Source organism: Crotalus tigris, unplaced genomic scaffold, assembly GCF_016545835.1.
Source record: "Crotalus tigris isolate CLP2741 ecotype Arizona unplaced genomic scaffold, ASM1654583v1 scf7180000018783.1386937, whole genome shotgun sequence".
Lineage (NCBI taxonomy): Eukaryota > Metazoa > Chordata > Lepidosauria > Squamata > Viperidae > Crotalus > Crotalus tigris.
Genome location: NW_024097198.1, coordinates 332981 through 386951, shown reverse-complemented (window position 1 = coordinate 386951; position 53971 = coordinate 332981). Strand labels below are relative to the sequence as shown.

General features: G+C 47.0%; 1 protein-coding gene and 1 long non-coding RNA gene across 2 annotated transcripts; one reads left to right on the top strand and one right to left on the bottom strand.

The window, feature by feature from the left end:
* Window positions 1–2316: 2316 nt before the first annotated feature.
* Window positions 2317–11889, bottom strand: FOXF1 (forkhead box F1). The gene is made up of 2 exons (XM_039356035.1): window positions 10271–11889; window positions 2317–3396 (listed from the first exon to the last, which is right to left on the bottom strand). The coding sequence occupies exons 1-2, from the start codon at window positions 11352–11354 to the stop codon at window positions 3239–3241; spliced, it is 1242 nt and encodes a 413-aa protein (XP_039211969.1). The 5' UTR covers window positions 11355–11889; the 3' UTR covers window positions 2317–3238.
* Window positions 11890–13624: 1735 nt separating this feature from the next.
* LOC120313785 lies at window positions 13625–42970 on the top strand. Its single transcript, XR_005558254.1, has 3 exons — window positions 13625–13955; window positions 38108–38280; window positions 42770–42970. It is a non-coding gene; the product is annotated as an uncharacterized LOC120313785 (long non-coding RNA).
* Window positions 42971–53971: the final 11001 nt, after the last annotated feature.

The following is a 53971-nucleotide window of genomic DNA, read 5'->3' as shown; positions in this document are numbered from 1 at the left end:
TGCTGAAAAGTGCCAGTCTGAGGTTTTCTGCAACACCACGCCCAAAGCAAGCCAGGGGTTCCCTTAAGGACTTAAACAACTGCCACAACAACCATTGTAAAACTGGATTGATCATGTGAATAACCCGTTTTGCGACAGTCATGACATGCAACCGTAATAGGCAGGCTCCATTACAGTCGTATTTTGAGGACTACTTATATATTATTAACATGGAATGCAGTTTTTCAAAGTATGTATTAGATAAAAGTCAGCGCAAAAGTGTTACCTTGGAGGAAAAAGAAAAGAGGCTATATTTCAAAGAAATCTCTCTCTATATATTCTAAATTGAGACTCTAAATTAGCCATTTAATTTTCTTTCTAATCTCTTGCTAAATTTCTGGAAACAAAGTATCACAGTTAATTCTTCTCCCTGGTTTGGGTAGAATAAAATTAAAACATTTCTCTTATCAGAGACGGCAACCAACATTCAGTGCTATTAGGTCAAAAAAGCTGAAAATTCAAATCAGGATCTAAAAATTACCCGGGAAATTATAATCACATTCCCTGGAGTGATTACAAATTTGCATGAAACATTTTCCAGATGACCCAGCTGTTAGTTTTGATATCTGTGCTGGACACCAAGAAATTGGTTATTAAGGCAGCAGACAATTTCTTACTTATAGCATTTTTTTTTAACATGAAAAATATCAAGAAGACATTTTCCACCCAGATCCTTCATTTCAAGACACCAATATGGTCTGATCAACCACCATTCCTAACCCCAATTGCAATGTGGAGCACACTGGGTGTGTTGACTTTTAACAATTCTTGGTCTACATGGCCCTTCTTGTTATCATCCTAGGAAGAACGAATTACAGGTGCTGAAATATGACATACTTAAAGGCTAAAGATGATAGTTGCGATGGACACAGAGCAAACACAATATGATAATATTCTGGACTGTACCACTTTTTCGGACTCCAGGGGGGATGCGTAGAATTTCAGATTGTATCCTGCCTAAGATGGAGACAGAGTGATGATACGTCCTTGGAAAGGAAGTCAAACAAAAGCTATCGACAACTGAGAAAGGACATAAAATAATTATTCCGTCCTGCAAGATAATTCTACTCAGAAAGCCTTCTGCTGCATTATCTACAGGAGGGTAGGGATTGTGGTTTTTTTTCCCTCCCTCCCTCCCTCCCTCCCTCTCTCCCTCCCTCCCACCCCCCCCCAATTCCTTCCTGAAGTTATTCTATCCATCCTTCCACCTCAACCATTGCATTTATAGGTGAAACTCAACCTGTTGTCACTCTGAATGAGGCAATCAATCAAAACTGGTTCCAGAACAGCTTATCTCCACGGACCTTAGATAGACATTCTAGTTTTCATACCCTCATCCATTTTAAAATGTACAGATCCACTTACTGATGGGAAAGGGAAAATCCAGGAAGGAAGCTTTGAAAATGCCAACTCAGCTCACCTACACAGTTTAACCCAGGGGTCTTCCTTAGGCTGGCTGAGGAATTCTGGGAGTTGAAGTCCACAAGTCTTAAAGTTGCCAAGTTTGAAGACCCTTGCTTTAATCTAATCTAGGGGGGAAAATAGCAACTTCATTCACCTCACAGCCTTTTTTTAGTCTTTAGCCTGGTTTTAGTCTTCCCTTAGTCTTACAATGGACAATGCACACAAGATAGAATTAGACTGAATTCCTGTGAAAGACCTTGGGTGAAGAATGGATCTCCCCCCCCCCCCGTGAATGAAGGCCGATATAGAAAATATGATGTCCCAGGAGAAAGGACTTCTTTTCCTTTGACCTTTATTCTTAACATGCCATTACGCAGACTACTACGTCACGCTGATTTATTTACAGTTTATACAATTTGGATCCGAGGTGTACGAATACTACACATTTAAAAAAATATTTGCATTCCATTTTTTTTAAAAAAAAAGAATGTACACAAAAAATAGGGGGTCTAGGCCCCTTCTGCCATAATTACATTTTTTTATACAGTGCAGAATAAAATTTAAAATCGGTGTATCTTCTAAGCTCTATTCTCAGGCAAAAAAATCCCCCAACAAACTGACCTCCCCCCCCCCAAAAAAAGCATCCTTCATGTCTATAAAACACAGGGGCAATGGTGCCCTACAGCTGTTTGATATTTGCCATGATTACTTTAAACATACATACCCACTAACAGTCACACAGTCTTTCTCATCCATACCATTTCTACAGCAAATATTGTCCACACGTTAACCCTTCTAATACTGCTTGCCAAGGCTGCTGTTGGGGTTTATTAAAAAGAAAAGTTTGAATAAATAAGCGTCTGAGCCTTGTTAATCTTTTTTATTCCCATTTTCAACCTTTATTTTCTCAAAGTGCTTTTCTTTTGTAATTTTGTACTGAACATTTAAAATAGGCTTGGTATAGCCAGAAGGAAAGTGAGTCTTAGAACATCAGGCCATTGCACAAGGCCGTCCCGATCATTCCTTTGTGAGGCTGTGGTCTGTTTGAGGGCTTGTGTGTCTGGCTCAGACCACACCAACCCTTCGGATAGAGAAAAACGACACACACAATTTTGGAAGGAAGCCTTCTGGAGTTATTTGGGGATTCGGTTCTCCATTGCTCTGAATGAGGGGTTCAAAGACATGGTGAGCGCATATATTTTCTCCTTAGTGCCAAGTTGGGGGTGGGGGAGGAAAGCCAACATTTGTCAAATGAAGAACTCTGGAAAAAAGCCTTGTCAGTTGGTCTCATGGGAGATTGTTCCTTGAGCCGTTCCTTTCTCGTAGGGTAGATTTGTGTCCCTCCACAGCTAAAATTCATTCTCATCCAGACTCATTAAAATGGAACATTACATGCTGGAATGGGGAGGGGGCAGGATATATCTTTGGAAAGAGATTGGATTTGGACCCTGGAAGAAGGATTCTAAAAGTGGTTGTCAGAAATGGATGTAGCTCTCAGGGCTGGGGGGCTTGGGGGTCCTCCCAAGATGAAAGAAGAGATGCTGCACATTTTTTGGGCCCACCCCAAAAGGCACACCAAAGACATCACTTTTCCACCTTTGCCGAAAGACGGACAGTTCCTTCCATTGGCGTCTTGAATATTTATATACCTCATGAACAGCTAACAGACTAATTTCTGGGGAGGTCTTAGGGCTCCCAATGAAGAAGGGCAGCGGGAAGTCCTACATAGTTTTCACACAGGTATCCCTCGGGATTCTCTCTTCCCCAAGGAAAGCTGGACTCCCCAGCCTCATTGTCACATCACGCAAGGTTTGATGTCTTGATATGTGACTTGCTGGTGGTAGTATGAGCCACTGCCTCCAGAATGCATGGAAGAGGATGCCATGGCGTTGATGGAGAAGACGAATTCTTTCCGATCACACATACTCGGGGACTGGGAATGGTACCGGATTCCTGAAAGCAAAGCAAAGAGAAGGTTGAAATAGCTGTGGGGACAGAAAGAGAAAAATGGCAACACTCTGGAGACATCCTGGTTCAGCATGAAAAAGAAGGAAGGAAGGAAGGAAGGAAGGAAGGAAGGAAGGAAGGAAGGAAGGAAGGAAGGAAGGAAGGGGAATAAAAAGCACCCAACAGTTTTGGCCTATGGTTAGAAAAAATACAGATGGAAAACATCATTGAATGTAACCATTAAATTATAGTTACTCCTAATAAAAGGCTTTATCCAATTATTATTTTCAACTGAATGCATCATATATATGATTTTCTGGTATAATACATGGAACCACAAAATACTACCCACATTTTGACCCAACCAAGTTGTTGATTGCAAAACCAACAAATTGGTTTGAGGCCTTTGAATCAATCGTGCTTAAGCCAGCTATGGCAAACACCAGTCATGGGAACACAATCAAACCAGAGATTTCATCACCTCAAATTGATGCATTCTTTTTGGGGAATGTCCAAATGTTCCCCTTCCTTGGACAGTAGGGTTTAATACCATATCAAAAACTGCTCATAAACTCACAGTCCATTTGGGGGGAAAAAAGCAAACCAAATCTCTTTTGGTTCCCCACCAAAATGCAGGTGGAAGCATGAAAAAAGAAAAAGTTTTGCAAATCTCTTAGGTGAACAACTATATGATTGGTTCATTAGGAATCAAAAGACAGAAGACAAATGAAGTAAATTAATTAATTTACTCTGGATCTCTGGCAAGATTATTATTCATTTTATCTTCCCATGTCAACTGGTCCCACTTCTGTTCCTGGATGGAAAGTGTGTTCCAACTACTAAGCCCAATTAGATTAAATTATTGAATTTGGTTTTCTCCCTCTCCCTTCCCCCCCCCCCTGTGTATCTGTGTTTGGCTTAAGGAAATTCCCACTTGTTCAGAATAGGAATTTTGTCCAATTGCAAATTGCAGGATGGGATGGGACTGTCTGTTTCCTGACTGGCCAAGGAAAGAGAAAATTTGGAGGGGGTGGGGTGGTAACTTTTGTGCATCGCTTTAGCTTTCTTGAGGAACGAGGGGGGGGGACTCTCTTCCCTCCAGCTCGCTGAAAAAACAAACCCCTGATTTATTTATTTTTAAATTGTTCTAATGGCTACATGATTTCTGTGCCCTACCAAAGAGCTGCAACGAATGTAAACAAAGCTTTACCAATCTTGGGTCGCAAACAGACATTTTATTAAAAGCAGAGATCAATCTTGCTCCTTGTCCTCAGGAGGACAGGGGATCTACACCCTTCCCAACCTTTGCATGGTTGAGGCTGCAAAATCAGCGTAAGCCATAAAATAATTTCTAGCCCAGTTATTTACAGATCTGCAGCTGTTGGCAGTTTTTGGAAACATTTAAATCCAAGTAGAAATCAAGTTGGAACATTGGTGTTCCAAGTAACTCTTCCCACTCAGAACTTTTTCTAGACTATTTTTCATGTTCAAGGAGGAATGAGATATTAATTTATCAGGGAGTTTGTCCCCCCCCCCCACAATTTAGTGGGGCTTCTTTCTAAGTAGACATGTACAAGATGGGCCTGCGTCCTACAGCTTGCCCTTTCCAAACAAATAAATCCTTCGTTTTAACTAAAGAAGTACCTCCAGGTCTGCCTGCCTGCCTGCCAAAAGAATTGAGGCATGCGAGCCAGAAACTTGACAAATTAAATTATTTTAAATAATATTTCAAGGTAGCACTTTGTAGGGTGCCTCATAGGATTGAGCCAGTATGCAGCCGGCTTCAGAAGGAGTCTGAGAGAGTAGCAGAGCTTTAACTGGGTTTGTTTATTTGCTTTTTAGAGTTATTTGATAAGGTAAAACTATGCCTAATCACACATTACTGCCAAAGTGCTTTTTTAAAAGTAGTAATAGTAGTTTTTTGCACCTATTCCTATTTCTGTTTGGAAAAGAGTTTCTCCATTTTCTTTAAAAAAAAAATAAATCATTGTAGAATCTAGTAGGGCTTTTTTCCAAACTAGAAAATTGCATTAGTCAGAAAAGGTGCTATTGGTTTTTTTTTTCTGATTTTTTTTTAATTTGGTAAGTGGAAATGTTACACACACCCACATTTATTGTATCTCCTTGACATTTCCAAGAGCCTCCTAGGCCCAAAGTGGATTTTTTTTTAAAAAAAAAAAAATCAAAACTCCAGTTTCCTTTCACACCTCTCTAGAATATCCTCGCCAATACATTGCTAAAATGGCGGAGAGAAGCCGAAGCCTTAAGAAATTGTGCTGGCGGTAATTTCTTCCCCCCAAAATTATTTTTTAAAAAAGTTTCTCTTTCTTTCCCTCCTCAATTTCCCCCCCCCCTTTAAGGCATTCTGCTTGACTGGTGTCCTTTTGTTAATAGCCTGGACAAAATCCGAAGATTGGCGGGATTAACAGATCGCTCCACTTAAGGGCGCGCAAAGACCCACCACACCTTCATCCTGAGGGACAGACAGGAGAGCAGACGGGGGTACCTGGAATAATTGCCCCTCAGTAACGCTGGGACGTGATTTTTAACTTCTTCCATCCCTCATTAAGGCGTTTCTCCTTTCCTATCCGGGTATGTCGGTTGGCTGGTTCATGTCAGAAACGTCACAGTTAAAATAAGGGGTACTATACAGCATAAAATTGAAAATGTTAAAAAAACAAAATGTAAAAAAAAAACAAAACCCCTGTGCACAAATTAAACTGATCATGCCCAGAAACTAGCAACATTCTGTGGCTGCCATGAGATCCTCAAGCGTGCAGGCATCCATATGTGTTTTCTGCAGGTCACCACAAAAGCAAAGAGCAGTAGCCACCGAGTAGCCCCATTTGTTCTGGATCTTGTTGTGCCCCCCCCCCCTCTGCGCAATCTACCCACACTTTCCAATTTATAATTTCGTAATTGCCCATTTCTTCCAACTGGGTAAAGCAGCCCGACGGAGTTGGAGATCCTTTCGCGCCGCGTTGGAGGCAAGATTCCGCGCAACGTTGGGACGCGCGTGCAACGCGCTGGGTTCTCCCTGCCTTAAATCCGAGGTCCGATTTAAGAAGCGGAGGATCTTGCGCCTGCTGGGGAAGGGGGGGGACTCTCTTTGCGCACCCAGCGCACCCCTAGACGGCCGTTGCGGGCCCCAGTCGCAAAACGATTTCCTTTCGACTTTGCGCACTTCTCCCACCCGCGTTCCGCCGCGATTCCAAAGAGATGCGCAAAGCCTCGCGTGTTCCAGGAGGGCGAGGTGAGTTTTGAATGTCCTCTTGTCTTCGGTGGGTGTGTGTGTTGGGCTACCCCACCCACGAGGAATTGAAAGGGGGCTTGGAATCAAAACCACGCACGCCAGGCTGCGCGCCTTTCTAGGCCTCTCTCGGCTTTTCCCCAAACGCTTGTCAGTTTCGCGCTGGAAGGCCTGGTCAGTTTCAAAGCGCCCTTCTCACCTCTTGAGCTGCATTGAGGTCTTACCTGGGTTCTCTCTCCCCACCCAGAGACGGAAAAGAACGCATTTCACTTTCTTTCTTGGAAAACGGCTCTGACCTTCACTCGCCCACCAATTCTTGGATCTTGTGAAGTTCCCGGTGTGTCTCTGCTCAGAAATTGAGTGAATTTTTCCCCCACACCCGTATAGTAGGAAGCCCCCCACCCACCCTTGATCTGCATCCTTTTTGGAACCAGCCAAATTTGCAGGAACACAGGGGGCTGATTAATCCTATTCAATCAGAGTGGAGGGTAAGGAGGGTCTGACGATGCATCAGTTGGAAAGCAAGGAAAAAGTCACAACTCCCACCGCGCACACACACACACACACACCCCGCCAACAAACAAAATTGTCAGGAGGAAAAAGCAAGACGTTTCTGTCTACCCAAGAGAGATCAAAAGAGGCTCCAGATTTCTCAGCGCCGACCTGTCTCAGGAGAGACAGACCCCCGTTGAAATAGCTGATTTCTACAGCTATTTTTTCAAGGCGGCTCTAAAAATGATCACCAGCTGGAAAGGACTTGATTTTATTTTTTTATTTTTTTTTTGTCTGTGAACGCCACGCATTTAACGGCGCGCGCGCGTTTGTAAAAACCTCAGCTCGATTTCACGAGGAGGAAAATTAAATAGGCGGGTCGGGAAAGTTCACTTTAGGGATCGATAAGCAGAGAAGATCGGCTCCTTTGTCGATAGGCACGGTCAGCCTTAATTGTGACTTTGCGAGGGGAGGATTGTTATTCCTACCGTTAATGTCATTTTGCTCTGCAAGTCAAGAAAACGGCTGGCGACCAAACGAAGAGTTTTGATGTTGCTGAAGCTTTTAAAATAGGTGTCCAAAGCGGAATGGCACACACACACCACCCCCCCGAAAGCTCTGATTGCCAGCTGAAAAAGGGGGCCTATTCCAGGCATCCCAACTTTGCTCAGCTGCATTCAGATGACATAATACATTTTGCTGACCTCCAATAGGTTATTTTGGTTTCGTTCTGGGGAGCTCCCTGTATTGTGTGAATCCAGAAAACAAGTTAATCCTGCAGGTAGGTTCATTGTGTTGGGAAAATGCAACATCACATATTCCCAGCAAACTGTGCATGTATGTCGCGCACAAAATTATGAAGCATGATAGGGAAATGATAAAAAAATAAAATAAAATGGATTTACAGTGTCAGTTTGTACCTACAGAGTCTTTCCTCCATCAATAACCTCCTAATAGATAAAATCAGCATAAGAAGCTGGATCACCAATTTAAGCAGAAACAAGAAAGTTAATCATGCTTTCTTAGTAGCTGGGATAGTGATTGCTAAAATTCGTTGTCTTTCCAAAACTTTTAAGGAGAGTTAAAATATAAGTTCCAATCCTATTTCTAAAGGAACTTATTTTCACGTTTTAAAACTGGTCTTGTTTATTTGACCATCAGAACAAGACAATGAAGGGGAAAGAATGAATTCTCAATTATTAATCCCCAGGGCCTTCATTTTGCAGTGGATTGATCTGGGATAATAATCATAATAATAAACATCTGGCTGACTGCAACCAACCATAATAATAATAACGCTCAATAGATGCATAAAAATGCCAGCCATAATAATTAAACTAGATAGCTGGATAAAAATAATAACAATAACAACAACAGCTCTTAGGTCCCTGATTAGGACTTGAACTGTTAGGTTTTTACCTGTCTCAGGCTGTGAATCGAATTGATTAAAATCTTTAATAATAAAAGTAACCATAATAATAGTATCATCAGTAATAGGAGCCCTTAGAGCAGTACCCAAAGGGTACTGCCTAGATATATGGAAATTTTGAACTTATCAGACCTGAATATTCTGACTTTGCAAAAACAAAACAAAACCCTACCCTATTCAGAATTGTCTTTTGATTAGAACTTCAGCTGCTAAGTTTTTACCAGTCGTCCCAAAGTGTGGATCGAATTGAAGATAATAATAATAATAATAATAATAATAATAATAATAATAATAATAATAATAATAATAATAATAATAATAATAATAATAAGCCACCCATAATGATAATAATGCTAGATATAGGATAGGTGGATAAATCCAGTCTAAACATCTGGCTGACTGTGGGACGAATCAAAATAATCATTTCTGTCCAAATTACATTTGCATAACATTTAGGCTGTAGAAAATATTAAAACCAAATGGAAGCGTGTTGGGATTTCAGTCTTTCCTTCTTTCTACCAGGACCCCCACACACAATTACCCTCCCCTATCTACGGTTTCTAAGAAATATTGCAGCGAACCCCAGTTGCCAGGACGGAGCAGGCGGCGGCTAAATTCTTCCCCATCTCCATCTCCCCAGATTTTAGCCCCTTAAAGAGGAGAGAAGCGGGTCAGTTCTAAGGGGGGGGGGTGTCAAAAGGGATTCCTATCCTACATATTTGCGCTTTGCTGCGGCGGATTCTCGTGTTTCGGGTCTCCCTTTGCATTCGGTGCCGGATTTCTTCGAGAGAAAAACAGCATTAATTGAGCAATTTTGGGAAAGCCGGGGAATTCAGGTCGCTGCAGGCAGGCAGTTGAGGGCCCTACCCTTCCTGGCGCCGCCGGATTGACCCGCAACTCAGCTGACTGAAGACCACCCCACCGATTTCCCCTCCCCCCCCGCCGACCCTCTTTCTTCTCCCCTTCAGCTTCGTTTCTAAAGAGTCGCTTTTTCATTAGGCCCCTCCGAGACAAGGTGTCCTTCTAGGAAGCCCCCCCACCTCGTCACCCTCTCGCGGAGGCCTCACTTGGCACTTTTTGTAGGGGGTAACCCCCCTCCCCTTTCCCTCCCCACGAGGAAGAGACGGCAACCTCTTTGGCCCACGGCTGGGGAGAGACAGGGAAGGGATCCGCGCCAGCAGTAATTAAGCTTGTCCCGCGGCCAGAGCTATTCCCTAAGAGAGGCACAACCCGGAATTGCTCGGAGCGGTGCTCGCCTTCCTAGCCTCGCGCCCCCACCCCCCACTCCTCGGGCCTGCGAGACGCCTCGCACGACCACCCGCGTCCCGTCTCTTTTTCTTTCTCCCACCTTCTCAAAGCCGCCCGTTCGCCAGACCCCCACGACTGGCTTTGCCTTCAGCTGGGCGGTGAAAGCGCTCGCTCTTCGGGCCGCTGGCTTCCAACTTTCCCGGAGCCTTGAACCCGCTTCCCCCCCCCCCCAAAGTTCGGGCCCGCCCGCCTCAAGGAAGGAAAGGAAGGAAGGAAGGAAGAAAGGAAGAAAGAAAGAAAGAAAGAAAGAAAGAAAGAAAGAAAGAAAGAAAGAAAGAAAGAAAGAATTCTGAGCACGCCTCTGCGTGGAAAAGCAACAAGATCCGGGCAGCCGCTCTTAGTTCGGATCCTAAGGAATAAATCCGGTCCGGAGTCCCCCGACGCCCGCCCCGGACCCTTACCTTGCAGTTCGGCGGGGTTGTGGCTGTTCTGGTGCAGATAGGGCTGGTCCAAGGAGTGCGAGGAGAGGCCGGACGAGAGCGGGTTCCCCGCGGCGTTGCAAGGCGAGAGGGGCTGCTGCTTGATGTAGGGGGCGCCGCCGTTCAAGCCGGGGGCGGGCGAGGGCGCCCAAGCCGCGGGCCCCGTGCCGGAGTAAACCGAGTGGGGCTCCATCACCCCTCCGCCGGGCAGCAGCGGGGAAGCGGGCACCGAGCCGTCGTGGTGGCCGTAGTCCCCTCCCGCCGAGCCGGGCCCGGCCCCTCCGCCGCTGCAGCCGCCCATGTAGGCGTGCGGGTGGCTGCCGTTGGAAGGCAAGTGGGGCACGGAGTGGCCGGCCAGGGCCATGCCGTCCACGTTCACCATGCCCAGGGCGCCCCCGTCCAAGGGCAGGCTGCTGGGCGGGCAGGAGGGCCCCTGGAAGCCGTAGCTGTCGGGGAGGTGGTTGAAATTCAGGTTCATCATGCTGTACATGGGCTTCAAGGCCTGGCACTTCCTCCTGAAGCCGCGGGGCCGCCGTCGGAAGGAGCCCTCCTCGAACATAAACTCGCTGGCCGGGTCGATGGTCCAGTAGTGGCCCTTGCCCGGCCGGCCCAGCCCTTTGGGCAGCTTGATGAAGCACTCGTTGAGCGAGAGGTTGTGGCGCACCGAGTTCTTCCAGCCCTGGTAGGAGCCGCGGAAGAAGGGGAAGCGCGCCTGCAGGAACTGGTAGATCTCGCTCAGGGTCAGCCGCTTGGACGGCGAGCTCTGGATGGCCATCACGATCAGCGCGATGTAGGAGTAGGGCGGCTTCTCCGGGCGGCGGATGCCCGCGTTGCTCTTCTTGGTCTTGGCGCCGCCGCCGCCGCCGCCGCCGCCGCTGGGCGTCGAGGAGCTGGTGGACGAGGCGGCCTCCATGGCGGCGGCGGCGGCTGGTCCGAGCGGTGGCGGCGGCTGGGGCTTGTCGGAGGCTGCGGACATAGCAAGCGCCCCGGCCTCGGGCAACGGCGGCGGCGGCGGGGGCAGCGGTGGGCGAGAGGCAGGAGCGCGCAGCAGCAGCCCTGCGGTCATCGACGGCTACCGGGCGCCCCCACCCCTCCCTAAGGACAGGCGCCGGGGCGGGGAGGGAGGGAGGGAGGGAGGGGGGCGGCCTCCCCAGGCGCGCGCCCGCCCGCCCGGCTGGCTGCTCCGCGCGCCCGACCGCCCGCGCCTGCCCGCCTGCCTTCCGCCGCCGGGGGCCTGCGATCCGCCGGCCGCTCTTCTTCAAGCGCCGCTGGCGTCGGGCGGCTACCGCGGAGGAACCCCGGAAAAGAGGGAGCGGTGACGCAAAGGCGCGCCCCTCTTGGCAAGGGAGGTGTCCAACTCCCGCCCCTACCCCGGGACTTATTCCCTAGGATCCGAACTAAGAGCGGCTGCCCCGGATCTTGCTGCCTTTCGGCGCAGAGGTGTGCTCAGAATCCCTTCTTTCTTTCTTTCTTTCTTTCTTTCTTTCTTTCTTTCTTTCTTTCTTTCTTTCTTTCTTTCTTTCTTTCTTTCTTTCTTTCTCTGCCTCCTCCTCCTCCTTTTAATTTACAATATCCTTCCTCCTCCTCGCCCTTCCCCCCTCCCGGTTCTTCAGGCTCCGCGGAGGATCCGGCCTTCTCCTCTTCGCTCCCCCCTCCACCCCGCCTGCCCCGCGCTTCCTCCTCCTTCCAGCCCCCCGGGTCTCTGCCAGTAGGGAGCTCCGCCGCCGCCGCCGCCGCCGGTGCTGCTGCTCTGCCTGTGGAGTCGCCGCTCTGCCCCCAGCCGAAGCGGCTGCCTTTCACTTTATCCCGAGTCAGCGGGCGCCTGGCGGCTCTTGACAGCGCGACGTAAGAGGCAGAGGGAGCAGACCCCGCCCCCGCGCCCCTTGCCCTTGCCCCCCCCCTCGCCGCCGCCGCTCAACTCCACTCAACATTGGTGGGCGAGGAAAGCCGCTCCTCCTCTGCTCCAACCCGGAGCCGCTCTGAAACGGCTCGCCCTCCCCGCGCCCCCCCTCCCCTCCCCACCCCCGCCGCCCGCCTTGGCCTGTTGGAAAAGAAGGACTTCGCCGCTGCCCCGCGCGCGCGCGCGCCGTCTCCGGGAAGGCCTTCACACAACCCGGAACGCAACGCGCGTTCGCCCTTGGGAGCCGCTCCGCTCTTTCGGAGAGACAGTGAGAAGCCAAAGAGAGCCCCCACTTTTCTCCCCCGGGGAAAGTGGGGAGAACGTTTCTCCTCCTACCTCTGCTAAACCCCCCCCCGCGCGCGCGCACACACACACACACACATCTACGGGAATGCTGTAGAGTTACTGCGAGGCCGGTTCTAGGCCTCTGCTCGGCGGCCCCCTCCCTCGAAAGCTCCCGCTGGGGGACGGCGCATCCCCGGCCAGCCGATTTACTGCAGCAAAGGACGCATCTTTTGGCTTAGTGCCCGGAAGATCCGGCTTAAGATGTTACTGAATCCCCATGCAACATCTAGCAGACCCTTCCCTTCTCTTCACCCCCCCGCCCCGACCACTACCTTTTTGAAAATTTGAAGTGGGGAAGTGGGAAGGAGATATGCCCACGCAAAATAGTGTATCTTCTCCCTGGTCCGTTTACGATCCGTTTTTTTTAAATGCCACCCTTTCGCTGGGCAGATGTGACGTTTATGATGTTTATTTGTAGCAGAAAAGCTGATCCTGACGATGGGTTGGGTTACCGCCCCCCCCCCGGAACCTCAGCCGCCGCGGGAGACACGAACCGAAGGAGGGGAACACTCTCGCATCTCTTCCTTTCCCCCCCAAAAAAATTCCACAACCGTTGCAAACGTAGGCGGGTGTACTTGTGCGTTGGTGACACTCACCTCCGAGGTGTTCCATCTTTAAATGCATGAAATGAAAACAAACAAACAAAACACGTTTCAGAGAGGCTGATTTGAATCAGCCCCTCAGGAAAAGAAAAGGGGGGGAAAAAACACAAATTAGCCAACAACGTTGATTATACAACATTGTTTACACACACCCCACCGAAAAGGGAGAAAACGATCGAATAGATCAACTTAAGACTGATTCCCTCTCTCTCTGTCTCTCTCTCTTTCTCTCTCTCTGTCTCTCTCCCCTCCCTGTCTTTCTTTTAAGCGGTGAGTTTAGAACTCAGCTCACCGCCCCCCCCCTCCAAAAAAAAAATGAAAGAAGGGAAGAAAAAAGGCCCATGTTTCTGATTCCTTCGCGAGATACAGAAAGACAAGAAGGCCAGGATGTTTACACAAAGCAACGTAAACAGTCCAGAGGCTTCTCCCCCTTTCCCTCCCCCTCCCCTCTGGCGGGGCTCAGAATGGCCCACACAGTTTAAATTGCTGTTTGTTAGGGCTTTCTCTCTTCCCCCTCCCTCTCCCCCACCAGCTGAAACATTTTCTTCTGGGGAGAAAAAAAAAAAAAGGATCGAAGACGTCGGGATGGTTGCATTCTCCCGAGCACCGGGTGTCACACACGCGCGCACGCACGCAGGGCTGTGTTTGTTCAGCGCGTCCACACAAACAACCCCTGAATGAAGGGGTGTGTGTGTGTGTGGAAAAGCCAAGCCAGGATTTTCTTGGTTTCCTTCATCCTCCCTCCTTTTTTTTTTTTTTTAATGAAACTCCCCGGAGCTTCTTTACATCTACTCTCCGGCCTGCAAAGTCACCCATCAAGGTAAGCCACTTACGCACCTCGCATCCTCTCCGCAGGCGCGCGTGGTAAATTTGGCACAATTAAGTTGTTGAAGGGGGTCGGGGCCGGAGGGCGGAGGCGGAGAGTTTTTAACTTCAGCACCTAATGGTTGTGGGGGGGCGGGGGGGTTGGAGGTGGAAGGAAAAAGATCAACAGGTCTGCCCCCCCCCATGCTTTCTTTTCCCTGTTTCTTTGTAGCCTAAAAGTGCTGAAGGCCCCGTGCGTTTAAACTTAAGGATCGTCAGCTAAAAAGTCTCCCTTAGGGACGCGAATTCCTGCCTGGGGGGGGGGTGGGGGGGGGTGAGAAGGGAATGAGGGAGAGGCACGCTTTTCCCAAGGCCTTCCTCTAAAAGAAAACTTTTGATTTTTCGGGCCGGTTTTGGGATCCCGCTGCGAACGAGGCATCGCCCGTCTGCGGGGCGCCTCGCACGTCTGTGAGACCACCCGGAGCCACTTCACTTCAGAAACCGATTTATCTGCCCCCACAACCGCCTTTCTTCTCTCGCTGATAAAAAAGGGGGGGGGAGGCGACGAGGGATTTCCTCTCCCCCCCCCCCATCAAGTTTCTCAACCGCAGCAGAAGCGGCCTTTTGGATCCTCACCGGTTGGGCGAGGAGGGGGCTGTGGGGCGAAAAAAAGGACTGCCCCCCCGCTCCCCAGTCTCTTTGCAACCCGAGGCCGGCCCGCGCAACGAACAGGCTCCGCTGCGGGGCTGCCCTTGCACAAGGCTGGCAGCGAAAAGCAGGGAGAGGGCGAGGTATATTGCAAGGTTGCGCCTTCCTGGCAGGGTCGTTTTTGGTGTGGGGTCTAAAGGAAAGCGGGGGGGGGGAGGAGGAGGGGGAGACTTTTTCTGCTCAGGTAATCCGTTCACGGTCTGGTTTAAGGTTGGAAAACGTGACTTGGATTGCATGATTTGAGTAACGGAGGTGCGTTTGTGTGTCTGTGTTGGTGTCTCTCTCCGTGTGTGCGCGTGTTTGGGGATCGATACACCCAGGTGCACAGACGTCCCCCGCCTGTGAGGATCCCGCCGCAACAGCTTTGCGCACCGGGCGTTCTTCGTCGCAACTTTCTCTTGGGGCTTAGGACAGAGGCGGCGCCTGTTCTGCAGCCGGCTGGTGCAAGGCTTCGCTAGGAAGCCCGGTGAAGGAAGCCAGGTGTGGGGGGGGGAGAAAAAAAGGGGGGGGTAAAGCAAAGGAAAAGTCCCGTGAAACTGCCGCCTTTGCGTGCAGAGGGCTCGCTTCTCCAAACCACCTAGCCAGAGCCGGGAGAGGCCTGCATCCTCGCGGCTGCACGCCGTTCTGGGCAGAGGCCTCACCCCGAGCGTGACTCCTTTTCCCTGCAAAACGCCAGCAGTGGATGGGTCGCTAAGCCTTTCAGAGCTGCGGGACTTCTCGCGACCGAGCAGGCGGGCTTGTCTAGAAGCCTTTTGGTTGTCAGAACTCAGCAGCGCTCGGGCCCAATCTAGCCCGACTCATCTCCCCCTTCCGTCGCTGGAACTGGTTTTTCCCTTGTCCCGCTCGCCTTGGTTTGCCTTTCCCGCTGCGCAAGTTGGGGAAACGCACCGGCGGGGCCCAGACTACCGATTCCCCAGCTGTTCTCTTTCTTTCTCCGGTTGCGAGGGTCTCAAAAGCAGCTCCGGTAAGCCAGCTTCTGCCCTTGAAAAAGGCCGGAGCATTTTGGCGCAGGGAAAGCTACCTCAGCCTTGGTCGGGTTTTGAGTTAGGCCTTCTTGGCAGGTAGCCGCCGCTGCCGCGCCTTGGCTGACCTTCCTCGTCCTCCCCTTCATCCTCCAAATCTCAGCCCCTCACTCGGTGGTGAGAAGACCCCTGCGTTGGGTTTGTTTGTGGTTTTGTGATAGAAGGGTGATTTGAGCCAGCTAGAACAGACTTCTTCACTGGCCAAGTGCGGTTGGATCCACACAAGGAATTTGTCTCCGGTGCTTAAGCTTGCAGTGTACATACAAGTAGTAGTAGACCCTTGCAAATAAATCCCCCCCCCTTTTGTCTGACCAAGAGATTCGGCTTCCAAAAGAGGAGTGGGCCGGATCCAGGCAGGCACGGGAGCTAAAATGTTCTTAGCTGGGTGCGCTGGGAGGCTGAGATCCTACAGCCTTGCATCTGGATCAAGGTGAATAAGATGGGGGCTATTAAAATCTGTGTGGTGAAATGCCCCCCATCCCTCTAATATTCGCTTTCCTTTGGCGAGCAAGCCTGGTGGGCTTCCTTCTAAATAGGCCCATTTAGGATCGATTTTCTCCCAAGGAAAGCTTAAGGCGCATCACTGGATCGTGTTTTGGGATCGAAAGGGGTGGGTGGGGTGGGGGATAAAGTGCAATAACCCACCCCCCTTCCCTGGTCTCACTCGTTATTTAATGCTAAACTCATCGTTTCGCTGCAAAGAAAGGAATACAAAATAATCCCTGGTTAGAACACTGCCTGCCTTCCTTGTTTTAAAGTCCACGGAAGTCGGGCGGCTAATACACGCAAATCCATCAACCAATAAATCAAGTTGCCTCTTTTAAAGCAGCAATCCCATAGATCCTCTAGGGCAGTGTTTCCCAAACTTGACAATTTTAAGGCATGTGGACTTCAACTCCCAGAATTCCACAGCCAGCAACGCTGGCTGTGGAATTCTGGGAGTTGAAGTCCTCATGCCTTAAAATTGTCAAGTTTGGGAAACACTGCTCTAGGGGCTCGATACATTCAGACAACCCTTTGGGAAAAGCGGAGGCAGAAGTTGCCGTGTTCTCTTTTTTTCCCCTCTCTCGTTTTGACCGGGTGTCAGGCGTCGTACAGTGATCTAAGAGGAGACAGATCGGATGGAAATGTAAGAGACTCTGGGTTGGAGAAAAAAGACGCTTTTCAACATTTCCTCCCCCCCCTTGTCGGAAAACCGAGCGCTCCTCCTGGCAGTTCCTTATCAAGACTTTGCCGTTTTAAGGAGCTTTCCTAAAGAGGAAACCCCCGCGGCTTTACTGGGAACGGTGGAACAAACTGGGCCGTCAAAGTGGGAGAGAACAAGGTGGCCAGGATTACACGGAGCGTTATTCCCCCAGTTCTCGGAAAACGGAAGCGGGAGAGATTCACGTTTCTCTTGATTTTTCCAGAAGCGGCTTGGGAGAAGGTGATCCGCTGGAGGAATTTTGCTTGTGTGGTTTTTATACATGGATGCAAAGCCTCCGTAGCACCTGAGTGTTTGTTTTCCTGCAGAGTCTCTCTCTTCTCCCTCCCCCCTCCCTCCCTCTCTCCCTCCCTTCTCTCTCTCTCTTTCTCTCCCTCCCTCCCTTCTCTCTCTCTTTCTCTCCCTCCCTCCCTCCCTTCTCTCTCTCTCTTTCTCTCTCTCCCTCTCATCCAAATTGTTTGCACAACGAGCCACTTCCGGGAGGGAGGCAGAAAAAAGGAACATAATCCTATTTCTTTTCATTTTTAATCCGCGCGGTCTCGCGCTCTGGAGCGAAACCAGCGGGATACCTATTCGCCCAACCTCGCCCTGTCATATTTTGGCCTAAAAAGAGTCGAAACGCAGCTCTCTCTCTCTCTCTCCCTCCCTCTCTCTCTCTCTCCCCCCTCTCTTTCTTCTTCTTCTTCTTCTTCTTCTTCTTCTTCTTCTTCTTCTTCTTCTTCTTCTTCTTCTTCTTCTTCTTCTTCTTCTTCTTCTTCTTCTCCTTCTCCTTCTCCTTCTCCTTCTCCTTCTCCTTCTCCTTCTCCTTCTCCTTCTCCTTCTTCTTCTTCTTCTTCTTCTTCTTCTCCTCTTTTCTCTCCTTCCGCGTCCCCCGTTCCCCTGCAGGTATTTTTACTGGCTAATTGCTTAAGCGAAAGGGTCTCGGCCGGGGAGATCTGGGTGGGGCGGGAGAGTAATTCGAGGCTGGAAATGTATCTGGCTACTATTCTTTAAAAAAAAAAAAAAACAGACTTCGCAGGCGTAGGAAGGCCTGGGTTGACGGGGGGGGGGTCTTCTCTCTGGAAAGGGTCTTGTTTATCAAAGGTCAGACCACCCACGGGCAGGACGGAGTCGGACGCGCGTCGGCGCTCACCCGAGCCTTTGGCCCTGGTTTTCATTAACACTAGGGAGCCAGGCAAGGAAAGAGAGGGCCAGCCTTCTGCACAGCTCTTCCCCTGCCTCGTACACACACACACACACACACAGAGAGAGAGAGAGAGAGAGAGAGAGAGAGAGAGAGAGAGAGGTCCTCCACCGTTTATTCCAGCCTGCGAAAAGAGTGACAAAACCAGGTTGTCACGTGTGTATCCCAGCCCCAAGGTGTTGACAACACTTTGCGAGGGAGCGTGAGGCGCTGGAGGAGCGTGTGCTTGTGTGTGTGTATGGGGGGGGGGGAAGTAACAGGAGAAGCAGATTTTCGGGTGACTTCCAATTATTAGTAGTAGTGGCACTGGTATGATTTGCACACTATCTGCCAGATCGGGCTGGATTGAAGACTCTCCGATTAACTTTTTGTTTGTTTGTTTGTTTGTTTTGCTTGAAGACGTTTTGCTTCTCACCAAAGAAGCTTCTTCGGCTTCTTCTTCAGAACTGAAAAAGCTTCTTGGATGAGAAGCGAAGGGTCTGCAATGGGGAAAAAAACAACAACGAAGTCCAGTTGCCTCTTGGAAAGAAAAAAAAAAAAGCACCTTTGGGACAACCATGAGCTGGATGAGTGAGAATCTCCATAGACAAGACTTCTCCCAAGAATTGTAATTTGTGCCCTGTTCCCCCCCCCACCCAAAACCCTCAACAATCTTTGGTTCCCCTTCTCCCCCCCAAAAAATAAATTACCGGTATATTGAGACGTCCATTCCTGTGTCCACAAGTACTTTTCCAGATTTATTTACTTACATATTTGTTTGTTTATTGAAAGGGCACCAAGTGCACCAACCACTATATTGGCACCATGGCGAGTGGCAAGTTTCCTTTTTGCCTCACCCCCCCCCCAGTTCTCTTCCTCTTATACCAGTGGTGGCGAACCTATGGCATGCATGCCAGAGGCGGCACTCAGAGCCCTCTCTGTGGGCACGCGGGCAGTTGCCCCAGCAGAGTTCGCGAGCGCGAGCACATGGTATTTGGAAGCGATGGCAGGAAGTGAGCGAGCAAGGGGGTGTTGGCCACTAGGGATGCCCCAGAGATGGCAAGGGACTGGCCCCCACCGCCCTGGCCCCGGCCACACTCACCCAGTCTGCCGTGACCACTGCAGCCATGCCTACCCAGTGGGCCACGCTCCCACGCTCCCCCCCCCAAGGGCACCACAATACTGATGCAGCCCTGGCACTTTGCGATAAATAAATGGGGTTTGGGTTGCAGTTTGGGCACTCGGTCTCTACAAGGTTTGCCATCACTGTCTTATACCATTGTTGTTGGGTTGGTTGTCTTGTTTACCCAGTCCGCCAGATGTTTAGATTGGATTTGGCCTTTCTCTCCACCTATCGCATTTTTTAAATTTCCGCAGTGACGTTGTTCGCCTCTTTTCTTGTGGTTCCTTCTGGCTTCTTAAAACACCAGCCGCCCTTGTAAAGCCATCCTGACAGAGGAGTTAATCCGAATCAATAGCGCTGCTTGACTAAAACTGAAGTCTTCCTGAAGCCAAATCTGTCTCGGGAGACAAATATCACAATAGCTTTCTTGCAATCAGGTGAAGCCAATTTGCTATTTTCTTCCTGGACAATTCCCCCCCCCCCCCCACTTCTCAATTTGGCTTCCTTTTAAGATTTCCTGGAAGTCTCCATACTAGGCAAACACTAGCAGGCTCAACTTTCCGAGGCTAGCCAAGGTTGGCTAAGTGCTGGCCCCTAATCTCTTCTCTTTAGGATTAAGGGTGGTGTGTAGTTGTACCTACACACACATTCATACACATTCATCTTTAAAATGAATTCAGCTTTATTATTAAAACTGATTTCAGTCCTGGACACATGGCTCGGAAAGCACAGAGGGGGCTGTTATAGAAGGAACAATTTATTTTGAAAATCCTCAGGAAAAGATGTTGGAGGTCCTTAAGTGTCTTGGCTGGGGGGGGGGTGTTTGCCCACATCCCCATCAGCTGTTGCTTTCTGCTAGAGGAGGCGTGTGAAGATGGTTGCAGAGTCCAGGCCTTCAGTCCTAAAACCCCCACCCACCCCCTTTCTGAAGTTGCTGCTCAAAATCAGCAATCTCTCAGTCAAAACTTTGGTGCCCCCCCCCAATGGCTAAAAGTTGTGTCCCATTCTTCATCCTTTTGGCCTCTTTTGCCCCTTCCCAGAAACCCCTTTGCCAGTTCTTTCACTGCAATTTCTCTAGAACTTGATTTGAAACCAAGTAGATGCCAACAATATTGCAAAACCCCTCCTCCGAAAAACACCGCTCATTTCAGCAAACTGTTGGTGATGCTGGCTGGGGATGATAGGAAGTGCTATCCAGTTTGTCTGGATGGGTGTGCATTAGGGGCTATCACGTCTTGTGGTGTCCTGTGGTAGTCTCTGAGCTTGATTGTTGACTGTTGACAAGGAAGCTCAAATCTTGAGCTACAAAGAGTGTCTTCTATCACTGTCAAGTCCAGTTGGTCTTCTGGTGGACCCTTGGTCAAGACTCTTGATTCTGCAATTGTCATCTTAAGTAATAAGATGGAGTTCTTCCAAAGACGTTCCTATTATGACCTCCCCCCCCCGTTATCTAATTTTTATGCTGCTACTCCCTTCCCTCTTTCTCGTCCATCATCCACTGACATCACTGGGCCAGCGTAGGTCAATCTGTGCATGTAGCCCTTTACATCAAGGACCTGGTCAGCCTCACTTTATCTAGGACTGACAGTCTGGAGGTCTTCTACCTTTGCTTTTAAGAACTATCTCAAACCATCATCTGAAGATACCTCTCCTCTTATTTTTCCACCCACTGGTTTTAAGGAAGACAATGATATTTCCTTGGTTTTCAAGGAAAAAACAAGAAAATCCAGTTGCTTTTAGAAAAAGCACCTTTGGGATAACCATGACCTGGAGGACGATGGAGAGTCTCCATAGGCATCTGTGTTTTCAATTATCTGTTCTTCATAATATAATATGTCTATAAAACTTGTACCCTTCTCAATCTTACCAGCTGCTTTTCTGCCAGGAATTTGTGGATGTTTGGAGGTAGGGTGATCCACCTTAAAAACTGGACTTTAAACCTGTCTTTTGAGTTGGCCTTATATACATTTGAAGATTTTTTTTAAATAAAACAAACCAGTCCACACAATTTTTGCATTTTGTATTACACTTGGGTTCCCAGCCCTCTTCTTCTGCCAGGAGTGACTGTGACCGAACCCAACTTTTTACCTGGATACATTCAAAAGCAACAAAGACATTTGTGGGCCCAAAGACACACCGATTTCATGCACAACATTACATGGGTGTGAAAGGGAAAAAAGGGGAGGGGAAAGTGAAACTAAAGGCCCAGTTAATGAAAAAAGTAGAGCCGGTTAACCACTGACTAATCAGTCCTTAATTTGTTTGATTTAGGGCACCTCATCCTGGTGCTTCAGGATAGCATGCATCAGTTCTCCCCAACTTTAGGCCCACGAGAGGCACGGATATAATTGGCGCAAAACGCGAAGGTATTTTGCAGAATAGATCCAGATTGATTAGAAATCCCATCGCTGGATGGCAGCCAAGTCGGAGCGGCCAGGTTCAGACAGAGAAATGGAGAGGTTCCCAAGGTCAGGAAGCCAGCATTATCTGGGGTTTGCACAAACACAGAGCATCCACTGAATTGATCTCTCCACCGTATTTTTCCCCTTCCACATCCCTTGAGGAATTGCTGGGTGCAGGTCGAGCAGAGACCTATGGGTGGCTGGAATGCCCGGAATGGGTTCTGAGGAATCCAGAAGACGTCAGGAGGATTTGGATTTGAAGGGAAGATCCGGGAAGGCCTCGAAAAGCACCCTCTCTCACACATACACACACGTACAACAATCCCTCATCCCCCAAATCCCTTCTCTTTTCCGGCCAAAACTGGGGTGCCAGCTCTGCTGGGGGGCCCTTTCCCACTTCTTCTTCCTCCAGCCCATTCCAGGAATCCTGTCCTAGGTGGCCGCGGGAAGGGATCCAAATGAAATCAATCAAGAAGTAACTGAGAATCTACCTTCCCCAAATCTACTTCCGACCGTCCTTCCAATCAACTGCCCAAAGTCAAACTGGACAATCCCTTCCATGCTTTTCGGACAGGACCAAAACCGGATTAATAAACTGATGGCTTTTTTCCCCCTTCTCGTACTGCAGGCCACTTTAGCTGACTGTGTTCAGCAGGTCAGCGGTTCAAATCTCACCGGCTCAAGGTTGACTCAGCCTTCCATCCTTCCGGGGTAGGTAAAATGAGGACCCAGATTGTTGGGGGCAATGTAAATATATATATATACATTGCTTACTGGTGTACACCGCTTAGAGAGTGCTTGCACTTAAAGCGGTATATAAGTCTCATCAATAAGTAAATAAATAAATAAATAAATTCCCAATTCCCACCTACCCCCCTTCCGTCGAATCGAATCGCTTGTTCGAAATAGATTCGGAACCGTCCGCAATTGATCCAGGCGAAGATTTGCCCAGGCTGCGCCGCGTGCAGAGTGTTTTGGCGTGCAGAGTGTTTTGTTTCGTTAGCGAGGTTGCCCGTTACTCAGTTTGCTTTTGACATTGATGGTGTGTGTGTGTGTGTGTCTGTCTGTGTGGTGTGGTGTGTGTTTTAGTGGGCCTAACGCAAGCGGGCGTTTCATATAGTTGCTTCTACCCCAATTAAGGAATCTTACGGGGTCTTAAAAACTGAGGGTTTTTTAAAAAAAATATTTACTTATTTATTTATCCTATTTAAGAACCGCCCATCTCCCTCACAGAGGGCGGTGTACAATAAAATATGAAAAGCACCAAAACCAGCATGTAGAATTTAAAAAGAGGCCAGGCGTGTTAGAAAAAAATCAGTGACAAGGCGGCGGGGGGGGAGGGGGAAGGGTTTCCTTCGTCCTTCTCAAATCCGCTCCTCCGAAAACAAATCTCTCCCCCGACGCCCCCCCCCCCACGGCTCTCCCTTTCTCTCTCCCCCTCCACCACCACCCCACCCTGGCAGGTAGTTCTACCCCTGATTAAGGGGTTATCAGACCTGGAATGCTTCGCCGGGCTGTTGGCTGAATCCCAAACCTCTGTTTCATCCTAGGGAAAGGGAGGGGGTGAGAGCGCGGCGGAGGGGGGAGGGCGAGAGGGGAGAGGCGAGGGGGTTCTCTGGACCGATCGCTCCCCCAGTTTCCCCCTCCCTCTCCGTGTGTGTGTGTGGGCTGGTCGGCTTTATCTGCTTCCAGCTCCCGGGGCTTACATTGGAATCTGGCTTGGGGGGGGGGGAGGGGAGGCGGCGGGGGGGAGGGCTGGAGGCTGTCTTTGTGCCAGAGGTCCTTCCAAGCAGCCCTCCAGCAAGCCAGCGGGCCAAAGATCACTGAAGCCTTTGGAGGGGCCAAAGGTTGCATTAAACCGGGGGGGGGGGCAATCCTGACGGGTCCCTCACGCGCTACTTTGGCCGCGAGTGTTCCCAGGTGGGCAAGAGGCCTGCCCACTCGGCCTTCTGGAAGATCTTTCGGCTGGGGGGGGGAGCATTTTTAGAGGGGGTGCAAATCGGCGGGGGCGGTTTTGGCGTTCCTGCAAGCCAAGCCGCGTTGCGTTCGATGGGAGGGCTTGTAAGGAGGCCGAGAGAGGCTTGGCTGAGCTGGGGCTGAATTCAGGGGACGGGATAACTGACACTCCGGGGAAGTGGGGGGGGGGGCACACAGTCAGACGGGCTTCCCTGAATTGGTAGGGGGTCAGCTTTCCCGAAACCGGCCTGGTTCCTGCTTCTTCCCCTCGCCCCCCAATTTCTACAGTCTGGGCTGGGAATGAAGCTCTTGGCCGGGCAACGAAGCAGCTACTGTAACTGTCGCGGGTGGAAAGGCGATCCGTAGCCCGGTCTGGTCCTCCGAGGAAGCCCCGGGGGCTGAAAGGGAGGGGTCGAGCTGCCTTTTCTGCCGCCGCTTGGATCGTCGGTTAAGGCGAGGGTTAGCGGCACACCCAGAGGCGAGATTCGGTTAAAAAAAGAAAAAAGGGCAGGTTCAGCCTGGCGGGGGGGGGAAGGACCCCAGCTAGGAACAAATTGCCAGCCTCTTAAGCGCGGAAGAAAAGCCGCTTTTTAAAAACCAGGAAAAAAGGAAAGGAAAGGAGAAGGGAGAGGAAAAAGGAAGGGGAAATAAAAGGGGAAAGGTAAGAAAGAAGAAAGAAAAGAAAGAGAAGAAAGAGAAGAAGAAAGAAAGGAAAGAAAGAGAAAAGAGAGAGAGAACGGAAGAAGAGAAGAAGGGAAGAAGAAGGGAAGAGAGAAGGAAAGGAAAGAAAGAAAGGAAAGGGAAGGAAAGGAAAGGAAACGGCTGCAATATTCCGCGTGACAATTCAGAAAAAGAAGCCAAACCTCTCCCTTAGTTTATCCAGTTTGCTTTCTGCCAAGTCTGACAGACCCTTGAAATTGGCCGTTTAAGAAACGTGTGAACTTCTGGAGTCTTTCGGAGAACACTGGGTCTCTTCAAGAAGGAGAAAAGCGGATTATAAATAAAACGCATCCATCTTGTGCCCACAGCTAAAGGAATCAAAGACATTCCTCCCTATCCCCTCCGCCCTTGCTTTCCACGCCTTCTAACGCCATCCTGCCCGGTGGGAAATACTAGCAACGAAACAAACGGTGGAACGTGGCTGGGACTTTGGGGGACGCCAGAAATCTCTAGGAAGAGAATTGGACTCTATGGGTCTTGGGTCAGAATAAAGCCCAATTAATTCTATTCTCCTCTGTAGGAGCAACTACCAAGGGGGGGGGTTGTTCCTGGGGGTGTTTGTTAGTCCAGTTGGTGTCTATGAGCTATTCCAAGACAACCCAAACATGTTTTCTTTGGGCTGTTTGGGGCACCATGAATCTTTGCAGAATTTCTTTTTGAAGATAAAACGTGCAACGGGGATGGCAGAGCCCCGCCCATCATTGTTGGCACTCTGGGCAAGACGAGAGTCACCTCGCTTTATTCCTTGTTATCCAAGGAATCCATAAATCTATATATACCTGTCTCCCTCTCCCTCTCTACCTACCTACCTATCTACCTACCTACCTATCTATCTAGATGATAGAGAGATAGAGATATATAGATATATTGTTATCCCTATTATATTCCTTGTTATCCAAAACGGACCGTTGGAATAATTTTAAGAAACAATAATCCAAAAAAATCACATTTCCACGCATCCTTTCCAACACGATTTCTGCCTCCCTAGAGACAGTTGGAACCTTCCCAGCCACGTGCAAATTTACTTCTCAGATCAAAACATCAGCTCTTCTCAATGAAATTTAGGGGCGTTCCGTTCAAAAGGAAGGCCATATTTTTTTTTACCCGTAGTATATTATAAAGAAGCTCAAAGAACGAAACAGAAAAGAGCAGTTATAACCAAGGCAACAAAAGATGAAGACAGTGAGCCTGGGGTTTTTTTTGGGGGGGGGAATTGTTTCCTCTGAAGCCTCTTTCAACAAGGATACATGAAAGAATTGGGCTGTCCTCAAAATCCCTGGTCCTTTCAGAACGCATTTAATTCCCCTAAATATATCCCTGAAGAAACTCAGGAATTGGAGAGGGGGGGAGAGAGAGGTGAGGCTGAAAGAGACACCTACTTCTTTAAAGGCAGCGCTTTCTAAATAATTTCATTTCTTTGCATCTGTTCTAAAGGGAACAGTTTTGCTCACTGAGGACAGGTATTTGAAGTGGTGGCACTTTGGCTAATTAAAGACGATAAGCCTATTCACTTGGAAATGTATTTGCTAAAGACTTTGAGGAAATTGATGTTAAAGGATCAATTGGTGCGCAAGGGATATTATTAACATTGTTATTGGTGTTGCTTTTTCTTCACGTTCGGTATTGTGACTTCAGTTCAAACTTTCCTGAATTTAGAGCCTCATGAATATTGGCAAAACAATTCTAATTTCCTTTTCCTAAACCCATATAATTGGAATATCCAGGATAGCCGTCCTAAAAAAGGGCTCTTTTTTTTTGCAATAGGCATATGTCAATATAATATTTTATAATATTTTAAAATCGTTGAAGACATATATAACGCCCGCCTTATTATATATCTCGCGTTTGGAAAACGCGCGTGAGTTTTTACAATACTATTAAACGGAGATAAGCTGCAATCCTACGGTGCTGCTGATATTTTATCTGGATATAAATCTCCACTTAGAATTGATTGGGGAGGTTGGCAGGTCAGATAAGTGAATGAAACGATAGCCTAAGTTTAAAGAATTTGGAGTTTTTACGAACAAAGGGAGAAAGAAAGAGGGAGAGAGGGAGAGAGAAAGAGAGAGAGAGAGAGAGGTTTTAGAAACCCAGCATCCATTGTTAGGTTATTTTTTTATTTTATTTTGCGCTGAACTATTATTGCACAAGGCAGAATCAGCCGTTTCGAATTATCTCCCAAATTAGTCTCCGCCTCTCCTTCTCTTTTTAAAACTGGGGGGAAGAGACGGAAAAAAGAGCTATTCTACCCATACTATTATGAATGGATGGATGGAAGTGGATGGAAGGATGAATCGATGGAGGAAAGGAAGGAAATTTTAGCCCGCTCAGTAACAGCTGCCTGAACCCTTTTGAGAGTCTCTTAAAAGGATGTCCAGCCAGGTAAACTTGCTAAAATGCCAGGTGCCCAGGACACAACCTGGCTGGGCAGGTGATTCAAAGGCGAAGTGGAGGCGATTCTTCGTCCCTTCCATGGGGTGCCCCCTCCCAAGCGTAATATTTCCAAAGGCACCCAAGCCAATGTGCTTCCAATGATGGCGGGGGCAGTGGGAGGTGGGAGGTGGGGGTGAGAGAGAGAGACGGGCTGGAAAAGTAGCTGAGAGAATCAGCCGCTGGTCCTTAAAACGAATCCCTTGATTCCTCAGCCAAAAGCTAAAGGTGAGAGGGGCGTCCGGCGCTGCTGGAGAAAAAACTGCCCACCCACCTCCGATTGGATCCATCCTCGATCTAACGACAGGAAATACCAGAACGGGTTTCGAAAGTCCTTCAATTCTTTCCCGAAACGCCTGGAGATATTTAAAAGGAGGGAATGGTAAAAACGTGTACAGCACTGGGACTGTAGAGGTCATGAAATCCAATCCTGCCCCCCATAGTGCCCCAAATGACCGAGGCCTCGCCACTCGCCCCTACCCCTCTGAAAACCTCAAGCCGAGGCAAGAGGCTTCTTGAGCTTAGGCAGAGCGCGCCACTGGGGAAACGTTCCGAAATGCAGCCATCGAATTATAAACGGATCGATGTTGGAAGTATCCGAAATAAAAAAAAAAAGCAAAAAAAAAAAAAAAACGCGTCGCTTCCAAGCTTCAGGAAAAGTCGCAATTGCTTTTCCTGCTTTTTTTTCCCCCCTTTTCATTTTGGTGAAACGGGAAAGGAGAAAGGCTTAAAACATCTGGAGACAAGAAGGGGGTTAATAAAACGAGCCGCTTTGCGGTGGCGATGGCAGGGGGGGGGGGAGGAAGTGCTTAAAGCGTATTTGTGTGTTTGTATGTGTGTGTGTTTGTGTACACAGTGTATATTTGTTTGCGCGCGTGTATGTGTGTGTATGTATGTATAGATAGATAGAAAGATAGAAACACACGCGCTGTGGTTGTATATATGGGGGGTGTTTTGCTTTTTTTTTTTTTTTAAGAAAGAAATAGGAACTTAACGCTCACCATCTTCCCATAATAAGGAGGAAAATTCGGCCGACAATGCATATAAACGGGGAGGGAAACGCTGCAACCTTTGTGGCAGGCTGGCAGATGCCAGAAGCCCAGGTTCAAGCCCGCCGCGGGGTGCAACCGAGGCCGTTCAGCTTGAAAGCTGCCTTGAGCAAATCAGTCCGTGTCCATAAAATGGGTATATCGGGGCATCCACCTGGCCGGTCGTCCTTGCAAGGGGTACTGTCGCAGGGGTGCGCCTTAGTCGGAAACCCCGATCATCAAATTAATGGAAGTTTAGTCCCGACAGATTTCTAAAAGAGTGGGCTGAGGGACAGGTTTGCGGTGGGGTTGGTAAATTGGCGCATTTGCCTTCACTGAAAGAGAGAGAGGGGGGGTCCTTTTTGTCCCTTAAAAGCTACTGGAAGAAGAAGGAAGGAAAGGAGGGAGGGGGGAAGGAAGGAAGGAAGGAAGGAAGGAAGGAAGGAAGGAAGGAAGGAAGGGAGAAAGGGAGGGAGAAAGGGAGGGAAGACAGGGAGGAAGGGAGGGAGGACAAAGGGAGGGAGGATAGAGGGAGGGAGGGAGGAAAGACAGAGGGAGGGAGAAGGAAAGAAGGGAGGGAGAAGGGAGGAAGGAAGGGAGGGAGGAAGGGAGGACAGAGGGAGGAAGGAAGGAAGAAAGGGAGGGAGGGAGGGAGGAAAGACAGAGGGAGGAAAGACAGAGGGAGGGAGGAAGGAAGGAAAAAAGGGAGGGAGGGAGGAAGGAAATAAGGGAGGGAGGGAGGAAGGAAATAAGGAAATAAGAATGGGGAGGAAAGAATGATTAAAGCAAAAATAGGTGCTCCATTTAGATAATTTGTTACTTGGTATTAAAGTCCCCCCCCAACATAGACCTAAAGAATGTGGTCTTTAATGGAGGGCGGTAGCAGTGAGTTCCAGCTGCATTTGCCATCCCTCCCCCACCCTCCCCCGGCAGCTCCCTCCTCTGAGTAAGGCTCTGGGCGGCCCCTCTGGACGGAGAAGGCCGCTTTCCAGCAGCAAAATATTGACCCATCTCTCGTTTTAGAAACTGCAATTATATTAAGGACTGGGAGTTTTTCGGAGGCGGAGATGACTTTCTCCGGTTTTCAAGCTAATGACAGCATTTCTGCCCCTGTTTACCTTCTTTTGAAGGGCGGGGGGGGGAGGCAGGAAGCACGCGAAGGGCAGAGGCGGAGAGACAAACAGATTGAAAAGTGGCACCGTGACATAAAGAAGATAAAAGGATGGATCCCGCTTTCTGCCTTCTCCTGTCTGAGCTTCCAAGCCCCCTCTCCTCCCCCCCTTTACATTAGAATAAGATAGAATATTCTTTAGTGGCCAAGCGTGAAGGAATTGGTCTCCCTCATTATCCCATTGCCTTCATGGTTTGAAAAAGAGAATTTGTCTCCATTATTATCCTTCGCCTCCTCAAACCAGGTTAGTTCTTCATTTGCTCCAGGACCCGTTTGCCTCTCTTAGCCAAGTTCAGTTCCAGAAGTCTAAACTCAAATTGAATTGAATATTTCATTTGGCCAAGTATGATTAGGCACACAAGGAAATCTCTGGGAAATCTCTGAGAATCGGGCAAGGCGTGAAGAAAAGTGTCTTTAGAGCGCTTAAGGGCAAGACAGCAGCCTTAGCCCACTGACCCATCAAGTTTAGCAGTAGCTCCGTTCACACGATGCTTTTCCCAGGATGAACTACACCCTGGTTTACTTCCCTTAATTCAATCACGTGCCTTGACAGGACACGTGAAAACACAGCCTAGCCCTAGTCATCACAGCGGAGTTCCCCCGCAGGGCCAGAGTCTGAAGGGAAAGGACTGGATTGGGAGTCATGGTGTTGTGTGAACGCAGCTCTTGTTATAGATCACCTACTCTGTCACTTGTGAAGGGACACCAGCCGCCTGTCTGCCACAACAGGATGAGATTCCCTTCCCTATTTGCTCTCTCAAATACGTCTGGCCCCGGGAACTAGATTTTTTTTTTTTCCAATCCAGCATTTAGCCAAATGCGTTTCACTACAAGGCCCATTCTTCCCAGCCACCCTAGGCCTGGCTTTGCAGTTGATGAAGATCTGAAAGGCGTCAGGGTTAGAGAACTTATTAAATCTTTGGGTCCTTTAATCAGGGACTGGGTGCTTCGACTTTGCAACCCCATTTTTTTTTTTAGGTTCCTGCTTTCTGGGGCGGGGGTCCAAGAGAAAGACGACCCTCTCACGTGGGAAATGTCCTCTTCTGGGAAGCGAGAATGTAACAGACTGCAATCCCTCCAGAGATTTCCATCACCCACCCGCCCCACCGTCCGGAGGCTTTTCCTGGAGGTTCAAATTGAAAATTTGATTCAAAAGAACGGGAAGTTAATTTCGGATTTCTAAAAATGAATAATAACTGGGTTCATACGTGCCGGGCTTTTGCCTACATTTCCCACAGTTGCTAGACATGTTTTTAAACATTTCTGCTAATCTTGCAGGTGGTAAATGCCATCTCTAAAACATTTTATACAAGTTTTTTTTATAGGTAACTGCCCTTGTTATTTTATAGTTTCTTTCCCACACGTTTCGCCATTTTTCTAACTTTACATTGTGCCCGAAGTTTTTTGCCCAAGTTATCGTTATTTCTTTGACTTGTTCATCTTCCATCTTTACGTTTAACAAAAAAAACCTGTTGTTGTTGTTGTTGTTAGTTGCAAAGTCGTGTCCGACCCATCGTGACCCCATGGACAACGTTCCTCCAGGTCTTCCTGTCCTCCACTATCTTCTGGAGTTGTCTAAAAAAAAAAAACCTATACAGTTTCTTAATCAATTTTTCATCTGATGACAGTAGTATCTGGTCAAACACTGTCTGATCTTTATAAAAAACCATCTGTTTTAACCATTTTCCCAAATTCCCAGATAATTGAATTCGGACAGGTGAGGGACAATCCTTGTGTTTATTGATATAGAGATGTTTATGTATACTTTATAAACCGCTTCGACCACCCCCACCCCCCTCTGTTTGGTTATTTAGAAGTAACTCGTTTTCCCTGAAGATTATCCCCAAGAAAAGTGTGTAAGTGTGTGTGTGTGTGTGTGTGTGTGTGTGTGTGTGTGTGTATGCTGAATTGGGAGTGGGCCCAGTTAAATCAATGGAATTTACATTGGAGTAAACAGGTCATTATTACAAGGCTACACTATTAAAATTCGGATCCGTCATATAATCCCCTGGGATCAGCGGCCCGGAGTCCCTCTCCGTCATAAACCGAACTAGTCCTTTTGCGTTAATCCAGAACCATTAATTATAATTAACTCCTCATTAATCAGGAATCCCCTTTCTTTAATTCGGAGTCACTCGCTGGCCTACTTCAGGTATCTTGGTTTAGATTTGGGTTGGCTTAGCAGGCGATAAGAACCTGCTGGGGTTCTTGCGTCGGCTTCTTTAACAAACCATGGTTAACTGTAACCCCGGCTACACGAGTGATAGACAAACTTTGGCTCTTATGCGTGGGAATTAATTACTCAGTAGGCTTGATCCCAGACTTGATCTGTTCATCCACACCGCCAAGATAGAAACGGTGCTTGGAAGGATCGCTTCGGAGGGTGGGGCCGCTATGATTTCCAACCCTGAATTAAATGGAGCCAGGCGGCCTATAAGCCACGGGTGGGCACGCTTTGGACAGCTTCGTGCACGTGTGAAAGCGAAATCTATCGCTGACAGAGGCGGAAAAAGCATTCCGCGGAGCCAGGAAAACTTTCCAGGGCGCAGCTAAAATTTCGCATCCTCTGGCCCGCGCACATTCTCGGATCGCAAGTTGCGAATCGCGCTCAGCTTTCCAAAGGCGATAAGTGGGCGGGTGGCAATGGCTTTTCCAAAAACAAAACAAAAATCACCCCCGTGTTTTCTATTCCCCCCCCCCTTCTCCCCCTCTAACAACAGAAGGAGAAAAGGACTTTTGCCGCGTGGAAGGCAGTCTCCAATCCAATGGCAACCTCTGTCGCCCGGTCTGGGTGTGGGGTCGTGGGGGCCGCGGAGGAGAACGCGTGTCGGATCGGCAGCCGCCCAAGTCTCGCAAAGAGGGGGGGAGAGAATCAGAAAACAAACCCACGCGCCAGTCCGGACTTGGGCGGGTGCTGCGCGGCGCGAGGGAGCTGTAGAAGGGGCGGCGTGTGTGTGTGTGTGTGTGTGTGTGTGTGCGTGCGTGCCTGCGTGCGTGTCGCGCGGGAGCATGGATCGAGCGAGGGTTCGCAGGGATTAAGATCCCGAACTCACTGGGTGGGGGTGGCGGGGCACAATAGTTATTCCCCCCCCCCCCGTTTGCGCAGGACCGGATGGGCACCCGGGAGCTTGGCAGCGCTGGGTTAACTTCGCCTCCCGATTTACTCCCTAAATACAAACAAAACTTGAATTTCATCTCTCGAGATAGTACTGTGGAGGTGGGGGGGGGCATCGCCGCCCGCCAGGAAACCGCGAGCAAGTTCTCGCTAACTCGGGGAATCAGTGACCGCGGTTAGGAACTTGTCCCCCCCCCCGGAGTGTCTGTGTGTGTGTGTAGGATTAGCGAGACCCCGAGCGTGCAAGGCTTCAGGATCGCGTATTCCTCTATAAGCCAGTTCCCCCCCCCCCCAGGATCTCTCGCAGAGTTTAGGAAATGTCTGGGTTCATAAAGACAAGCCGACGAGGAGTTTGAGGCTCGCGCGGCTGCATTTGCTGTTGCGGCTGCGGGTCTGCGAATTGGCCTGTCAAAAAGATGGGGAATGATGCTGGCTGGGGGATTCTGGGAAGTCTTAAAAGTCGTTCAGTTTGCCCACCCCTGGTTTATTTAGTTCACCTATTTTCTGGGTCCAGGCCGTATAGCTGAGCAGCACAAAACACTCCATTGAGGTTAAACCCAACTCCTCCACCCGGGGTTGTGTGAACACCGACGGCCCTTTGCTTCCCGGGGTTAGGAAAGCCCAAACTCGTAAAGAACCGGGCTGCCCCTTTCCAGACGAATGCCTTTTAGTAAACGGTGCAAGCTTTTGTGAGCTACAGCTCACTTCGTCGGGTGTGAATTTTATTAAAAGGTGCAAACCAGCGTGTTCATCTGGAAAGGTCCTACCAGACACCCCCCCCTCCCAATCGCGGAACGGCCTCAACTAGTTTGGGGTTCATTGACTTCTGAATTTCTCTTCCAGTCCTGCTACGGACTCCGTCTTTCTCTTAAAATCTGCCCGTGTTTTAACGGAATGACAATCGTTCCCAGCAGCGGAGGGCCACTTATTTCTCCAAGGGGTGGACCCCACTCCCATCATGCTTGCCAATGCTGATGGAACCTGGAGTCCCGCGATTTGCTGTAAGGGAGACGGAGGGCTTTGACCCCTCCCACCCACCACCCAAATACCAAGGTATTTGAACCCGGGACCTCTGGATGGCAAGTGGGAACGAGAAGGGCCAGAGGGAGAAACTGCAGAAGCTTCTTGGATGAGAAGCGAAACGTCTTCAAAGAAAAAAAGCAAGCCCAGTTGCCTGGGGGGCGGGGGGCGGGGAAGCACCTTTGGGACGACTTGCTTAGCTGACCTCGCTGGGAGGACGTCTGCTTCACCCCGAAATAAAAGAGAACCCCCTTTGGCGCGCAAGCTAAAGTCGCTCTTGTAAGGCCGCCAGTCAGCAGAAGATTTACAACTCTCTGAGCGGGGTAGCGACCTCAAGAGACTTGGGCGGGCGGGCGGGGGGAGAGGGGAGGAAAGGGGTAAAGGGGGGGGGGACCGAAGAGAAACCCCTGCGCTTCGTCCGTTGGGCCCCAATCCAGAGAAGCGCGTCTTTCCGCTCACTTCGCACCTCTTTACAAGCAGTGTTTCTCAACCTTGACAATTTTAAGGCATGTGGACTTCAACTCCCAGAATTCTACAGCCAGCATTGCTGGCTGTGGAATTCTGGGAGTTGAACTCCACATGCCTTAAAATTGTCAAGGTTGAGAAACACTGCTTTACAGGGAAGGAAAATAAGAGCGAACGCAAAACCGTAGATTATGAATGGGGATTTTCTTGGGGGGGGGGGAGACTATTGGGAGTGGGGGCAGAGGTTGAAGGAACCCGCCTAGGGCACCCCTGACCGTGAGCCGAGTCGCTTGGAAGAAAAAATTCCCTTACCGGCCGTAAGCATTCCAGCCGCGTTTCTGCTTTTACTGATTTAAGCTTTTATAAATATTGCTTTATCCTGTCCTAAGCCGCCCAGAGACGCTTGACAGCCAGACGGGAGGGATATAAATTTAATAAATAAATATATTTCATAAATAAAAAATTCATAAATACATTTCATAAATAAATAAATCAATCAGTTAGTCAGTCTGTGGGCGGGGTCGCGCGCACCCGCACGCCGCACACACACACACACCCTCTGTGTTCCAACGCTCAGAAGACGAACGCTGGGAAGACAATATTCCTGCACAGTTATTGGCCTCGGGGGTTTGAGCGCCAGATGGGATCGGCCCTGGTGGCCTTTAAACAACGATTCGAGGCTCCTTGGCACAAACAAACGAACAAAAACACCAACCGATGGGGAGCGTCCTTCAGTGGCTCTTGGCCTGCTAGAACCTCCCTATCCAGGGAGAGTCTACCTGGAAATAACGCCCATCGCATATTTGGATGTAGGGAGCCGGGTCTGACCACTTTGGGCAACCTAGAATGGATTGCAAGTTTGCCCGGGTCAACTAAGATGCTTCCTTTCCTAGACGGACGCCTTAGCTGCCAGACGGATCTGAGATTTCTTTTTTTTTTCTCACGAGTGAAGGCATTTTTCCCCCCTTTTTTCTCATTAAACAGCCACCCCGTGTTCAGCTTCTAGAGAGAGGCCAAGCGAAGCCACTTCTTCGCTTTTCCTTCTAAACGTCGGTCTGTTGGGTCGCAGAGCTCAGGAGCGGCCTCCGTTTCCCCCGGCCTTCCACGTCGCCTGGCTGGGCGTCGCCTGGGCGTTCCGGGAGCGCAAATCAGCCTCGGTCGGCTGCCCCCGAGCACTCGGCGGCTGGTCTGCCCTTCGCCTCAAGGGACCCCTCCAGCGAGGGGCCAAGGGCGGTTCGCCACCGCCTGCCGGGTCCACATGCCACGTCCCGGGGCTTCCTGGCTGCTTGGGAAGGGGGCAGATCTTGGCTCTCAATTGGGGGGGGGGTCCAAAGTCGAGAGGCAAGGCCCCCCCCCTTGCCCAGCCCTCTTCTCTCTTTGCCAGTGTAACACCGGCGCTTTCTCTCGCCAGCCACCCCTTCCTCCCCCCTCCCATTATCCCTGTTTCCCTACCATCTCTCTCTCTCTCTCTCTCTCTCTCTCTCTCTCTCTCTCCCGCCCCCCCCGCGCCGGGCTCCAGGCGATCAGCACGCCAGGCCCGGGACGGGGTTTCCTCTCCCTTCGTTCCCCTGACGAACTTGGTAGGTGGCCCTGTATATTTGGGTTAAAGTCGTGTTTATGTTAATGAAAAGGGGGATGAGATTACAAACAGACCACGAAATGTCCTGATTTCTGTTGCTGCTGGATTCGTCTAAACTGTGTGTTTCCAGACTAATCAGTTTCGGAGGGCGAGAATGGCGGTTGCCTCAAAGACCCCACCCGAACCTCGGAGGAAAGAAAGAAAGAAAGAAAGAAAGAAAGAAAGAAAGAAAGAAAGAAAGAAAGAAAGAAAGAAAGAAAGAAAGAAAAGGGAGGTGGGAGGGAAAGGGAAGGGAAGGGAGGGGAGGAAGGAAGGAAGATGGAAGGAAGGAAAAAGGGAAGGGAGGGGAAGGAAAGGAGAGAAAGGGAAGGGGGAGGGAAGGGAAAGAAAAGAAAAGGAGGGAGGGAAGGAAGGAAGGAAGAAAAATGGAAAGAAGGAAAAAGGGAAGGGAAGGTAAGAAAAGGAGCGAAGAGGAAGGAGGAGGGAAGGGAAAGGGAAGGAGAGAGGGAGGGAGGGAAGGAAGGAAGGAAGGAAGGAAGGAAGGAAGACATGGAAATATTAATCATATTGGAGCTTGCTAAAAAGAAATTATCTGAGAAGTTTTAGGGGCAAAAAAACGGGCACCTATGGCACAAGAAACTCTGGAAGGACAACAGCTTCGGGTGCAGCTGCTCCGGCCTCTTTTCAAAACTAGGTGCACAATCCTCTGTTCTCTTTCTGGGCTAAGTCCAGTTTAAATGGAGGGGGGGGGTTCTTGCTTCTAGGGCTGCACCTGTTAAATCCCAATTCTTTTCAGAGGGGCTGTGAACCCCGCCTGAGATTTCCTCCCTTCTCAGCTAGTGGGGTGTTAGAGAGACTAAGCAGCGAGGCCAGCAATGCTCAGAAGGGATCCTTAACTACTTCAAGCCAGTGCTTCTTGACGGTATGCTAAACTCCCCCATCTTCCTCTTCACCAAACCTGAATATAGTTTTCATGCCGTATCCTAATCTAATCTGGCGGAAAGAAAGACTAGGAGTGGCATGGTGGCAGTGTTCCAATATCTGAGGGGCTGCCCCAAAGAAGAGGGAGTCAAGCTATTCTCCAAAGCCCCTGAAGGCAGAATAAGAAGCAACGGATGGAAACTAATCAAGGAGAGAAGCAACCTAGAACTAAGGAGAAACTTCCTGACAGTTAGAACAATTAACCAGTGAAACAGGTTGCTTTGTGGGTGCTCCGTGGACAACCATGTTTCTGGAATGGCATAGGATCTCTTGCTTGAGCAGGGGGTTGTACTAGAAGACCTGCAAGGCCCCTTCCATCTCTGTTATTCTGATATCCCCTTGAAGATTTCTTTTTTTTTTTCTTAAAGAGAATCTGAATCCCCCCATCCCATTTTGTCTGATGGAAAAAAATAGAGAAGGAAGAAGCTTACGAAGGCCACCTGCATATTTCCTGTATGAAAAATCGGATAGAAACCAATCAGTCAGTCAAACAGAATAAAACCTGAACGTCCTTTAATCCGATCCTTTGAGTGTCTTGTTCTTGGTCATATCTACTGGCAAGAAGGCCGAGACACATACAAATGAAGTCTTGAAACAGAGAAAGACTTTTGGCAGTCATTTCTGACCTCCCTGCCAGAAAAATACCCCACTTAGCATAATGTCACCACTCAGTTCTGGTTGATCTGGTCGGTTGGGCATTTAGTAAATACCCACATGAATTTTTTGTGCCAGATTAGTCATTTCTCACTTGCTCGCTTGCAATGACTACAGGGGACAGGGTGGTTTGTGTGTGTGTGTGTGTGTGTGTGAGAGAGAGAGAGAGAGAGAGAGAGAGAGAGAGAGAGGGAGGGAGGGAGGGAGGGAGAGAGAGGGAGGGAGGGAGGGAGAGAGAGAGAGGGAGAGAGAGAGAGAGAGAGAAAAAAACTTTTTGGGAGATGTTTTTCCACCTCCCCAGTTTAGGTCCCAGACCAGGGATTTCCTAGTGGTGTTCCATTCAAAGATTATTCTGACAGCCTCACTCTGCTTACCTTTGTAATGTCATGCATAATACACCATGCAGGCTTACCCTTCTCCCTTGTGGCCGCTTGAAAATAATGATGGGCTTTGATGATATGCCATTCTCCAATTTTGCCATAGTCAGTCTTGTTGATTGTCACAGAGCTTCTCTGGTTCTGAAGGAACCAGCAGGTGACACATTATGATGTGTTCTTCAACAGGACTTCTTAATTAGAGCTATTTCTGCCTTGGCATTTCTAATTATGATACCCAGTTGATCACAACCAGTGCTTTTTTTCTAAAAAAAAAAAAAAGATGCCGGAACTCACACACGTCATGCAACCCACCTTGCCTACTCTATAAGGTTCCATCCAAAAAAGGTGCCGGAACTCTGTTCTGGGTGTTCTATGAGAAAAAAAGCCCTGATCACAACTAATTCAAACTTCCAGTATTGAGTGGGGACTTGAGTCCTGATCCACATGGGGCAATCTCCTTATGGTGTGCGCCATAATACCCATCATCCTCTGCTAGGCTACAGATGAGAGATCTTTGCCAGATCTGAAGAACACCAGCCCAAAGAAGCTAGTCACAAAGACGAATCTTTTGCATTTGGAGCTACGCTTTGGTGGAGTTTCTTGTCAAGTCACCCAACTGGTGAATCCTTGTGATGTAATGCAGAAATGGGTGGGCTGGTATTAAGCTGGGATTTTAAGCTGAGCTTGTAATTGATGAATGGGTGAAAGTGGTAACTGGATATAGAGTATTGTCTGGATGTATCAAAGAGAGAGGGAGATATGCAGATACCTCTCTATGAGGTCCTTGGTGCTCTCTGAGCTTGATTGTTTTCTTGCAGACATTTCATGACCCAACCAGTAACATCATTAGTGATGGAGCTGATGATGTTACCTAATTGGGTCATGAACCGTCTGCAAGAAAACAACCAAGCTCAGAGGTGATGGTGTTATCTGGTTGGGTCATGAAACATCTGCAAGAAAACAACCAAGCTCAGAGAGCACCAAGGACCCACAGTTCAACTCTGAGCTACAAAGAATACTATTTTGATCTCTCTCTCTCTTTCTACTCCAGTACCTTCAAGGACTCAACCACCAGCCTCAAACATGATGATGTCTCAGGATGCTGAAGATGAAAGCAAGGTTGCACACCCGCCGGCCGACAACGGTGTCCACACACCATCTGAGAAGCTCCATTTTCCCATACGTCTGTCAGCACTTGGGTGATCAAGCAAGAGCCCTCAACAGGTGCTTCATGCATTTGCCGCTTCTTCCTGTCTCTCTGGTTTTATCAACTTTTTTCAGATGACTGCTGATTTTTGTTCTTCTTCCAGCCTGGGTTCCTCTGCACTTTTTCCTTTGGGTGGGTGGGTGCATGGATGGGGGGCAGAAGAGAGAGACTAGAGAAGAGAGATAAATTATTCTTTGTCAAATGCCTTACTGAAATCCAAGTGTACATGTCCACAGTATTTCGCTCTCCCATTAATTTAGTTACCCTGTCAAAGAATGAAATAAGATTTAACATGATCTGTTTTTGACAAATTCAGGTTGGTTTCCGATTATAACTTTGCTTGCTTCTAGGTGTTCGCAGATCTGGTGCTTGATTATCGTTTCCAGGGTCTTCCCAGTAACGATGTCAGACTGATTGATCTGTAGTTTCCTGGGTCTGTTTCCCCCCCCCCCCCTTTTTGAAGATAGGATTCTTGTTCATCCACACGAAAACAAAGTCTCTTCTTTAGAGTGTATGGAGGCTTTGCAACATATGCCATGCACCTCAAAGAAAGGAGTATCTCTTGGGATTCATCAGTATCTTACAACCAAAACCTGGTCTTGTAAACCCCCTTGTGTGTGTGTGGGGGGGAAGTCCTCTTTACCTAACACACTCCATCTTGGCAACCACATGCTAAACCTTAAACAGTTCTATCCTACAATTAAAGCCAGCGTTGAACATTTCTTTGGCTACGCTATCAGAGAGGTCCACCATTACGTTCCTAAATTTAGCTATAAAGTACCAGTTGGGTTGAGAGGAAGATTAAAATTGTTGGGTTGTGCAAGCACATCTTCGTTGCATTGTTATTTAGTGCTGTAAGGTTTGGCATGGTTTTTTAAAAAATCAGCCAAGCAAACATGTTAACTCTTGAGGTTTCATCTTTGGAACACAAAGCTTTATAACCAAGAATAGGAGGAACTCAAATCCTCCTTATTGGTCATCCAGCTATGGGTAGACCTTCACAAACAGCCCTCTGAAAGGGGAAAAGAAGACATTAAAAGCCATGGTTTGGGTGTTGATCCATGGAAAAGAGCACAACTCTGGCCTCCAGAAATAACAAGTAAATAGTACATCACAACATGCAAACTTTCAGCTTTGCACATAACAATTCCTGAAGAAAAAAAGATACAAGCAGAGGATAATACATGTTCCAATATCTAAGGGGCTGCCACAAAGACGAGGGGCACAACCTATTCTCCAAAGCACCAGAAGGCAGGACAAGAAGCAATGAATGGAAACTAACCAAGGAGAGAAGCAACCGAGAACTAAGGAGAAACTTCTTAATGGTGAGAACAATTAACCAGTGAACAGCTTGCCACCAGAAGTTGTGGGTGCTCCATCACTGGAGGTTTTCAAGAAGAAATTGGACAGCTATTTGTACAGAATGGTATAGGGTTTCCTGCCTGAGCAGGGGGTTGGACCGGAAGACCTCCAAGGTTCTTTCCAACTCCGTAATTCTGTTCTGTTCTGGATGGTGAAGAGACAAGGAAGTCCCAAATTCTAGCTAAGAGTTCAAAGTCAGTCATTACAGATGAAAATGGTAGACCAGATGTAAGGCAAAGAGAATAGTTAATCTCTGAATGTTGAAAAGATGAAAGAGATACGGAGAACTGCTTGGGTTGCAAATGTCAAAAATGGGAAGTATTTATGGGACACACCATGGGTGTATTAGATGCAGCCCTTTAGATATTGCAAACTCTCAACTGCCCAAACCAGGACAGACATCAGTGAAAGATGCTGCAGGTTGAAAAGAGGATGGAGAACTAGATCTTCTACATCTATGGAAGAGAACTTTTTATTTACTAATGACCACTCATGATTCTACCCACGGAGAGGGACAAAGAAGATCCTTCACATGTGAGAAGATATCAGGGAAGAGGCATCCTCTAAGGCTGGCAAATTTTGACACTATTATTCACAATTGGGCCTTAGATTCCTTTCCTAATTTAGCATAAAACATTCAGAGATGTACTGCAATCCTGTCATTTTTAGAATGGGTCCTCAGAATCCTTGGATGCCTTTGATGTTTCCTTCTAGGTTTGGAGATAGGATTCTGATGTCAGGAGGGGAATCTACTGATGGAACCCCATCTTCGTTCCTCAGACAGACCATCCAGATGTTTCCCCTGAGAGGTCCTGGGTGCTGCTGTCTGAGCTTGGCTGTTTTCTTGCAGCTGTTTCATGATCCAAGTTAGGTAACATCGTCAATGCTAGCTCTATCACTGATAATGTTATCTAGTTGGGTCATGAAACATCTGCAAGAAAACAACTGAGTTCAGAGAACAACAAGGACATCTCTGAGCTACAAATGTTTCTCCTGAGATTGGAGTTTCCCAAGGAAAGGAGAATTGGAAAGGGAATATAAGGAAGAAGATTCTAGGTCTTAATAACATCCCCATCTTGAGTCAGGAATTTCAGCTTTCTGAACTTTATTTATTTCCAAATCAAATTTAGAGACAGCCCATCTCATTCACAGAGCCTTTTTGGATGGTGTACAGTTAAAAATTCTGGGCACTGTACGATTAAGCATTTTTAAAAGCCTTTCAATTAAAGGTTTCTCAGCTTCTAAAAGTTTCACTCTAAAATGATTGACTTGTAAAGCATGTCGAACTGACTTGTACACCCCCCCCCATTTTTGGAGTCGCTGTAATCATGAAGCAGGGACTATCTGGCTTAGAAATAAATTGAAGAGAAAATAAACAAGAAAGGGAGCTTTGAGGCAGGTCAGTGTATATTCTCCTGCTTGGCTTGCAATGGAAAATAGTTAATTAAAACCAAAGACATCCAGAAGGATGGCAGAGTCCTCACATCTGCCAGCTGCCAAGGGGTGAATGTTTTGGACTATTCCAACTCCAGACACCCCAAATAGAACAGCTTCCTTCCCACCATCCAGAGAATTATTTACCGCTATGCAGAGCAATTCTGATTTTTCCCTCCCCCCCATCGGTTCTGGTTTAATTAAAATAATTTGCTTGGCGAATTTATTTCAAAGGAGAAGAGAAGTTTGGTAAAATTCTCATGGGCCAGAGATGGGTTTTGTTGCATTCGTTTAGTGACATGTAAGCAAGGCAAGGCATATAAATATCTTGTCTTTCGTTGTGTGCTTCATTCTCCATCCATCTGTAACTTCTTGCCTTCCACTTTTCCTTTAAGTCCCATGGAAAGGAAGCAGACTGAGAGGTTTCACAGCTGAGGAGACTCCAGAGCCACAAAAATATTATCAGCAGCAGCTCAATCTGCACCCCAGTACAATCATTTTTAAACACTCCCAGGAGAAATGGAAGAGAAACCCCGTCTTTCTTCTTCTTCTTCCCGGCTTTCTGAAAGAAAAGAAATCAAATATTTTTGGAATAGGGCAGAAAAGCAGAGGCTTCTTTCTCAGAGGATAAAAATTTCTTAGGAATTTTTAGGAAGTTCTTGAAATTTTGAGCCCAAAATTTACATTGCTTGTTGTTGTTCTTGTTGTTAATTGCGAAGTCGTGTCCGACCCATCGCGACCCCATGGACAACGTTCCTCCAGGTCTTCCTGTCCTCTACCATCTTCTGGAGTCCATTTAAGTTCTCACCTACTGCTTCCATTGCTATGTGAGACAATTGTTAAGTGACTTTTGCCTCATTTTACGACCTTACTTGCCACGGTTGTTAAGCAAATCCTTGCAGCTGTTAATTAGTTACACAGTTGTTACAGTGAATCCAGCTTCCCCATTGGCTTTGCTTGTCAGGAGGTTGCAAAAGAGGATCACATGACCCTGGAACACTGCATCCGTCATAAATGTGAGTCAGTTACCAAGCGTCTGAGTTTTGATCACGTGACTGTGGGGCTGCTGCAACAGCCATGTGAAAAATGGTCAGAAGCCACTTTTTTGAGTGTTAAGTTCGAACGGTCACTAAACAAACTGTTGTAAGGCAAGGACCACCTGCACAAGGCAAATTTCAACACAAACAGCGATTACATCATGCAATTATTTTGCTTCTTTCTCAGAATTTTAAGGATGGCTCAGATATTCTGGTGGCTTGTTTCAGATCAGAGTTTCATGCCTTAGACCAGGTTAGCAAACCACCTGATAATCTTCTGGGAGCTGATAAAAGTCAAATGCTTACAGAGAGGATAACCTCAGTGGTTATAGAATGTTACTGCATTTACGAGTTTAAATATAATATGTAAATATATATATTCATTTTTAACCACCGGTGTCCAAAACAAATAAAGGGCCATCTTCCATTACTAAACATCTCAATTTGCATGAGGATGAGAAGCACTGACTGCCTTCAAAATAGGTGTGTCACATGGCAGGAAACTATGGGGAACAAAGGAAGTTTTGTGTCCTAAGAATGAAATTATACTCCTATAGAAATTGAGCCTCTGTGCAATTACCAAAAAAAATCAGCATTCATTTTCCGCGTGGAACAGATAGCTCATGCAGGAAAAATATGCTTTATTTTCTTTCTTTTTCTTTTTCTTCTCAAGGAATTCCATCTGGGACAACAACACCATAGTTACCTGTGTGGACAAGACAATGGCATTTTAAAGCATGTATTTAAAATGTATTGGCAGTCTTCCAATATCTCAGGGGCTGCCCCAAAGAAGAGGGAGTCAAGCTATTCTCCAAAGCCCCTGAAGGCAGGACAAGAAGCAACAGATGGAAAATAATCAAGGAGAGAAGCAACCTAGAACTAAGGAGAAACTTCCTGACAGTGAGAACAATTAACCAGTGGAACAACCTGCCTCCAGAAGCTGTGGGTGCTTCATCACTGGAGGTTTTAAAGAAGAGATTGGACAACCATTTGTCTGAAATGGTATAGGGTCTCCTGCCTGAGCAGGGGGTTGGACTAGAAGACCTTCAAGGTCCCTTCCAACTCTGTTATTCCATTATTAACAGATTACGTTTCTCCCACATGTAATTATCTATGTGAAGATAACACTCAACATACCTTGTTGGATCACAGTGAAACTAAACTAAAGATGATTATTTACTTTTATTATATTTTTATCACACTTTTATTATTTTGATAAGTAACTCAAGGTGGCAAACATACCTACTGATCCTTCCTCCTCCTATTTTCCCTACAACAACAATTCTATGAGTGAGTTGGGCTGAGAGAGGGTGACTGGCCCAAAGTCACCCAGCTGGCATCCATGGCTAAGAGACACCTAGAACTCACAATCTCCTAGTGACCGACCCAAAGTCACCCAGCTGGCTTTCATGCTTAAGGTGGGACTAGAACTCAAAGTCTCCTGGTTTCTAGATACCTTAACTACTACAGAAACCTGGCTGTCCATCAACTTTCTTCTCCAAGTTATCTCTTTCCATACTACAGATGTTTTACCCTGTGGCATCTCAAGACTTTCTACACTTTATTTAAATGTATAGTCCTAATATTCTCTCTCTTCTCTCTGTAGTTCTAGGTGGCTCAATTTTGTTGCCCGTTTTATTGCTCAACTTTGTTGCTCAAGGTTGACTCAGCCTTCCGAGGTCAGTAAAATGAGGACCCAGATTGTTGAGGACAATATGCTGACTCTGTAAACCGCTTAGAGAGGGCTGTAAAGCACTGTGAAGTGGTATATAAGTCTAAGTGCTATTGCTATTTATTGCCAATGAACAAGAAGGGCCAGGAAGCTGTTGCCTCAATTTTAATGAAAATACTCAGGATGCGTTAATCTATAGCAAGCAGAAGACACCCTATACAATGGGGGCTCTTCTAAAGGGATGTTTTTCACAAAGTGAATTCTCACGTCCTCTGGGTGTGCTTGCCCAACAGAGGTCAATCTGGTTTGAATTTGGTTTCAGCTGCCCAAGTTACCAAGTAAAATCCAAATCATACAATTTGTGGCCAGCCTGCTCTTTGATAATGTCTTCTCTTGCCTTTGTTTATCTCAAATAACCGAGCTTTGTTCTAAGCAGACCTCAGACGAAAACGGAAAGAGAAAGAGAGAAGGGGAAAAAAATAATCTTTCGACTCTGATGTTTCCCTGACTTGTTACAGATGTAATGAAATAAATCTTATGGAAGAGCTAACCTTCCTCTCCTCTCTCTCCCCATCACAAACCTCAGGAAAGAAAAATAAACCAAAGTCTCCACTCAGCAAGTCTTGGATGATCAGTCCTGTATCCTGCAATGGTCCACCTACATGAAATGGTCATGCCAATTCTCTTAGCTCCTCTTGTGAGATCAGAAGAAAGAGGAATGGCGGAGAACATTTGAATAGAATAGAATGAAATGGAACAGAAAATGGAATAGAATAGAATAGAATAGAATAGAATAGAATAGAATAGAATAGAATAGAATAGAATAGAATAGAATAGAATAGAATAGAATAGATATGGGATAGGATAGGATAGGATAGGATAGGATAGAATAGAATAGAATAGAATAGAATAGAATAGAATAGAATAGAATAGAATAGAATAGAATAGAATAGAAGTGCAATGCAATGCAATGGAACAGAAAATAATAGAAAATTAGACTAGACTAGACTAGACTAGACTAGACTAGAACAGAACAGAACAGAACAGAATAGAATAGAATAGAATAGGAGTGCAATGCAATGGAACAGAAAATAATAGAAAATTAGACTAGACTAGACTTGACTAGACTAGACTAGACTAGAATAGAATAGAATAGAATAGAATAGAATAGAATAGAATAGAATAGAAAATATGAAATGGAACAGGAATGGAACAGGAATAGAACAGAATATTCTTTATTGGCCAAGTGTGATTAGACACACAAGGAATTTGTCTCCGGCGCAAAAGCTCTCAGTGTATATACAAGCAACAAGTGATAAATCATGAAGGAAGGAAGGAAGGAAGGAAGGAATAGAGGTAGGATGTGAGGGAAGAAGAGAAAGAACTTGATGCTCACATAGGGAAGCTGGTGGATTAATCCAGGCTATATGCCACAGTATTCACATCTGTGTGCCTCTGTCCCAGTACCTTTATGCACCTATCCTTCTGCTTACATTCAGACAGCCTTGCCATCTTATTGCAGGATTTTGGCAGTGTGATTGCAGCAGACCAGGCATGAGGCTGAAGCCTTCAGTTGCTCTGGCCTGCCGCCTGTCCCACTCCACCCACCCATCCTTACTGTAGGAATGTATAAATTCAGAAGTTGAAAATGGGAAGGTCTTCCAGCCAAGGAGAAAGCCCTTGTTTTTACCAGCAGAAAGTCCTCCACTCCATTTCAGGCACTCTAAAAAGGAACAGGTCATCTGTGGTTGGAAAATGTTCTGGAGGCACCACCCATTGGTGTAGACAATATTGAATTAGAGGGACAATGTCTGACCTGGAACAAAACATATGGGTTTCCACCTCTAGACTTATATGAACCTAGAGCAACATTTCTCAAGTTTGATCACTTGAAGATGTTTGGATTTCAACTCATTCTGAAGTCCACAGCTCAAGTCGATGATGATCGGGGAATGCAGGAAGTCGAAGTCCATCCATCTTCAAGTTGCCAAGGTTGAGAAACACTGCCCTAGAGCAGGGGTCTCCAAACTTGGCAACTTGTGGATCTCAACTCCCAGAATTCCTCAGCCAGCCATGCTGACTGGGGGATTCTAAGAGTTGAAGCCCACACCTCTTAAAGTTACCAAGTGTTGGAGACCCGTCTCCTAAAGCGTTCCCATTGACCAGAGTATCAGACTTCAATCTTACAAAGGGAGTAGCATTCTGTTCTGTTAAAGTTGACTTTTGACATATGAACTAGATGCCCTATTGCCCAAAGGAGCACGCTTATGACTTGTCACAGCAAATGGTGTGAGGCCTGCATTTGAGCAGCCTTCTAAATGGTGTTCCATAAAGGCTCTAAACAAACAAACAAGCAAACAAACTAACAACTACGTTGACAAATAAATTTTGCCCGCCTCAGTTTATCCTTAATTAAAAACACATTTTTCCTCTTTCCTCAGGCTTCAGAGACAGGGTGGGAATCCGAGGTTAAATTTCAGGAGCCACGAAAAGGAGGTTGGTGGAGAGAAAGAGAGAGCGAGTGAGTGAGAGAGTTCAAGAAGTGATAGTTCTCCATCCTTTCCTTCCGTGCTCAGAACAGGCAGAAATTATTTGAACTCAAGAAGTTCTCCGGGGGAAAAAATGCTTTGTTTGCATAATTTGTACAAACCACTTCATTTAGTTACTTCCAGCACAGAGTCTCCTTTTTCCTCTTCTCTTTTTCATGGCATGGCTTTGGAGATCACCTTGCATGGAGCTGCAGGCAGAGAACGGCTCCAACTTTGCTTGAGTTTAAGGGAGGGGCAAATTAAAGAGGAAGAAAAAAAATAACCCCACACGTTTCCGTACTATGGAAAGAAAAATGAACAAAAGTTCTTTCTTGAAATATTAATTCAGAATTGGTCGGTTGGGGTGGGTTATGGAACAAGCCCGAGGTCCTGCGTCTCTTTGTTGGTTCTTTGGGGAGAGGGAGAAATGGGCTGGAAATTAGCTGGTCTGAGGAGCAAAGTCTTGGTTGCATGAGATCTTCAAATATGCCAAAGAAACCACTAAGAAATTGCTGCTTTCCTTCTCGTGTAGCACCAGCACAGCTTGTTGACTCCCAAGTAAGTGATAGCTTGGCAAACTGAGAAGGGGGTGATTGTAGTCCCTGCCTCCTTACTACAAAGGAGGCCATTCATCTGGGCTAATTTTGAAGGCAAGGCAAGGGCGAATTGGGATTGGGATGCCAACCGCAGTTTAGAAGACTCGCAGGCCTTTTCCACCAGGGTTGCGGAGTGGTTCCTCCACACCTTTGCCCCTATTGAGTGAAATTGTTTACTTGAATCTGAACAGGGGTAACATTTCTAAAGACGATGCACTTAAGAGGTTTGCATAAATGGGCTGTGGAAAGTCTTCACGAGGGAAGAAAAGAACTCTTCATAACATTGAGCCACAACCTGGGAGACACCTGGGATTAGTCTCACTTTGGTTGAGAAGATGGGGGAGTTATCTTGTGTTGAAACCAAGCACTGAGTCATCCAATCTAGTTCTTCAAAATGACCACGTTCCCTGAGGAGATGTTCTACAAGCCAGCCACGCACTCTCTCACTGAGCTACTGATTCACTTCCATAGTATTTGAAGGTATCTCTCCTAAGGTTCTTCTCTGTGGCTCAGCCCGCCTCGTGTAGGGACGTCTATGCCTTCTATCTTCCTGAAGCCCTGTTTGAAAGCATCTTGTACAGCACTGCAGCAGAACCAAGTCAGGTCATGCTGGCTGGGGAATTCTGGGAGTTGAAGTCCACAAGTCTTAAAAGTTGCCAAGTTTAGGCCTTAGTCCCTAGGGATCCTCTTTTCCCCTTGCCATTTTTCTATCCAACCCCATCCAAAAGATACCAGACCGTCTTCTCTGACTTTGTCCAAACCCAGATTCATGATTGCAAAAGGGCTCCTTGATTTACTCTCTCTCTCTCTGATGTACCAGTGGGTGCAGGCTGTGTGTGGGAAGGACGAAAGAATGACAGTGTAATTGCTTCCCGCAGCATGGGGTTGCGCCGTGTAATTAAAAGAGAAGGTGCTGCCAGTTTTCAAAATTTTTAAGTGATTTCATCTGCCGCGGGGTCATGATGTCCCTCAGCACAGCTTATTCCTAAAGGCTGCTTCTATTTTCAGTTTTCAGAACGATTCCCAGGAACAGCCAAGGAACTGTCTCACTTTGCAATCACCTGCACTCCGGTTTGAGATGGAAAAACTCAATTTCTGTTGGAAATTATCTTGATTGGGAGATACCTTTCAAGAAACTGTCACCTCTCTTGCAGGAGCTACATTGCTTATTGATTTGCTTCTGGTCTGATTTAAGGTGCTGCTTGTCATTTTTAAAGCCCTACATGGCTTGGGACCAGTTTGCTTGAAGGAGCATCTTTTCCATCTACCTGACCCACCAGAGCTGAATGAGACTCTTGTCCAACTCATCCCAGCCAACTCTCCATGGGACAACTCACCACAGGGCAATTCAACCCTTCAATTTAATTATTTAAAATAATTTTTAAAATATTTTAATTTTTGTCATTCCTACTTCATTATGTCCCTCCTTTTGCATCCTGTCTTTAATGATTCTGTTCCACCATTTCTTTGATATTAGTGTAACTCTAGTCCCATGGAGAGTTGTCCCGTGATGAGCTGGCCATGGCGAATTGTCCCTCAGCAAGTTGGCCATGGTGAGTTGTCCTAGACCTCACTGGAATGGAGAAGCAGCAGATGTTACAGAAACCAAAGCCGTCCACTTCTGTTTCTCTAGGAACGAAGATAGATTTTTCCCTTCCCACTGTCTGAAAATGTTGTCACTATTGACTATCCAAAACAACGCATACTACTAATAAAGGAGAACATTTGTAGCTCAGGGTTGTAATGAGGCGTCCTTGGTGCTCTCTGAGCTTGATTATTTTCTTGCAGACATTTCATTACCCAAATTAGGGAACATCATTAGTGCTAGTGATGTTAACACTGACTAGCTCTGATGATGTTCCCTAGTTTGGGTAATGAAATGTCTGCAAGAAAACAACCAAGCTCAGACAGCACCAAGAACCCTTCACAACACATACTGCCTGGAAAAAATGGCTGACCAGGCAGAAGCTTTAGCCAACGAGGTTGGCTTCAAAATCCTCTCAATCTTAATGGTATGTGACATTTTTCAGAGCAAATAATACTCAACTAATTAGGTTTTAATAGCTTTCCCTCTTACCCTGGAACTGGCGCGTATGTACTCAGTCATGATTAATTTCTTAGCTCTGATGAGCTTAAGTCTGAACAGGTATTCAGGTTCTGCACGCATTGCTTACTCCTCTTTCAGACAGATCCATGTTCAGAAACAGATCGTCTGCCAGTAGCAGGCGGCCTAGGACCCCTCCATGCTGGAGATCTGTTAGAAAAACACCTCTGCCTAAATCACACCAAAGCAAACACAGGCTCCCCACATTCGCTATGACAAGGTTCTTCTCACAAAGAGCCGGCTGAATATGTTTTACGTCTGATTTCTTTCTCACAGAAAAGGGCTGGTATTGAAAAGCATGTTTAGAAGTCGGGACAGAGTGGAACTAACCAAACTATCCAATCCTTGATAAATTAGAGTGACAATTTCCACACAGTGTTTACACGCCCAGATAAAAACAAATGGCCTGAAACTGATTATGCTTCCTACGGGTCTCTTCTGATTCAGGCGGGTTGTTTCGATGGCATGAAGGGAGACATCCCAGAATTCAAATTCCTGCTACGGTGGGAAGGCAGGCCCCTGATTTCTCCATGGAAAGTTTGATTAAGGAGGAAGGAGGAGCATGGGAAAAGGAGCACTGGAGCTATTTTTTCCCCAAATGCCTGATGTCCTCCTCCTAAGTACATAAAATCTGGATTTCATTTGCTTCTGAACTCCAACGGTCTCCTCCATTTTCCCCAAGGGAGCTTCTACGGCGCTCTCTTTGCCATGGAGCTATGAAGCTGCAAAGTCTTGGTAGACCTTTCAAAAGTCACAACCAGAGTTTTAGTGAGCTAGTGTGGTGGAGCAGAGAAGTGAAGCAACAGATGGAAACTAATCCAGAAGCAATCTAGAACTAAGAAGAAATTCCCTAACAGCAAAAACGATTAACCAGTGGAATGGCTTGCCTTCAGAGGTTGTGGGTGTCCCATTACTGGAGGTTTTTAAGAAGAGATTGGACAGCCTTTTGTCTGAAATGGCATAGGGTCTCCTGCTTAAACAGGGGGTTGGACTAGAAGACCTCCGAGGTCCCTTCCAACTCTGTTACTAAGTATTCTGATATTCTGTATTCTGTTTGACAGAAGGAAAAAAAATCAGAAAGACATTTACCTCCTCTGCAAACGGCAAAGATTAGTAGGAGCATGGTGTTCCCAGCAAGTTGTTGTGTTCTTCACAGAATGCATTGTGCACAGCCCACCCAGCTCCCAAACAAGCAAAAGTCAACGTTGTGGGGTATGTGTGTGTGTGTGTGGCTTTGGAAACTCAGTCCGGGAGCTTGGAGTGGCTTCCGTCAGGCTGTGTTTTGATCAAACCGGGCCACGTTACATCACGGCAACGATGAGAGCATCGCTGTCAAAAAGATAATGAGTTTCAAATGCTATTTTGATGGTTCCTTTTGAAAGAAATACACAAAGTCCAGCCAAATTAATTAAAGATCTCCGAGGCTTTGTAATCAGGGCAGCCACAAACAAGGGCTACCTCCCCCCCAACCCCCAGCTTTCATGTGGTGGGAGAATGTAGCCACCACTGGAATGGCATTCCCAGGAGAAAAAGCAAATATTTGAAAAATCATACTCACATGAGTTCAATCCACGTTCAAAAGACGTCTTACTCAGAATAAACTGCCAAGCAAGTGCATTACCCATGCTAGCAGTTGAGATGCATTTTCAAAAAAATAAATAAATAAATGTTAGGATTGAGTTAATCAACCTGCTTGAATAATGAAAAACAGGATCGCAAAAAACTTTCTACATTCACATGTATTTTTCTTTTTGCAAGGTTTCATCTCAGTTTTGACTTCCTGGATCGTGGCATTTCATTTCTTCAACTGTACTGCTAACCTGAGCCAACCAGTCAGGGACCATTCAGGCAGATTCATGAGTTCATGCTAATATCTAATTTGTTCAATTGTATGGGGATTTTGTGCAGCTCTCTACCTCCAAATCCATGAGTTATTTGTCAAAGCATCATCTCCTCATTCTTTGCTTCTTTATTTTCTGTCTGTCTGTCTGTCTGTCTGTCTGTCTGTCTGTCTGTCTGTCTGTCTGTCTGTCTGTCTATCTATCTATCTATCTATCTATCTATCTATCTATCTATCTATCTGTTTTCTATCCAATTTCTACAGCTGGCCATCTCAAACAACTGACTCTATGCAGCAAACAATAATAAAATCAATTAAAACCAAATATAAACGCAAGTCAAAAAATAAATATATATAGCAGTCAAGTAAAATCATAGCAATAAATGTTAACTTAACCAAGAAAAGAGGGTGCTTAACACGCTCAGCACATAACCAAGTATGTTATCTTATGAATGTCCTTGCTAGAATCTGGGACGCCGATTCTCAAGATTCATCTTTCTCATCAGAGCCCAACAAATCCCACATGGCTTGAGTTCAACTCCCATCTCGCAGACTGAACCCCTTTAGGACATGAATTTTCCCAAAGTGTCCATTATCCAGGTTTCCCCCATTAAACCACACATTTCCCACCCTGTCTGAGAAAGAAGGGAATCTATAGGACAGGACAATAATTTGCCCCCAAACCTAAGCCAGTCATAAGCTTATCCCTACTTTGAAAGTATGCTCTGACATTTCACGGAAAACAAGATGAGTCAATGGAGGTTTTTAGTTTTTTTTGGCCAGAATATAATTTCTATAAAGTAGGAAAGTCCTTGATAAGGAAAGGAGAACAGCATCTAAATCATTTAGAAGAGGAAACTTATTTCAGATTTGCTGTTCTGGAACAATGTTGTTGTTTTGAGTTTTAATGCCGGTCCCGATTACGCATAGGCTGTCTTGTATATTTAAAATTGCTATGTTCTATATAATTCTCTGGAAAAACAAGCTCTGGTAGATTGCATCTACCAAAAAGGCTGTTTCAACACAAGAAAGAAACTTTTCTCTCTCCTTCTTTTGCCTCTCTCCACCCCCCCCCCACTCCTAAATTTTACCTACATCTGCTCTGTATTTGCAATTCAGAAATTAGAGAACTTAGTTATGTGGAATTACATAGCAACTGGGCAGAGGGCTGAGGTATGGAACTGATTGCGTCTTCAGCCTAAATAAGAAGGTTTGTCAAGATTTCTTCAGGAAATTGAGTGGAACACCCAAACTGACATTTCGTATTAAATATTATATTTGTACTGCTGCTCTCTCTAGCCATTGGCCTCGAACATCTGGGAGCCCATTTGTAAGTGTAGAAACTGAATACCTGTTCAGAATTAAGCTCATCAGAGCTAAGAAATTAAAATATTATTGAGCTCACTCCGAGCCAGTTCAAGGGTAAGAGGAAGAGCTATTAGAACATGATTAGCTGAGTAGTATTTGCCCTGAAAAATGTCATACACCATTAAGACTGAGAAGACTTTGAAGCCAACCCCATTGGCCAGAACTTCTGCTTGGTCAGCAATTTCACCAGACAGTAGGTGTTTTGGAGAGTTAACACTGAAGAGCTTCTCCGAGGGTGGGAAGAGGAACAGGTGGTCTTTATTCCTAGTGAAAGACATGTCAAGTGATTTTGTTTCATCCTAGAACCCCAGGTATTGCCTTGCTTGCTTTCAATGACTTTGGAAAACTCCCACAATCCCTCATGTTAGAATGCTGCTGATTATGGTAGCATCAAAGAATAACCTGCAAGTTAAATGGACCTTGATGGCAAATCTTTCCTCTTTTTTGAGGTCATTCTCCAGATGAAGGCATGACTTGTGCATGATGGGGAGAAAGGATCTAATGCCACAGATCAAGTTATCAATGGAAGCCAACCTTTTTAATGCTTCTGGTCAGCTGGGTGGCTACAGATAATATTCTGGATTGATTGATAAGAAGCCAGCACGCTACCAAGGTCCAGCACTAAATCTACTCCTGAATTCCTCATTATTTACATCTACTGTCCCTAAATATCAATTTCCCCATAATCAACAAACCCTGGATCAGGCTTGCTCCAATTTACTCTGGGAACTTAAGACCCCAATTTTTGATCATCCTATTTCAGAGCTCCTCAAGCATTGGTTATCTCTGCTACTAAGATGATACAAACTCAGAGGCCTGGATTTTACCTTTCAGCTGTACCATCACCTTCAACTATGTTGAGTGGAGCTGTTGGGAGGTGTAGTTCATCCATCCCTGGAGTACTACAAAGTCTCCTCTCCTGTGTCTAAAGGTACTCATACTTAATGCCGAGAAGGAACATGCCTTTTCCTAAAAAGACCAGACCCACAGAAAATGCTGTCTGGTTTGGACCACACATATTTAAAAAAGACCTTTTGGATATCCAACTGGGCCTGCAACCTTGGATGGGTGTGTATCTGTGTTTATTGGTTGTACATGACGTGTCCTTCCTGCCTAGACTTGGTGAACAGATGGAATTATTCCTGCTCGATGGCTACCTTTTCCTCAAAATCTAAGGTCACGCCCCAGTTCTTACCACAGTGATGTCATGTTTGGACTTTTCCAAAACCACCCTGGTTGTTCCTTCTCCTGTTCTTGTTTGCAGCTTGTTTTCTACAACCTGAAATTCTTCTTCTTTCCAGAAGGTATCTCTCAGAAATAATCTTCTCTTTTTTATCTCCTAGCCCTCCCCCCCCATCCTTTCTAATTGTACTGCAACTCAATCGATAACCCCACTTCCAAGGAAAATCTTCTTCAGAAAGACTCTGCGTCTCCAATTACACAGCTCTGTAATCCAACTTAGCTTTCCTTGTAAGCCTGATTGCTTTTAAAGTACAGTAAAGAAACGTTGTTTTGTGTGTGTGTGTGTGTGTGTGGTGTTTTTTAAAAAATAATGATATCCACCTCCCTAAGAAAAGGCTGGAAAGAGAGAAGGCCCAGCTTTGCTGCTCATGGAAATGTTGGGTAAATGAGATATCAACAAAAAAACTTTTGCAGTTTCCCCCCAAATCATTCATGTCACATTTCAGGGCTCTTCATGGGTGGTCACTGCTGGCATGTGCGTCTATGTGTTGTCTCTCTGGCTGGCTTTCTGGGATATAGTAACAC

Excerpts from the sequence above, each read along its gene's own strand:
- FOXF1 (XM_039356035.1), bottom strand. The coding sequence starts at position 11,354 with ATGACCGCAGGGCTGCTGCTGCGCGCTCCTGCCTCTCGCCCACCGCTG. Across the intron at positions 3,397-10,270 it reads CAACCCCGCCGAACTGCAAG|GAATCCGGTACCATTCCCAG; the intron begins GTAAGGGTCCGG and ends CTTTGCTTTCAG.